This window comes from Sorex araneus, chromosome 6 (genome assembly GCF_027595985.1).
Source record: "Sorex araneus isolate mSorAra2 chromosome 6, mSorAra2.pri, whole genome shotgun sequence".
Taxonomy (NCBI): Eukaryota; Metazoa; Chordata; class Mammalia; order Eulipotyphla; family Soricidae; genus Sorex; species Sorex araneus.
Window position 1 is genome coordinate 106282588 of NC_073307.1, and position 71115 is coordinate 106353702.

Consider the following 71115-nt stretch of genomic DNA (forward strand, 5'->3'; position numbering starts at 1 on the left):
TTAGAGAAATGAGCATTTATAAAGTTTATACATTATAAAAAGAAAATGTTTAATAGTATCTTTACAATTCCAGGTAAGAAAGGACTTACTAAATGACATAGAAATAGCACATGGTCAAAACGTGTTTTTTATTAACATTCAAACTTTTTTTAAGACAAAGAGCACCACAACGAATTAAAAATGATACATCAGAAGGTCTTACTTGCAAAATAAAACAAACTATTAGTGAAAGGGGAAACCTCCATTTCCCCTTGCCAGCTGCCAAGAGTGGTTCCATTTTAGCTGTTATCATCCTTCATTCCATTCCCGTAGTTTCCCTAGGATCGCTGTAAAACTGATAGTCCAGTCCAGAGTTTTCCCAGGCCATAAATTAAACCCCAGGCCTTATCTGGGAGGTAACAGGCTCTGCCTAGGCCAGTAGTTAAAGTAACCTTAAAGAAACAGATTGTCCCTACAAACCTAAATGGAGATACAAAACATTAATCTTATCTCAGCAACACAAAAGGGCCCAAAATTAATAAGATATTTCTGGGAAAACAAATAAGAATCCTCTGATACTTTGATAAGAAAAACAAGGACTCAATTGTCCTATAAAAACTCAAGTAACAGCCATGCTGAATAATCCTACGCTAAGTCCCCCCACAACCAGTTTCTCTTCTGCTTTTCAATCAACAATTTTGTTGTCTTTTTTTAAATTTTGGAGTCACACCCAAAGGAGCTCAGGGACCACTTCTGGCTGGGAGGTATGGGAGGTGGGTACTATGAGGGATGTCAGGGGGTGCTGCTTTATGGGATTCGAGAAATCAACCAGTTAGTTGAGCAGTTGCAGGCAAACACCTACCTCAGAACCCACTGTACAATCATTCTTGTACTTTCTCTTTTTTCTCTCCTCATGTCTAAGTAAGTTTCATTAAAAGCTGTTGCAGATATATAGCAAGGGTCCACCCCACCCCCAATGGACTCTTGGGAAATAAAAATAAACTTAAGAAGGGATTTCCTAACCCTGAAGCAGCCCAAAGGCATGAAGATCATATCCCTTTGACATACAAATTCTGAACTCTTTGGAGAAGAGAAACTGAGGCACCACCCAAATGCAGGAATCCCCCACCCAGAATAGGGTAAAACCCTCAGAAAAGGAGAAGCTACAAAAGAATTAACCAAGACTATGAAAAGACCATCAACAATACAATGATTAGATTATGAAGAGATATCTAGAGAGAAAAGGGAGATTATGAAGAAGCCCTCAATAGTGCTTTCCTGCAACACCCAGGTTAACTTTTTTTTTTGCTTTTTGGGCCACACCCAGCGATGCTCAGGGGTTACTCCTGGTTCTGCACTCAGGAATTATTCCTGGGGATGCTTGGGAGACCATATATGATATGTGATACCAGATAGAATCCGGGTCAGCCGTGTGCAAGGCAAACATACTATCCCCTGTACTATCTCTCTGGCCCCCCAGGTTAACTTTTGTGTATGCAAAACTCCAGGGGGAAAAACCCATTTGGAAGAATTGTGTAAAGGCTCCTCCCAAATGCCTTTAGAGGCTTGCTCCTCAAGCCCACATTCTCCCTTGAGCACTCTGAAGAAGCCCTTGTTTCTCTGTCTCTATCTCTATCTGTGTCTCTCTGTCTGTCTGTCTCTCTCTCTCTCTCTCTCTCTTGCTTGCTCACTCTCTGGCAACACGTGGCAGTGCTTAGGACTTACTCCTGGCTCTGTAGGGATTATTCCTAGTGGACTCAAGAGACAATATAAGATGCCAGGGAGCAACCCAGGTCAGCCAGGTGCAAGGCAAATGCTTTCTCCCTGTACTATCACTCCGGCCCCACCAGGTTCTCTCTTAAACACATACTTCCTCCCTGTCTCTCCTCTCGCATCTTTTTCTAAGGAAGGAAGAAAAATATGACAAAGCATATTAGAGACAAGGGTCTCATTCTGACGCTACTGTAGTATCCTAAGACATGAAATAAGAATAAAGCATACGTCTGGGGTGGGGACAAAAAGGGAAGTGTATATTTCTCAAGGAAATAGATACTGTTTAAAGTAACGATAGAACGTGTTTCTGCAACCATCATACTGTGCTTACCATGTAATGTTACTACATTAAACTCTGTAAATGACATTACTGTTTTTCCTTAGTAGTTCGTGGATTGTAAAAGTAATGGTTCTAAGAGTCACCTTCACAAGTAAAGTTACAGAAAGGGAGGTAATAATAGGGAATAAGAGTTACCTAGAGAGATATTACAGCAGACAGGGCATTTGCCTTACATGCAGCTGCCCCAGTTTTTTTGTTTTGTTTTTTGCTTTTGGGGTCACACCCAGCGATGCTCAGGGGTTATTCCTGGCTCTGCATTCAGGAATTACTCCTGGCAGTGCTTGGGGGACCATATGGGATACTGGGAATCGAACCCGGGTTAGCCGCATGCAAGGAAAACGCCCTACCCCCCACCCCCCCACCCCCGTGCTATTGCTCCAGCCCCAAAGCTGTCCCAGTTTTGATTCCTGACACTTCATTTCTTTCCCTAAGCACTACCAGGAGTGATCCCTGATTACAGAGCCAGTCCTGAGCACTGCTGGTCATGACCCAAAAACAAAAAATTGCTACCTATTCAGAAAAGAGTATCAGGGAATTCATTTCCTGAAAGATGGTCACCATGTTAATTTAACAAATGCTAAAGAACTAAAATGCTAGAGAACCTCTCAGTTTTCTGCAAGGAAAATCTTGAGAAGAACTTAGCCACTGGTCTCTTTCACGAATATTGGTCAGAGCCCTCATCAAAAAATGTCTCTTCATGCCTCACATTGAAGAAAGAATGATCAGATAAGGGGCTGGAGAGATAGCACAGCGGGTAGGGCGTTTGCCTTACACGCGGCCGACCCGGGTTCAAATCCCAGCATCCCATATGGTCCCCTGAGCACGGCCAGGGGTAATTCCTGAGTGCAGAGCCAGGAGTAACCCCTGTGCATGGCCAGGTGTGACCCAAAAAGCAAAAAAAAAAAAAAAAAAAAAAAGAATGATCAGATAAGTTAAGGCTCCAGGGTCCTTACCCAATCATACTGTCCGTGTGCTTGCTGCCCTTGAAGACAGGGATGGACACTTAGAGTTCAGCATGTAGGAGAGCACTAGAGTCAGATGTGGAGTTAATTTTAAATCTGACCCAGTTACAGAGGAAGGGGAAATTGATGGTGTGTAAGATTAAAGGAGAGTTGGTTTTTTTCTTTTAATCATCTATTTTAGATCTCACCTACTCCATACTCCTACCAGAACCTGACTTCTACTAGATCATTTTACAAAAGTTCCTTTCTCAAATCTGCAACTGTACTAGCAACACATCTACTAGCCTGGGAACTGGCAACTGGCTGTGGCCCAGAGCTTGATAAATATTAAGGACCAAGGAGTCTGAAGTAGAGGGAGAAGTGAAGCTAGAAGACCTAGAAGACAGTATAATACAGTTGTTCCAAAACTTCTTCCACATTTCCACAGAATAGTGACAACAGATCTTACTCTGGGGTTGGAGGGTTATTCAGCCCCTCCAAAAACTAAAGGAAGGTAAAACCTGAGCTACTTGTATTGGTCACAAAGGGGTCTTATAATGTTCATAACGAAACTACACAACTGACTGTCCTAAGAAGTTTCTAAAAGAGGATTTAAAGTTGAGTGGAATAACTATGTATTCAAGTGGCACCCAAGATGTTCTAGTCTGTAATCTATTGTATAAAGGGCAATCTATTCTTGTAATTTCATAGTAAATAAAAAAAACCATAGAATTGGTACAAACTAATCTCTGGGATTTATATTTAGAGGTATTGGTGGTAGCTACATTAATCAAAGTGGAAAAAATTACAGTCAATTCACAATAATAATAGTCCTTTCTGTACAATTCCCCCCAAGCCAGTACAGCAGATAAAAGTTCCTATCATGTTCTCTAAGTCAAAGATATTTTGATTTAGAGAAAATAAGTCAAAGAAATTTCCCCAAACTTTTTTTTAGATTATACCAAGTAATTCATTAGAAAACAATAAGTAAAATATAGCAAATATACAATCTGGTTCGGGTTTTTTTTTGAAAACTTTTTTTTTTTCATGAAAAACGAACTGGTCCCTGAAGCTCCATTTGCTCTCAATGGAACGAACATCTCTGAATGCAGCAGCTATGTGTACCTCGGTCTAGAAATCAACATGAGAGCAGCGTGGAATGCCTTCAAGAGCGTCGAAAAAGTGGTTAAGAGAATGAAGAACCTCCAACTCCGGGCACATCTTTTCGATTCCACCATTCTTTCTGCACTAACATATGCCTCAGAGACCTGGGCCCTATGCAAACAGGATGAGAATGCTATTAGGGTATCCCAAAGAGTAATTGAAAGAGCTATGCTAGGAATATCATGTCTCACTCAAGTGAGAGAAGGAATCCAGAGTTCTGACCTCCGTCGACAGTCAAAAATCAGGGATGCTGTCTCATTTGCCAAGGCATCAAAAATTAGATGGGCCAGTCATGTAATGTGATTTAGAGACGACAGCTGGACTAGATTCCACAGGACCTCAAAGACCTTGTGGCCACCCACCAACTAGATGGTCAGATTTCTTTGTCAAATCCCTGAATGAACAATTTGAGGCTCTTCCTGTTCCTGGAGCAAGCAGATATCATTAGGCTGCACTAGCACATGACAGGGACAAATAGAGACATTACTGGCGCCCGCTCGAGCAAATCGAAGATCAATGGGACTACAAGTGATACAATCTGGTGTGCTTTACCTTCTTAAGAGATATCTTTGGTCAGGGAATACGTGCTTTTCATGCGCAAAGACTCAAGTTTGCTTTCAGACCTTTTTCTAGTCTCTGTGTTTTCTAGAGATGTCCTACATGTTGGAGCACCTTGATCTTTTCTTCAGTTGCTGTTATTCTGCTGCTCAGACCTTCTATTTCCTTTATATCACAGAGCATACTCTTCATTTCTCTCATTGCTGGTTGTATGTTTCTCATTTTGGTTTCATATTATCTTGTACTTTGCTCTCTGTGTCGTTGTTCCTTTCTGCTCATAAACCTTCTTTATGGCTCTAAATCTACTACTCTTACCTCCCAATGCTCCATTCTTCCATCAGTGGATGAGAGATCATCATTTACTTATATGTAACTCTTCTTCTACGTCTCCCCATTTAGTAACCCTAGGACCACCTACCATCTCAAAGTCTCCTAAACTGTTCAGGTGCAGGTGCCTTCTGTCCCAAATATCCTGGAAAATGCTAAATCTCAGCATAAATATTTAAAATAGTAGCTAAAATCAAGGATGCTACAGCCAGAGTACTTTAGTGTTATAACTATTTACTAGTTGTACCAACTGGAGAAGATACATTTTCATTGTGCCTTAGCTCTTAGTCTGTAAAACAGAGAAAATGAACCTATTGTAAATGGAAGTTGTAAGAATAGATCTCATAGCATAACCGGCACATGGAAAACTCTATATGGATTGTCAGCCTATGGATAATTAAATTACCATAATTCAGAGACTTCCTTAACTCCTCAATAAGGAAAGGCTCTGTATTCCCTATATAAGTAATACTGACTTGAATTAACACAGTAGCTTAATAGTCCAACAACTGTTTACATCCCTGTGTCCACTAGACTATGAGTTTCTTATGGGCAGCAGTATTGTTATTGCTCTACTAGTCTCATCATGTGGCATAGAATCAGACACAAAAAAAAAACAGTCTGCTATAACACTGATTTCTAAATGCAAGTTTGTTCTAACCAGTTTCTATATTAGGGAACAGAACATAATATAAATTTCGTGTTTGCTTACAGGAGGTTCCACCTGTAACAAACTAAACCACACCCAGTAAACCTGTGTGGAAAGCACAGTATGCACACATACATATACCTCAAACATTAATCGCTACATTAGGTCACTACTCGTGATAAACCACACCCTGGTATTACAATATTTGACCCCAGTTTTCATTCATCTCACACTAATTCATAAGTTGATTCCAAACTCACTTCTACTATGAAAACCAGATCCTTTTGAAGTGCCATATTTATATAACTTCTAACCATTTAAAATGTATAAGATGTGGGTTGGGGAGATAGTACCACAGGCAGGACAATAGCCTTGCATGCAGTCAACCTGGTTTAATCCCCATCAGCCCATATAGTTCCCTGAGCACCACCAGAAGTGATCCCTGACAGAGCCAGCAGTAGCTTGAACACCACCAGATATGGCCCAGATCAAAAAAATAAAATGTAGAAGATACCATTCTTATAAGATTTCTAGTCTAATTTGCTTGGCACATTGAATGTTGACACTCTCTCCCATTTTCCCCATAAGCCCCATATTTTATATTCTCCTGTCAAGTGGGGTTAAGAAAAAAAATTGCACTCAGTGGACTGATGGCTGATGGTGAATAATTCATCTCCATGGAAACCTAAGGTTCCTAAAACTGTAGGAGTCCCTGTTAATCATCACTTTGGGAGGCAAGAAGTTCTGCCCCACAATTAAAAGCATCAAATATTTATTCTTAGGTTACTGCATGACATGCATTGTGATGAGCAGTAGAGGTAGTATGGCTAATAAAGCACTGTCTGGAATTCCAACTGAATTCCAGACTTCAGTTGGCCAAAATCTCCCTGAAGTCAGTCTCTTTCACTGTTGCCCCATCGTGGCCTCCTGACCCAGCTGAGTTACTGGGCCTGTCAGCACTGAGCAGAGGCAGACTAGGGAAGAGTTAAATGTGGCGCAGGTGGGAGGGCCCTGGGGGAAGCAGGCAGAAAAGCCACTTAAGAGGACCCACAGGCCCTGATGGAGGTGAAGAGGAGCTGCTAACACACAGTACACAGAAACTTTCTCAAGTCTGTTCAAGCTTTCTCCCTCAGCGTCTATCACGTTTCTGCCATACATATTGAGAGGAATCAGTTTGACTTGCCCTGCCTCCTGCAACATCGGGGATGCTTCTTCCTCATAAGCAGGTACTGTTGATTGAATACCATTTTCTCCCCCTCTCTCACCGTACTCCTACTGGACCCCCAACAAGACTCTAGTGACACCCAATTCTTAGTTGTGAGGAAGGAAAAGACAGAAGTCATTTTTAATTGTTTATTTTATTTGGTGGCAGGGAGAGAGGGGCAGAGGGAGGGTGCTTCCATCTCTTTTTCTTCATTGTTTCCCAAATTCATCTTCAAGTCTCTAGACGGCATTCAATCTCAGCATCAAGAATAAGGAAGCCTCCCACACCCCAAAACCCCATCAGGTTTTCCTATGACATCAGACTTCCTGCTTTATTCCAGATCCCATCTGCCTCTCCCTGCCCTTTATTTTCTCCCTTTCTCTTTACTACTCTTTCTTCTTTGAGGGCTGGTGTCCTCAAGCAGCAATAAAGATCATGTGCACATCCCCACTATGGAGTTGAGAAAGCCCAGCGGTTCTGCCTAAGGATACACAGTCAGAGACAGGACCAGCCTGAAGCCTGACCCTGACACGGCACTGGCTTTTTTCCCATCTAGAGACTGAGACTGACCCTATGCGAACCCTAAGAAGAAACAAACCATCATCTCAACTCCACTCTCAATTGACCTCATCTGGAGAGCAACCGGCTTCTGTGACAGTGACCCTTAGAACTCCTGCCCAAAACCACTATTTCCCTTTCTTATGGACCTTCAAAGGACTCTCCCATCCTAGGCAGTATTGCAGCCTTGATCACTGATCCAAAAGTCAACCAACAGTTATAATCCTTTAACCTCCCCAAGCCAGCAACAGCCCTATACTTTCTCCATGTATGGGTTTGCGCCACTGTGACACCCTCCCAATCTCTCCCTTTGTCTTTCCTCTATCAGGAGCGATTCCTCCATGAATCCCAAACCTTTACCTCTACCACCACCAACATATGGCAGACGTTCCACTGCTCAACATCACCCTGTCACACCCAACCTTCTTCATTTTAACTGGCATTCCAGGACTGGCAGGTACCCAGGCCTGGCTCACCTTGATCTTTGGGCCCATGTATCTGCTGGCCCTACTGGGCAACGGAGCACTGATGACAGTAGTGCAGACAGACTCTGCACTGCACCAGCCCATGTTTCTCCTTCTAGCCACACTGGCAGCCACAGACATGGGCCTAGCCACATCCATAGCCCCGGGATTACTAGCTGTGCTGTGTCTGGGCCCCCGGACCATACCATATGTTGCTTGCTTGGCCCAGATGTTCTTTGTTCACGCACTGACTGCCATGGAATCCGGGGTACTGTTGGCGATGGCCTGTGACCGTGCTGTGGCAGTAGGGCGTCCATTGCACTACTCTGTCCTAGTCACCAAAGCCCGTGTGGGCTATGCAGCCCTAGCACTGGTACTGAAAGCTGTGGCTATTGTCGTACCTTTTCCTCTGCTGGTGGCACGATTTGAGCACTTCCGGAAAAAGACCATCAATCATACATACTGTGAACACATGGCAGTGGTGGAGCTAGTGGTGGGTAACACACGAGCCAACAACTTGTATGGGCTGGCACTCTCTCTGGCTGTGTCAGGTGTAGATATTCTGGGCATTGCTACCTCCTACGGGCTTATTGCCCATGCTGTCCTGAAGCTACCAACCCGGGAGGCCCGTTCCAAGGCCTTTGGTACATGTAGTTCTCACATCTGTGTCATTCTGGCCTTCTATGTGCCTGGTCTCTTCTCCTACCTCACACACCGCTTTGGTCAGCGCACTGTTCCAAAGTTCATACACATCCTTCTCTCTAACATCTATTTGCTGCTGCCACCATCGCTCAACCCGCTCATCTACGGTGCTCGAACAAAGCAGATCAGAGAACGGATACTAGAAACCTTCTTCTTCAGAAAAAAACAGTTCTAGCTGGCAGTAAAAAATAAAAATAAAAACGGAAGCTGAGGGTAAAGAATGGAAGATGTTCCGAAGAGTTGGGTTTGGAGGAACGAACTGCTATCTTTTTCCTATCTACATCTAACTCTGGTAATTCTGAATAGAGATCTACTGTGAAGTCACTATTATGTATACCACTGGCTAATCAACCTGTTTATCTTCCTTAGGAGACAGCAGAAGGTAGGGGCTTCATGATACCATACAAGAAAGCTATTGTGAGTTTATCATACATGCTATTGATGGTTGTTTGGTTACCTTCCTCCCTGACTCCCCGACCCAGTATCACCTTTGGTGCCAGGACTGAACCCAGACTTCACACATGCAATTACTAGTTTCATTCTTAAAAATACACAAGATTTAACTTAAACTACTACATATCATTTTATTCTGTCTGTCCATATTCTCACATAACAGCTTACCTAAGAGGGGCTGGAAAGATAGTACAGTGGGTAGAGCACTTGTCCTGTACGCAGTAGACCTGGGTTCTATCTCCAATACCCCTCTGGCTCCCCAGGCCTTCCAGGAGTGACCCTTGAGCACAGAGTCAGGAGTAAGCCCTAAGCACTTCTAGGCGTGGCCCAAAAAAAGCAACAAAAAGCTTATCTACCAATTCTAGAATTATAAGTCTAGTAAAAGAGGCTTTCCTGGCTGTAGGCAAGGTACTTATTTTGTCCCTGTTTGAGATCACAGTCCTCACTATTCCTGCAGCCGGATTGTTTTGGGTTTGTCCTTTAGGAAGAAGTGAAGTATACTTACCCCTTATATTCTGAAAATATGGATTAAGTGTCCTGGGGTTCCTAATTAAGCCAGGACTGAAATTTAAGGCATTCCTAGTTCTGATATTCCTCCTGTTCTCATGTGTAGCAACTATACTCCCAACCCCACTCCCCTGCCAGTCTCAAAATGAATCGCTGGTGGTAGGAGAGATGATACAATGGATAAGGCACTGGCCTTCATGTGGTCAATTCAAGTTCAATCTCCATAACCACATGTCTCCCCAAGCACCACAGGAGTGATCCCTGAGTACAGAGCCAACAGTAAATCCTGAGCACAGCTGGATGTGGCCCCAAAACCAAAATAAACAAATGTTAACAGGTAGAACATCTCCCAGACTCAGTGATTCTGATCTAAAAGAATTTTTATATCCCAAAAAATCTTGATAACCTATTTGCCTGAAGACAAGTTACTATGATCTATTATCAATCTGTTCTGTGTGTATCTTTAGCCAAAACTATAGCATTACTAAATGAAATCCTCATCTACACTTGCATTCTACCTTCCTTTGTCCTGGTCAACATCACTAGAAGCACCTGCTATTGGGGCAATATGGCAAAATAGGAGTGTTTCACACTGTTGAGGTTGCTGGGGACAGAGACATTAAACAGAAAGTGTCACCCATCAGAGGAGTCACTTTCATCTAAGACTCCAAGTTAGAAGGAACACTGCACAAAAGATTTTTTACATCAACGTAAGTCCAGAATGAGTGGAACACACAGACAAAATGTGGTCCACCATGAGGTTACAGAGAGTTGTAGGCTACACAGACAATCTCTCTGGAGAAATAATCCCAACCACAGATATTAGATTAGCCATGAAGACCTGAAGGGTAGCCCTTGCCCCTCAGCAGGTAGCTTGGCCTGTCCCATGAGATACACACAGAGAAGACTCTGGTACACCTAAAAGAGCAGGTGGTACCATCTTCTGGGCCATGTAAAAAGTCCTCATTTGCAAGGAATTGATGAGAGCAGAGCTGTCACACTGAAGTCAATTGTATGAGGAGAAAATCTGGTTTTCCTCAATCTAAACGTGAGCTCAGTCATTCTCAAAACTAAGCTTTGTTCCAGAAGTTCTGAGTTTAAAAAAAAGAAAGAAAAAAATATGTATGTATGTATAAAATAAACCTACAGGAAATAATTTCAGTAATTTTGTAAATACTATCACAACGTTATAACCCTAGAGGGCTTTGAAGTCTTTAAGATGTTTGAGTTCTTTTGATGATTCTTCTTCAATAAATCTATCCTGACAAAATAGAGATGTGAACAAAGATGTACACAGTATAATATTTATTACATCATAAAGAAATATGTTGTGAAGAAATATATGTCTGACAGTCCTGTGTTACACATACACACATGGACACCATATTTTTCTTTCCCCTCTGGTACCTGAAAAGGGAAATCATATGCAGTCAATGTCAATAAGCAATGCATTGTCACCCTCTCACCACAGGAAGCCTCTCTTCTAAGGCACCTTCATTCCCTGATATGTACAACTCCAAGGTAGATGCTTCCAAAACTGTACAATGTTCATCATACTATGACGGAGTTTTCTTCCTTGAAGACAAAAATTCACCCCTTGAACACCTGTATTTTCTTCTGGATTGAAGCTGCATACATACCATGTGGTATGCTTGTTCTCACACCAACCTGAGAACAAGTATAAGCCAATAATCACTTAGTTACATTTCCAAAATTAAAATTTCCTTAGAGGATCCAGGGAGATAACTTATATAGTAGAGCACATACGTAAAGCCCTGAGTTTGATCCCTGACACCATCTGGACCCCTGAGCACAGATGGGTTGGCCATAATAGCCTCCCAAGCACTGTCAGGTCATCTTCATTGCTGGGAGTAAACCCTACGTAGTATCTCCAAAGAAACAGTAGGTTTTTTCTATGTAACTGATCAACCAAGTCCTGATCAAAATTATCGTAATTTTATTAATAGCTTTATCTCAGTGTGAATATTAATATATGTAGCACAGAAATGTTGATGTGCTTGATAATAGGGCACTGCCCTAAACCAATATATTATAAAAGCACCTTATTTCCTTCTTAAAACCCTAAAAGTTCTAAATTATGTCTATCCAGAAGCTTTCAAATAAAGGAATAAAGAACTATACAATTAATTATTCCTGAGAAAAGTGAAGAGGTTTGTTAGGTCTCTTTTTATTCTGAAATCTTTACTATTAACACTATTTTATATAGCTCTGGAGGTTCTTACAGAGAGCTCAACTTCTTCGGATAAACAGCCTCTGCCTATTCCCTCACGGTCTCCTCTCAAGTGGCCCCTCAGGTATACTACAGATGGTATGTGCCTTCTTCCTAGGGAAACCCAGCGATGCCATGTTGGAGGCAGCTCCCCTGAACAGGAGGTAGTCCAAACAGCCCAACCCTTGGGCACCTCAGCTTCACCAAGCATTCAATTGTCATGTTTTCTTTCAGCAACTTTAATGTCTTGCTTAATGTCAGGTTAGGGGAGTACAGAATTCAAGGATGCTTAAGACCAGTGAAATTCAAACAGCAAAAGAGAGAAGATAGGGGTATAGGATTCTTGATTTGGACTGCTTAAGTACCACATCTCCTACTCTGAGACCCTCTTTATAACCAAAAATCCCAGAGAGACTCCTCATCCAGACTCCCCTAATCAGCCCTTCATCCCAGACCTACCTCATCCTGGATCCCCTCGGGAAATGGACGTGCTACACTCTCTCCCTCTCATTCACTCTGTACCTTTGTCTCCCCCCACTGTCAGTTTGCTCCATATCTATCTCTATCATTATCATCGTCTCTCTACCTCTGCCTACTGCAACCAGAATTTCTGTCTGGAGGGAACAGATCAGCCAACTATACTGTACTAGTTGACATCCTATGTGAACTATAAGCAAAAAAACAAACAAAAAAATTATTAAGGTATTAGAGCAAGAGACTTGGTCTTACTTGTCTTAAGAAACCTGGGATTTCTGATTTGATCTCATATCACCCACTTCCTTTTCACAACTGTACTCCACACTGCCCATCTAGCAGATACTCATGACCACCCCAACACTGTCAGGTGAGCAGTTTCCCCACTAAAAGTTAACAAAACTGAAATCCAGCAGACCTGGATTTAAATCCCAAATCCTCCATTAACTCATTGTGTGCTTTAGTTTACTTAATTTCTTTGAGTCTATAGCGTCACTCATAAAATGGAGAATAGACCCACTTTAAGAGCTTATCGAAAGGATTATTAAGATAGTGAATCAAAAATGTTTGGCGTAGCCCCTATTATACGAGAGTTCAAATAGTTGATAACAATATCTCTCCTGGTGGATACAACCATGCCAATTGTCAAACCTCTGGTCCAAGACCTGGCACTCACACCTAAAGATTTGTCAACAGAGACCTGACTTCCCTGAAGCTAGTTACATTTCCTTTAAGAAACTCTTCTTGGCAATATTCTTCCCACCACTACAGAACCTTCTGTGAGCCCCACTAATTCTACCTCAAACAGTCCAAACTAACTTTGTAGGACAGTGCTACATACACAGTGGGGCAGGAGTTTTAAAAACGTACCTAGGAGGCAGAGCGGTAGTATAGCAGGCAGCGCTGCTTGCCTTTTAGGTGGCTGATCTGGATTCGTTCCCTAGCACCCCACATGCTCCCTCGAGCCCACCACTAGTGAACCCTGAGCACAGACAGGAGTAAGGCCTGAGCAGAGTTGGGTGTGGCTGGGCACACAGAACTCTTCAGAGGAACTGAAAAGGTAGAACAAGGGCAGAGGAGGAATGGAGCTACTAGAAAGGATCTCTGGAGTAATTGTCATCTAGAGAAAAAAGTCTACCTACATCAGCAAAACACCAGATTGAGATCTCTGAACAAAGCCAAAGGGCAATAACATGTAGAGTGGGGCTAAATAAGAGAAAACCTACTGGACACAGAGCAGCCTTTGAATGCAACATAAAAAGAAGCTTCTTTAAATTTACCTGGGTAATTTTGACTTCCACAAAGTTCTTTCCAGTTACTAAGGTAACACCCCAATTAGAGTCTTATTCTCCACATTGTCACCACTCACCATGGCATCCTCCTACACATACACCTGGTTTTCATTGCAATTGTAACTCACTCATTAATAAAGGTTTTCAACCTAAGCTGCATATTATAAGTAAAAAATATGATGTCTGATTACACACCAGACCAATTCCATCAGAATCACCGAAGAGGGAGGCAGGGAGAAGTATACGGTCCAAGCACCAGAAACTTGGTCACCTAGTTGTGACCATGGCTAAAAACCACTATTTAGTTCTCAGTTGAAGTCCTAATCTATACTGTTCCCATGATTCAATCTCATAAATCACCAACATGAGAAATAACATAGCAAACTGCTTCAAAGAGGGAAGTTATGGAAGGAAGAAGAGATCTGAACCTTTTTCTTTTTCTTAACCAGGATCTACACACACACACACACACACACACACACACACACACACACACTGAATTTTATGGGAATAAAGCAGGAGATTGCATGGGTATCTCAAAAGTATGAATGCAAGCACTGGATACAGTGAGGCTAGGAAGGCAGTATGACTACCTCCTCCCTACCCAAGCAGGTCCTCTATGACCTCATGTTAGAGCAAAGCCCAAGGTCTGCAGTTTCACCTCCCTGGAAAGCTTGGGGTTCCTGCAGCAGCTACTGTCCTACCTACATCCTTCCACACCCCACCATGTTAGATGGTACCCCCCACCTGTTGACACTAGATGAAGCTGATGCCATCTGGACCCTCGTCAAGGATAAGGTTGGTAAAATAAGTGAGTTTAAGAAGAAGTAACAAAGTATGAAATGGGTATAAGCAGCTTATAAGTAGGAAGGGGTGGGAAACCTAAAGATAATAACTAACTTTGTGGGCAGAGCAATGGTACGGCAGGTAGGGTGTTTTCCTTGCCTGTGGCGAATCCAGGTTTGATCCTAGCACCACCACCACCACCCCCCCCAACATGGTACCCTGAATCCACCAGGAGTGATCCCTGAGCACAGAACTAGGTATAAGACCTGAGCACCTGAGACCTGCATGTGGCTCCAAAACCAAGATAAATAAGTAAAAATAACTTTCACTTAGTGCTTGTGTGTGTGCCAGGCACTGCATATAAAGCTTTGTGCAAACTGGCCAATGTAATAAAAATTAGGAAAAGAGCAAAAAGCCAGAGAAATAGCACAGAGAAAAGGACTAGAGTACATGTTTTGTATGCAGAATCCCCAGGCTCAATACTGCGTACCACCTGATCCCTGCTGCAGTATGGTGCCACGTATGAAACTCCCCCCAAAAGTAAGAGGGTTTTTCGGGGTTTGTTTTTGGCTTTTTGAGTCACATCCAGCAATGCTCAGGGGTTACTCCTGGCTCTGAACTCAGGAAATACTCCTGGCAGTCCTTGGAGGATCATATTGGATGCCAAAGATCAAACCAGGACCGGCCATGTGCAAGGCAAAAGCCCTCCCCACTGTACTATCGCTCAAGCTGCAAAAGTAAGTTATTTGTACAGGAAACCATGAGAACAGAAAGAAGCAATGAACAGAGGTTAGACGCAGAAGATCTGAAAGGCTTCTGAGATAGTGACATTCTAGATAGACAAGTAAGAACTATTCATACATAGAAGGAAGAGAAATACCAAACAGATCATAAACGCTACTGAATAAATACCTGAATGAGCCAATGATCAAATGGGTAGGTGAGTAAACAGTAAACTAATTAAAAGCGAGTAGGGAATACTGTCTGCCTTAGAGGCAGGGGGAGGGTGGGAAAGGGGGGTATACCTGGGATATTGGTGGTGGGGAATGTGCACTGGTGAAGGGATGGGTGTTTGATCACTGTGAGATTGTAACCCAAATATGAAAGCTTGTAACTATCTCACGGTGATTCAATAAAATTTTAAAAATTAAAATATATATATATATAGTCCTGAAAATTCAAACCAGTGAAGAATAGAGAAAGGAGAGAAACAGGGAGGACAAGGAGGGAGAGAAGGAGGAAAGGAAGGAAGGAAGGAAGGAAGGAAGGAAGGAAGGAAGGAAGGAAGGAAGGAAGGAAGGAAGGAAGGAAGGAAGGAAGGAAGGAAGGAAGGAAGGAAGGAAGGAAGGAGGGAGGGAGGGAGGGAGGGAGGGAGGGAGGGAAGAAAGGGTAGAAAAAAAAAGCATATGAACTCGGGAAGTGAAAAGGAAAAATAATTATAAGCTCCTAATACTTCTCGAGAGTACAGTTCAAAAGAGTTGTGGTAAAAATTAGGTCAAAGAGGTACATGGGCTTATCATGAAAGGCCATATAAGCTTTCTAAAGAACTAAAACTTTGGGCCTAGACAGATAGTACAGCAGGTAAGGCACTTGCCTGGCACACAACTGACCCAGGTTCATTCCGTGACACCACATATGGTCTCCCTCTCCCGCTCTCTACTCTGTGCCAGGAATGAACCCAGAGCACAGAGCCAAGAGTGAGCCCTGAGCACCACAGGGTATAAATCCAAGCAATTTGAGTTCTGAGTAGGTATTAAGTGGATTTCAAAGAACATGAAGATCTCACTTGTCAGAGTCATAGGTATCTATCTAATAAATCCGCCCCACTCTAGATGGGCACAAATTTTTAAGGTTGAAGAATTTAGGAACCAGATTTCTAGTTATGTGATCTAAAGGGAAATGAATCTGAAGAACTCAGAGAAAGCAATCCATCAAATTTAAAAGATAAACCCAAAAGTAGTGCCTACCTGACTCCAGCAACCTTAATAGAATGAAGCTCCCATTTGAAAAGCAGCAGTGACCACAAAGATCCATTTCCCAAACAGAAGAAACATATCTCTCTAAGTATTAGATAACTGATTTTAGTGATGCGAGAGACTGATCCTGGATTACAGCAATCAGAATTAACAGGAATTAGGGTGAAAGTAAACAGGTCTTTAACTATTAGAAAGATATACCTTCTTTGAGTATTAGAAATCTCTCTTATTAAATGGAAACGTTAGGAAAGTCAACGTAAAGGCACGTAGATAAAATGCTGGCAGTATGTGGTAAAAACAAGGAGTGGGGGACATCTTTCAGTGACCTGGTTTCCTTTCTCCAGAACTGCTGACAGTTTTTTGGGCACTTTGCAGACCATATGGCTAAACAGAATGTGGACCTAGAGCTCCCCATTTTAAATTCAAACTTGGCAAGGCACATCTAAGAAGATGATCTCACACCATTACTTTTCCTAGGCTGCCACTGAGATCTAAATTTGTAGGCCTTTAAGTTTCAGACTTTCACCCAGAAGCCAAAGTGCACAGGGGAAAAAATGCTGTGACCTCAATGATGACTCCATCAGTCACTCTAGTATGAAACTGCATGACCTACTTGCATAATTTAAGGTAACTCAGGGCCCTCGAGAATGACTTAAAAAAAAAAATAGAGGGGCGTGGGAGAAAGTTCAAGAGACAAGGACACATACCTCACATGCTGTAGAACCAAGTTCAAATTTTGCCACTAAGACCCTGCCCCACCCCCCACCCCAAAGCAAAGCTAGGTATAGATCTGAAGGTCCCCAGCACCACTGGTGTAGCCCTCGAGGCCTCTAAGCACCACCAGGTAGTCCCAGACACTGCATAATTTGAGCAGTTCTACATCCCTGGGCCCCAGCACTGACCACACCAGCCCAGCTGACTATACTGGAATAGTCCCCAGGTCCCCCAGGACTGTTAGGGAAGTCTACGGCCACATGTCCCTCCATACCCCCAATAAAAAGAATCTACTAAGTCTCCATAGCATATTCATATCTATATTCTATGAGTCTCCAGGGAAAAAAGGAGTTAACCTTTTGGCAGAAACCTGAATCACAAAAAACAGGTATTTTAAATTACGTTCTCCTCTTTATGGGATTTTTCCTGGAAACACTACCTCTTGTTTCATTTGCATAGGTGCTTAGGCACCAAAAGAATAGTAGCTGGGGTAGAATTCTGAAGTTTTTGTGTTGTGACCAAGCTTTGTTAGAACACAGACATTCTACACAAAAATGTCAACCTAGCGCTGCTCTCACCTCTGCAACTCATTGGTCCCTCTCAACGCCCTATTCCTTAGCCTGATGTTCCCAGACAAAAGAGAAAAGAAAGTATCGCCCAAAGAAAAATAAATTATGGGAAATCTTCAGTGCAGATCAAAACAAGCATTTCCTTATTAGATGACAAAAGATACTAGTAGTCATTGTGCTTATCTCACCTTATCCAAAGAGTTAACACAACTCTAGCTATTTTCTTCTAAATTTAGGGGGCAGAACTTCCTAAACCACTTTCTAGACCAAAAAATCAAATTGTCCTTAGGGGACCAATGACAAATCAACAGGCTAGCAAAATAGGCTATGTCTGTATGGGGATGAGGCATCTGATTTTGGGTTACTTAAAAGTCTGAGATACAGCTTAAACAAAAGGAGGTCCAAGCAAAAATTCTGCATGCTTCCCTAGCAGAATCCATAGCCAGAAATCTTAATATCCAGGATATGTCAAGATCATATTTAGGCAAAGTTAATTGAAAAATCTGACAAACTTTCCTAGTTGGTCATTAAGTTACTTTTTCTGAAACGAGGTTACTAATTCCCAGTGACCAAGAAGGTACAAGCCATAAGAAGCATTAGAATCCTAATGTTCTAAATACATACAGAAAAACGCATTACAAAAATGAAATCCCTCAAATCCCTAAAATAACTATTCTCTACAAACTATTAGGGATTAAGATGTATACTGAATGTTTATAGATACAGTATAAGAATGGGCATTCCAAATATATTTGTGTATACATTTTGGTTAAAGGCATCATCCATCTAACCAATCACCAAATAATGCTTTAGTGCTCCACATTCCTTAAGTGACTAAATTGTACAAATTTGCAATCTGCCTATCATTCACCAAATTCCACCATTATTTTCTTTCATTATTCAGAACTTCAGAACTTCACTATGTCTTGCCTGTACTACTAGAAAACACTTAATCTCTTTCACTTTCTTCCAATTAAAAATTAACTTTGTGACACCAAGTTGACCCCATCTCTACTATACAGAGTCCTTTAAGGGGATTCCTACAATCCTTGGGATAAAATATCACTCAGCATACACACAGGCCTTTAATAATCTAATTCCTAATGCTGGCCCCCCTTTAGGCCCTGCCATTTAAGTTACATGAAAGTATGTTTTCCTGAATGTCTATCTCTTAAGTTTGCATATTCAGGTTTGATTTTTCCCTTTGTCCAGACTGATCATTCTTCTACCTGGCAAATTCCTTCAAATAGCAGGTCATAATATCCAGAAATCTGTCTTTTACTATCATGATCAAGGTTGTTCAATGACTTCTTGTAGCTTGCTAGACTGTTTATATTTTTGTGTCCTCCATAACACTAAGCTGTAATAGAACAAGGATACAGTAACAATTCTTTCCTGTTTTTCCAGTATCTAGCAAAATCAGGCAAATAGGCATTCAAGGTTTTGCTACAGGAGAGAACTGGGAGACAAGCAGAAAATCTGACAATCTTAGCACATTGTGGAGATGTAACCAAACAGTAAACAGCGGGAGGCTGAAATCAGAGTAGGCTATAGCAGGCTACCAGTTAACTCCTAACCCAAACTCAGTCCTTGCCTTGTAAACTGTCTGCCTTCAGGTTATCGAGGAGCGCTTTGGGCCCCATGTAGTAGCAGTACCTTTCCTGTCGGATGCAGCCTGCTATGACCTACTTGGTGTACTAGTGAAGCAGTCCCGCCCAGCCCACACCCGCCTGGTTTTGCCAGGTCGGCAGGCCCGGCGGACACTACAACCAGTGGGGCTGCTACCGAGTCTCCTGGAGCAGGCAGGGTCTGAGGGGGCCTTTGCCCACTGCACTCGGGAATACTCACCAAATGGCCGAGCAGAGGTAGCCTATGAAGAAACACGACTGCTAGATGGGCAGCCCTGCAGAATCCACCTGCACATGGGCGGCCTGCGAAAGAAGGTGGCCTTCCTGCTGCTGCCGCCCGGGCAGGTGAGCCTACGGCAGACTCTTCCCTGGCTCCGAAGCTCCCACAGCATCTATGTCATCTACCAGGTTTTCTCCTGCTCCTGGCTACAGCTGGGGCTACTGACAACAGCCCAAGAGCCCCAGCTGCTCAGGGTACAAAGGTCACTGCCTATTGCCTTCTCCTGCTTCAAGTTTTCACTGCAGCCTAAAGGAGTGCTGGGACCACAGAAGTCCCTGGCCAAAGATCCCTTGCCCCAGGGAGCTAAATGGGTCAGACCCAACCTCAGCACTGTGCCACCTCTGGCCCCAACACCAGCCCCTGCGGAGAGTCCTGAAGTCGCTGATGTGCCCTCAGCTGTTCCAGCCCCACCTACACCACCTCCCCAGGAAGGGCCAGAGGGCAGACCCACAAGAGTCTCCAACAAGGGCCGAAATCCTTTCCGAAGGGGGCCCCAGATGTTATCAGGTACTGCTAAGGGGAAGGACGATGTGAAGGCTGGGATAAGGTAGAGGGAGTGGGCATCGGAAGTGTAGCCCAGGAATGTGTGACCACCCAGAACTCCATACTGGATTCTGGTGCGTGAGAGCAAAGGAGCAAGGGTGCTGGGGAGGTTGTGATGAAAGCATGGTCCTGGGTTGGACACAACAGAGGACCAGAGGGAGGGACCAGGGAGGCAGAAAGACCAGGGCACGAGTAAAGCTGTGACTATCCCCAACCCTGGCAGAGAACTGGCTCTTCAGCCCCCGCAACCCCGCACCAGGAGTCCAGGGTGGGGGCCCCGGGGACCCAGACCGGCACTCCATGTCCCTGCCCCTGCTGCAGGGTCTGTCCTCGGAGTTCGACAGCGACGACTGAAGTGGAGGCAAGAAATACAGGGGGCAAGGCCCCCAAGATCTGGCATAGGGATACTGGTCCCCAATAAACATCAGCTGCTGCTCCCCAAACCATCCTGGACCCATTCATGCTTCTTCCCTCAAGGGTCTGGAAAAGGGAGGAAGTCCCCACATTCTCCCCTAGTTTAATGCCCACCCTCACCCTCTAATGGCTTAATGAACATCTTGCAACTCTGGTGGCATCACCAGAGAGAAAATTCCCCTGACTACTTCCCCATCTTTGTACAATGTTCGTGGGGCCCCGGTCAAGAGCAGAAGTGGGGGAAAGAAGAATGAGCACAAAATAGAGATTTCCCTTTTATACATATTGCAACAAGTTCTCCATAAAACATTCATCTGAAATAAATTAAAAAGTCTTCTTGCCACTGCCTCCAAACATAAAAAGGAGCCTGTACCTGGGCCCCAGTGTAGGCCATTCAAGGCCCTGATTGTCCATGGAATAAAGTTAAGGATTGAGGGGCCCAGATCCTGAGATGGGAGGGCCAGATCCCTCCTCTGATGTTTCCAGCAAGAAAGGCGAGGTCACAGCATGGGCCTGGGAGATGGCAGCCAACTCCTTGAGAAACTCAGGGAAAATGACTGCACAGTAGACAGCATTCTTGACTCGCAGAGCCTCACCTTGGCGCTCGGGGGCCCCTCCCCGGGGAGGAAGAACAGGAGTTGAAGTCCCAGGGGAGCTGCCACCTAGGCCATGTCCTGCTCCATCTCTCCCCGGCTGGTGAACCAGCTGTGCCGCCGGTCGGGTCCTGGTAGGGCTGTGTGTGTGCCGCAGAAGCAGCTCCCCCAAGGATGGCCTCCGGCTCTTCACTGGGAAGAAACAGGGTATCATAAAGGTGCCGGTATCCGGAAAAACCCTACTCTGGGACATTTCCCTAGTCCCTAGATTAATGAACTTCTCGTGGTACCATTTCCTGTCCCATCACTTTAGATGACTCCAGGGATGAGAATAGGGAAAGGCTCTTTCTCACTCCTAACACCCAAATGCTGCTTGTCTTGACTTCATTCTGTTCTGCCTTCCCTCACCCGATCCGTTATCCCCAAACCATCCTTCAACCTTTCAGCTTTCAACCAACCCATGCTTCCACGCTTCATTCCCAGCAAAGATCTCTTCCTTCCCTATGACACCACTCTGAAGGATTCTCTTTTAAGTGCTTTTCTAATCATTATTCTACCATCACCAATCTACTTCTCCTAGATCCATAACATATCCTTACTTCATGCTTCCTATCACCCTACTAGTCACCCACCTACCACCTCACCACTACCCGAGTAACCCCTGAAATATTCAGCTCCTCAACACCCACAGGGACTACATACACAATCACTGACTGTATCGTTTCTAATCTGTTCTCCTGTTCTGTCATTTCACTTTCTACCAATCCCTCCTCTAGATTCACCAATGCTATTCACCCCATCATTACAGCCAATTTCTTATCTGCTGAAATTCAAATGAGTCATTTCAAATAGTCCTCTTTCTCCTCTAACTTTATGCCTGGACACCTGGCCCTAGATGCATAGTTCTGAATCTGTATGGGCCTAGGCCCTATTCCTTTCCAATTATCTACCTCTAATATTGACTAGAGAAATGCAAGATAGATCCTGTTAAAGATGGCATAAAGATCCCTTTGTGATCAAGCTCAAAACCTCTTCTCAAAACTCCCTGCACTGCAGTTTATCTGTTATTCCTGGAACCTTCCATGCTCTTTTCATGTATCTATAGTTCCTCCTATCTTAGTTTTGCTATCTCCATCATTTTCATCATTTAGTTTTTTTGTTTTTTTTCCTTTTTGGGGTCACACCAAGCGATAAACAGTGGTTACTTCTGGCTCATGCACTCAGGAATTACTCCTGGCAGTGCTCAGGGGACCATATGGGATGCTAGGAATCAAACCCAGGTTGGCCACGTGCGAGGCAAATGCCCTACCTGCTGTGATATCGCTCCAGCCCCTCGTCATTTTAATTTCATAATCTCCACCTATCTGAGAAACCACCTCTGACTTTTCTTCCACTGACCTCCTATTTTATTATCTTCATCACACACCATATTTTAATATTGACTTGTTTACATGTCTTCTAATAACTAACTCTGGGTTTAAGGGCATGGACTGTGCCTTAAATGTCTTTACCCCTGGGTATTCTACCATGAACACAGTACCAGGACTGTGGAAGCAAGAAATGCTCGATACTATACTACAAAGAACTCATGTTAGAAACGTCACCTATGTCTTCACAGGTAATAATAATCCCCCTGGTATTCTTGTCTCAATCCATATATTTTTCTCCTTAAGTCCCCATATTCCCTCTACTCTTACTCCCAGCATATTATTCTGCCTCCTACTTTGATTAGCAAATAAAAGATGACTCTAGCCTTCTAACCTCCTCTGGCATGCATCATAACTCCACTGATACAAATTATTTCTTTGTGCTCTCATTTAACTCAAAGAAGGAGGAAAAAAACAACCACTTCCTAGCCAGAAGTAATCCTTTCCTAAGGCACTGGATACAGCTACTTCCACGACCTATAGACCCTTGCTCCATCTCAGTAATGACATTCTTCTCACTCTCTAGACTGTCAGCTCTTTAAAAGTAGAGAGCACACTTTAGACCTTGTTCCTGGTACCAAAGATAATGCCAAGTGCATATGAACAGCCCTGGGGTAAAAGATCTAGATTTAAAACTTCATGTTTTTCCTTCTTCCTAAAGTCAATAACCACTAACCAAATTCTGCCAAAGCTTCCAACTTATCAAAGTCTTCTTTTCCATATCCTGTTCTACTTCAAACCTACAGGTTATGTCTGTGTTACAGTAGAAGTATCCTGACTATACTTTCTGACACTGTATCGTCTTGGCTCTAATGCAACCAGCACATGAATTAACATACTTCAAGTCACTCCCGTATCTAAGAATCTCTAATAATTTCTCACTGCCTAAAAGACCACAGCTTCTCCCTGATTCAACTTCTGCTCTTGACAATCTGCTATTCCAGCCAAATCCTGTCTGCCTTACTAACAAGTATTCTACCAGCTTCTAAAGACCTTGCTCTAAACAGTCCATGCTGTCCTCTCAACAAAAAGTCTTTTGTTGAGACTTTTGCGTACCCATTTCTCAAGGTCCATGAAATATGTTATATACTTTATCAAACTACAACATTGTCTCAACCTAGAGATCACAATGTCCCTGCCTGTCCCCAACTCCAGAGCAGTTTTTGTTGATACTGCTGATTCAGATATTAGTAGACAGAAAGATGTTTTCTCTTCTTCTGACCTAGAAATCTGAGGACAAACATCAAGACTCAATTTTCTGCAACTCCCCAATTCCCACAGGAGTCTTTATCCTTAATAAATGAAAATTAATTCAAAATTAAATTATTAAATTACAGAGACACAACAGATAAGGTACTTGCCTTGCATGCAGCAACCTATGTTCAATCCCCAGCACCACATATAGCCCCCTGAGCCCTCTGGGAATGATTAATGAATACAGAGCCAAAAGCAGACCCTGAGCACAGCGAGTTGTGGCCCAAGAACAAAATACATACAAAATAAGTAATAGTCTGGTTAAGCTATCTTAGGGAATGTAGGGAAAGAAGCAGCAAGGTAGGTCTCACCTAGGGTATCAGAGCGGCGGAGAGCGGGTCCTGCTGCAGGACCCTCTGCCCAATCCAACTTGCCACGGGCAATGAGGTACTTCTTGGCTTTGGATAACAGTGCTGGGAAGTCCTCCTGGGATGCCGCAAAGCTTTCAATCTTATTCTTCACAGAGCCAAGCACCTATAAAACACAACTTCATGACATTTCTGAGTAGCTCTCAACTGTCACAGTTCTCCCTAGTCCCACTAAGCATGTTCCCAGCCACCCCCAGGGTCACTCCAACTGCGGGCCTGGCCCACCATGGAGACTGGACGCACCCATGCATGCATGCATCGCACACCTGCAGCAGGGACTTGACACTGGGCTGGAAGACCATGTTGGTGTTGAGCAGGAAGGAGCGGAGCAGGGGCTGGGGGTGACAGGCCAGCTGGGCCACCAGCCCCGTCAGCAGGAAGTTGACATAGACGGAGTTCTGCAGCATGTTCTCAAGTTTGGCAAAGAGCACAGCCATGAAGGGGCCTGAAGGGATGGGGTAGGCACAGGATACAAGGCCTGAACACAATGCACATCACATGTATTCCTCCCCGCCAAAAAAGACCCCACACTGGATGAAATTATTTGTCTATCAATCTCTAAAAATACTAAGAATACCTATTCTGGAGAAGATAACACAGCAAATAGCACATGAACCTAAAAGAGTCCAGATGCCAGCTTTACAAACATTAAAACCAGAGAGCCAGATCGCAGTTTCTGGAGTCAGAAAGACTAGGTTTCCAAATTTAACCTTACTAATTAAGTTATTGGATAAATCAAAATTCTACAAAATTAGTTACCTAGCATAATCAAATATACTCACCGCATAAGGTTATTAAAAGGATCAAAAATATATCGATATGGGGGGACTGGAGTGATAGAACAGCGGGTAGGGCATTTGCCTTGCACTCGGCTGACCCGGGTTCGATTCCCAGAATCCCTTATGGTCCCCCAAGAACCGCCAGGAGTAATTCCTGAGTGCATGAGCCAGGAGTAACCCCTGTGCATTGCCAGGTGTGACCCAAAAACAAAAACAAAAGATATCGATATGAAACATTCAGCCTTAGATCTAGCAACATGAAACTGCTGAATAACTATAAGCTACATAACATTCCTTAAGTACAAGAGAAGAACAAGCAATAATATGACTTGGCCAAAATAAATAAATAAGTAAATAAAATAAATAAGGTTACACACAGAACAAAGAGAAATACACTTGGGCCAGAAAGCAAGCAAGAAAAGAGTGTAGCAAAGGCAGTAAGGGGAGTATATAGGTCAATTTGGGGTTAGTATCTTAAACTGTCAAACTAAGCTCTTCATTACCTCAGAATGAAAAAGATAAAATCTATGAAGAAAATAAGAATTCAAGGCCAGAAATAAATGACTTTTCAGGTGAGATTCTTTAGCAAGGAGGAGGATAACAAAAGGAACTAGAATGCTTTGCAGGAAGAACTATCCTCAACTGAAAACTCTAGAACCACACTGTCTGATCAAGGATTTGTGGAGGAAAGAGAGTGTACCGAAGAACTGCAAATTGAGACAAGAATGGTAAGAGGCAATGAATCCTAAAAAAGATTCTAGAATATTTCCTACCCTGGATGCACATGACTAGATAGCTAAACAGCACTAGTCTGACAGGACTCTAAAATAAAAAGCAAAGCAGAACATAATTTCCTCTCATTTCCTACAACTTATTTACAACAGAAAAATACAAAAAACTTGTGAGTTTATGAAAAAAAGAAGATAGAAAACCATCAGTAAATGCAGTATTAAGCATTAAAGGATAAAGGAAAAGCTAAAGAAATACAGATTATTTCTGTCTTGTGCAAAAAGAAATGCTGAAACTCCAGAGCAGATGTCTTGTGCATACAAGATAGCAGCAAATTCTAAACCTTATTAAGACATGAATTATTTAAGCATCACAACTTGATTATCAATAGCTGAAAGATAGATGTGCGGGTTATGTTGGTCAACTTTCAAACCTTCAATGCATCAAAGAGATGATATCCCAATAAAGAGCTACAACTTCCTGAGTTCTCAAAGTGTACCGGAATCATTAAGTGATTTACATGCTGAATGACATAGATAGAATGCTAAGTCAAAATATATTGATAGATGGAATGTCAAGTCAAAGTGCATTTAATACAAGGGCTACAATCTTAGCTTCTGACACTGTACTAACCCCCAGAGGAGGTATGCATCTTGTTTTGCTTTGGCTGGGAAAGAAAGGGACAACCATGACGTAGTCCGTACTTGTATAACAAGTCCCTGTCTGGATGAAAGTCTGTTGGGAGCTGAGATGGGGAGAACAGGCTCTCCAATAAAAACAAAGAGGAGTGACCCCAGATGCTCAGATCAAGTAGAGCTCTAGGGGCACCCTGGTGAACCCAAAGAACTCAGTTTAGGGAAGCCCTGTCACTTGTTCTCATAAAGGTACTTAGTTCTACCTGCTTCGTCCTTATTACTACTAACCATAAATCCTGGCGGGGGGGGGGGGTGTTTGTGTGTGTGTGTGTGTGTGTGTGTGTGTGTGTGTGTATGATTTCTGTCCCACCAAATATCAAAGAGGATCTCACTTGTGAGCTGCTAGGCCACATCCTCTATACATGCTTAGACACATTATGACCCCTGCCCATAAATCCTTAAGAAACTGTTAACTAGGTAGTCATAGCAACCAACAAGTTACAAGAAGTGAAATGGAGGAAACCTGAAATTTAATCCTTTTCTGAGAAGACCATGGGGCAGAAGCCAGGCCTACTTAAAGGAAGAACATCCATCAGAATAGCTGATCCCAGGCCACAGAAGAGTTGACAGACAACCTAACACCCAGACAAATATATCAGTGAGCACAACCTGAACAGCATGGTTTATAAATGCTTTTCACACAGGACAGCACGTTTGTCATTCATACTGTTCAGCTATATTGCTGTGATTTACCAAGAAACAACCAAATATATATACATGCCAATCACAAATCCCAGGAAATGGCCAGACTAGGGAAGAGGAACATGCATGTAGGACACAGGTACAAAGCTCAGAAGTCAATACCCAAACCATCATGAGCGTGAAAGATGTACAGACAGACACAAGTTGTAGCATGGAGTGGGTCTGAAAGGGAGACCCAAGCAAAATGGATGAGCTAAGCAAGTACACAAAAACAACATGGCCAAGATGTCTCTGAAATCTGCAGAAACATGTTGAGAACATGCAGAATACACAAAGAAGACCTAGGCTAAGTAGCTTACCAGTAAAGGGCTGGCTTGGCAGTTGGTTGAGAGTCCTCAATGGGCTGCTGAGGAAGGGGCCTGGGGGCTCAGGGGGACAGGTGAAGCTCTCGAAGGCCTCCTCCTCCTCAAGAGGTAGTGGAGGCTCTAGGGGGAGCTCTGAGCCAGCCCCGCCATTGCTCAATGCCACCTCCAGCTCCCGGAGCTCCTGTCCAAAGCTCTCTAGTCCTGCCATGCCCTCAGAGATGCCCTCTAGCAGGTCCCCAGCAACCTCCAGTGGTACCCGACGAACCTTCTTGGTCCCCTCAAGCCACGGTCCTGATACTCCATTAAGCTGAGGAGGGGGCAAGTGGCTGGAGCCCGCCCCTGCAGCCCCAGGCAGCCCCCCACTCCCCAGATCTTCCTCCTCTCCTTCCCCCACATTGTCTCTTTCCCCCTCAGGCAGTAGGCTGCGTTTCTTAGTCCGGAAGCCAACAGGACTGGGCTCAGGAGGAGGTCGCTCGCCATCATAGGGGGCAGACCAGGTTCGGCAGGCTCGGACACAGCGGTCCACACCACAGCGTGCCTCACGCAGATACTCCAGGTAATTGTCTTCCAGCTCACCAGGCTCCTCAGCAGGGCTGGGGCGTCGGCCAGGGCTGGAGGCTGGAGATCCAGCAAGCCCTGGTGAGCGAGGCACTGCAGCTGGAGACTCAGAGCCACTCAAGCTCGGTTGTCGCAAGAAGAGGGCCAGGCGGGATGGTGTGGACGGTCGGGGTACTGTCACCACAGAAGAAGAATCAACAGTTGGGCTGCCGGGGCCTACAAACAGTTAAAAACAGGAAATCAAAGAGACAGGGGTCCCAGAGGAGGAATGAGAAATTAAAGGAGACTAAGAGAAATCGATGAAGAGGCAGCAACAGAACTTTAGAGAATTATTCACTTTTCAAATTGTTTTCCCTCGTCACCCCACTCACACACACCCTCCCCCACCTAAACATACATACCCCAACACCATAGAAATAATGAAAGTAAAGAATGTTTGGGCAGAAGTCAAAAGGAGAGACAACTCTGTTCAAAAATTAAATTTCTTTGCTGGAGTTAAAGATTTACCTTGCAGCCCTTCATCAGCCTCACAAAAGACAGAATATCACTTATGGTCACCCTCCTCCCTCATCCTACCCCCACCTTCCCTCTATACTCCCCCAGAACCCAGGCCATACCCGTGGTGTCCTCCCTTCTCCCTTCCTCTCTGCTAGGCCCACCTCGTGCCCAAGAGGCATGCTCTGCACGGGGTGGGCTGGGGGCACGGTGCCGACAACAGCGTGGGATTAGGGAGAGAAATTTGTCAGCTGCTCGTCCATATAGGTCTACATCACGCACTGCTGGCTTCTGGCTTAGCATCACATGGTTACATGGGACAAGATACCTGGAAAAAACAACAGATAGGGAACAGTAGATCAGGAAGATAGGTCAGAGAACAGCAGATCAGGAAGGAAGTGGAGAGAATTTGAAACTATAAGATCACAAGTTCCAGGAGGGAACGCATGAGCAATCCCTCATAAAACCAAACACCCTCCAGCAATATACGAGGCTCTGAGGGTCAGGACCAAGCTGTCCTTCAGCTCTGCCCCAATAGGTACCTGAGAACCAGCTGCAGCAGAACATCCTCACAGCTGAGGTTCAGTAAGGTCCTGAAGAGACTCAAAGAGACCATGCAGAGCTGGGGGAAAGGAGAAGGAAGAGATAGAGGGAGTTACTGTTAAGTTTTCTATGCTCAGGATCAAGCTATCCTTTAGCTCTACCCCCACAGGTACCTGAGAACTAGCTGCAGGAGACAAATGGGAACTCCCCCAGCTCGGGACCCAAACCACTACTCCTAGAAGAATGCCAGTGTATAGGGCCTGATATACAACAGTCATTGAGTATTAAGTAAATGATCACATTATCTTTGCGCGCAAGACTTCACCATGCAGACCTTAGAACGGACCCTGTGTCACGTCCACGTATTTTCTCTACACCATGTGCATGTCAGCAGACTGCTAGCTGTAAAACACCTATCCCCACTTAAGCAATACTTAAATGGAATGCGTACACAAGAAAAGAAGCCCTAGAAAATACTGGGAAATTAGTGAATGACTAACAAAAGGCAAGAGCAGCATAACTTAAGTGAACGTCTGTCAGCAGGAACTGCAGCAGCACAGTAAGTGAATGCATACCAACAAGAAACCAGAGGGGACCTTAAAGAATCCCAGCTGGGAAGTGGGAAGTCTGAGTCACCTCTCCAATACTAGTATATCTCTCTCTTAGAAGGTAAAATAAATAAAAGCTCAAGGGCAGCTGACAGGAAGAGGAAAACGTAGGTGGGTCCAGAAAACTTTTGTTTTAGAAAAGAACAGTTGTCTCCAGTGGGGCTAAGGGGACAGAGGCATGCAAACTCCCCCTTTGTATCCCCATATCTATAATTCTCTTATGACAAACACATCAGACACTTCCAAGTTCCCCGAATTCAACTATTGGGCCTTAGTCTAATACTTGGTCTAACTTGGTGTATATCATTTGTTAAATAACTATGAAAAAATTAAAAGCCAACCATAGTGGAAAAAAGATGATAGTAATTCACATTCTGGACAGCATTAAGGTCCAGAGGGGTTACCCTAAATTACCGTTTTAACAGTAATGATAATATTAAGACTCACTGGAAGGTTGTGTGGTAGGTACAAAAATGACCCGCCAAAGATGCCCAGGTCCCAATCTCCAAACCTGTAAATATTTCATCTTAACATGGCAGAAGAGAATTTACAGATATGATTAAGGTTATAGAATTAACATGGGGATAGCCTAGATTATTCAAGTGAATTCAATTAAATAATCACAAATTCTCAAAAGTAGAGGACCTCTTCCAGCTGGGTCAAAAAAAGAAAGTTTTGAAGTACAAAGGTACTCAATAGACCACCAATAGCTTTGAAGATGGACCGTGAAGGTCATAACCCAAGGAATTTGGTTAGCCTCTAGAAACTGACAATAGTTCTCTGCTAGTAGGCAAGATAATGTGAATCTCAGTCCTATAACTGTGATGAATTTAATTATGTCAACCACCCAAGTGAGCAAGGAAACGAAACTTCTCCTAGTGACTTTAGAAAGAAATGCAGTCCAGCTGACACTCTGAATTTATTTGTGAGATCTATGTCATACATATGACCTACAAAACTGTAAGATAAAAATACTGTTTTCTTTTAAACCACTTTGTTTCTGGTAATTTGTCACAACAATATGAATCAAACAAAGAGGCAGTAAACTGGCCATGAGACTCACTTTAAGATACAAGAAAACAAGGTTACAATTCTCAAAGTCAGGTGACAAAATCAAGTATAAAAGAATGAAACAGTGGAAAGAAAACAGCTGTCTATTTAACCTCAGCATCTTGAAATCAGAAGAGATTCAATTAATCTAAGAATCAAGAATGGAAAGGAGAAAAAAATACCACCAAAACATAAAAGGCACCTGACATCAGAGAACAAAATGAGACTAATGTAAATAAATTCTAAAGACTGAAGAAAATTAAGAATCAAAAAATGTCACAATGTCAGTTATACTAGCCTTTAATTTCCCCAAATACATTGTTTTTGCCCTTTTGATGTCCTTTGCATGCTTCTCCCTTGCCTCAAATGTTCTCCCCAGGTTGTTCTTTAGGCTCTCCCATAACTTTTGTCTCAGTTTAGTGTTACCTACAACAGACAAGTTTTATGAATCCTCTTATTTTCTAAGCCCCCTGTTTAATTTTATATAACAAAGATCACACTTTCCAAATATTTAATTCATGTATCTGCTTGTCTACCTTTAAGGAAGCTCTAGAAAATCATCTTTGTCTACTATGCTTACCATTACCAGTAAACAGTATGGCATAAGGGTTGTCGTTTAATAAAATGCTTAGAAGGAAGGAATGTAAGTAGGTGAGAAAGTAGATGGGCTCCCCAAATTTTAGCAATTCAAATGCAGCAAATCCAAAGGGAATAAAGATAAGTATAACAGTAGCCACTGGCAAGCATCAAAGCAACACAAAACCTACAGAACAAATCTCAAATAAGCCATAGCAGGCCACAGAGCTACATACACAGCTGAAGCAAATCTTAAGTCAATGCTACATTACAATTCAGCACAACCACAAAACCTTAAGTCAGGATGAACATCCAAAGTCATCCAAAAAAGGTACCGTGTAGTATACCACACAGTAACAAATTATTAGATTACTTCAGTAATACATACTGAGTAATATTATTAAAAAGTAGAATAGCTGAAAATCTGTGTCCAAAATGGTTAAAGTTTCATGCTAAAATATAAACACCAAAGTGCCTGCCACAAAAGCAGGGTAAAGAAAGAGAGGAAAAATTGGGGACACTGGTGGAGGAAAGTAGACACTAGTGAAGGGACTGGTGCTGGAACACTGTATGCCTGAAACTCAATCATGAGTAATTTTATAAATTACTGTGCCTCAATTAAAAAATAAATAAATAAATACCACCTAATTTTGAAGTGATAACTGAAGACAAAGGAGGGCAGGAACACCTTCCCAGACAAAGGTCAGAGAGAAGATGGCTCACCCAGGTAAGCCAGGGCAGAGGTAGGGGCCATACCCGGGAGTTGCTGCCAATACGTGCAACAAGGGTGTCAAGGATGGTGTGGGTGTCATGCCGATGTAACAGGAGGAATCGCAGGAAAGTACGGAGCAAGGCAGGCTCAGAGATACTCCGTAGAAAAAGTTCCAGATAGGCGGTACTGGCAATCATCTCCTCCACAGAGGTCTAGACAAAAGAAAGAAGAAGCATGAAAATTTAGGAGTTCCCTGAACATATATCGAATCATTTGCCCAGAATTTTAAGAAGAAACCAGGAAAAGAGAAAAAAGAAGGGAGTCCAACCAGTCCACTGCCTCCCACTGTTCTGGCCTTGAGGTTACCACCACTCAAGCTTAGCATTCTGATCTACCTCGCCACACATGACACTCACCTTGTGCAGGGCAGGACCCATGACAGGCACCAGGAATCCATTGTGAATATAATCTACCAGCTGCTTCTGCACCAGAGGATGGGCCACCTAAAGAGGTATAAGAGAGAAAGGAGGCTTGTGAGGGAATCTACTTGAGGGAAAGGAATATAATAGTCCAAGTAGGAACCCTGTGCCCAAAATGGCAGAAGAACAAAACTTGGCCAAATGTAACCTCTCCTCCCCCATCTTCCCAGAATGATCAAGGACCAGACCTGGGAATCCCAATCCCACCTGAATGACTGCATTGCAGAATTCAAGGGAACTCATGAAGAGCGCAAGGGCTGGCACTCCCAGCCAGTCCTCCCGTCGCAGACAGTGCCAATCATCCCCTGGAACCTCAATCTTTCGAGGCAGTGAGGAGTACAGGGCACTCAGCCCTGTGGCCAGCACCTAAGGGGCCATTGCCAACAATAGGTTACCAAAGGCATAGAAAAAAAAAATAACATTAAAATGAGCTAGCATTTAACCTAGCATTTTTTATGGCAGGGGAAGGAAGAACTATTACCAGAACTGGTCTTTCATTACCCAAAGTGTCAGGAAATCACCTAGGAACACTCCCATAAAGACAGTCAATAGCTGCCCAGTTAATCCCATACCTACCCTACTCCATGAATAATACTTTCAAAATGAGGGGGCCACTTCCTGGTACACAGCCTTCCACATGTCCAGGTTAGGAAGATACTACTGAGTGTCCAAACCATACCCATGACTCCCCCATAACCACCCGCCCCGCATCCCAGGAGGTGCTAACCGGGCAGAAGTAAGAGTGATCTGCGATGTAGCGGCCCACAGTGGGGCTCCCAGCTGACAGTGCCATGAGCAGGAGTAGAGCATCTCGGGCCTGCTGACCCAGGGTGCCCTCTCGATGGACAAAGGGGACAAGGCGAGAAAAAAGGAGAAGACGAGGGGCAGCTCCAGGTTCTGGTGGCGGCTGCAGGAAGAACTCGAGTAATGAAGGTTCCCGGGCCAGACACACACACAGCTGGCTGAGAAGTAGCACCAGGCCTTCATCCAGTGCTGGGCTACTGGGCACAGGGCGGCCACAGGCATCCAGCAAGGTCAGCAGAGCTTCACGAACTGGACCATGCCGCAACAGTGGCTGGCGCGCTTCACTCACTAGCATCTCAAACAGTTTCAGTTGCTCAGCACGCCGTTCCTCGACCCCATCCCCAAGCTCATCCCACTGAAGCTGCCATGCTAACACTCGAGTTAGCAGATCCTCACGTAGAGCAAATTCCAGCAGGGGCCCAGGGGCTGGGTTCACCGAGGAGAGAGCACGGTCCTCTGCCAGCAATGTCAACATCTGGTAAGTGTGGTTTCGAACAGCACTGAGATCATCCGCTGCCCGAGGGCCTTGTCGCTCCAGGATCCGAACCACCTGGGGACACGAGATGGAACAAAAAAGGAATTTTACATGTATGACAGGAGAACACTATTTAGAAAGTCTTGAACAGTCACTAGTTGAGGCCCCTTGGCATACAGCTTCTTACCTGGGACCAGTGATTCTTAAAGACCATGAGGCATGTCTCAGGGTCAGCCATGACAGGGGTCTGCGGACTGGTCCCTTGAGGGACACGGGACCCCTGTCCCCTGGAGGCCAGTCTGCTCAGCCAGTTCATCCTCTCCATGAGGCAGGCTGGGCAAGGCCAGCAGCCAGACCACCACACTTGGAGAATCCACCAGTTGGAGGCCTTCTCCACTTCTGTCTCCAACCTGCTTCATCCGGTCTGTAGAAGCCAGTAGCTAGCCATGGAACAAGAAGATAAAATAGGCTAGAGTGATGAGCCCAGAGGCCACTGCACAGTCCAGACTTTCAGATCTAATTTGGAGAGAAGAGATTAACAGAGAGAGAAAGGATTAACAGAAGTTTGCCTTTCTCTGTTCTCCAATAGGAAGAACTTAAAACCACCACTCCACTGAAAATTCCACAAGTACCCCAAATTAGCACTCAATATAAACTCAATTCTATCTAACCACGCATATCTTGTCACAGCCACCCTGGACAGCTATCAGTCTCAGGGACTCAGTGGCCCCTCCTCCTTCACACCATCTCCCATTGTATCACCGAGATCTTCATGCCTGACACCATCACCTCCTGGCAGCTGATGGCCGTGAGTATTAAGGATGGCCCAGGTGAGACCCCCCAAAGGCCAGTACTAAGGGGGCCAGGGAATCCATAGCCCCTTTTCCAGACCCTTCCACCCCCATGTCAGCACATTTCTCTCTCTAGGCCTGTGTTTCTCTGTGCCCCTGGAGCTGACAGTTCAAAAGTCATTCTTTGTGGATCTCAAGTTACCCCACTCAGTGATCAGAAATGAGAAGATCCAGGTGCAAGCCGTGCTGTACAATTTCAGAGACCAGGCTATGCCAGTAAAGTCTCTCTGAGACCCTCCTTGTGCTGAGATGTTGCTCAGTGCACCTTCTAATGGCGGGAGGCGGGGCTAGAGAGATAGTACCACGGGTAAAGCACTTGCCTTGCACGGCAGCTGGGCAGAGTTCAATCCCCAGCAGGGCATATGGTCCCTGGAGCACTGCCAGGAATGACCCCTGAGCACTGCCAGGTGTGTCCCCCCCCAAAAAAAGAACCCTTAAAATTAAAACAGTAAAATTAGTGGGCCAGAGCAATAATAGTACAACATGTAGGTATCTGGTCTTGCACACAGCTGACCCAGGTTCAATCTCCCTGGCATCCCAGAGGGTCCCCCAGGCATCGATAGTAGTAATTCCTGAGTGCTGAGCAAGGGAGTCATCCCTGAGCACCGCCTGGTGTAGCCCCAAAAGCAAAAAGAAATTTTAAAAAGTAATAAAGTGGGGGGCTGGAGCGATAGCAAAGCAGGTAGGGTGTTTGCCTTGCATGCAGCCGACCCGGGTTTGATTTCTCCATCCCTCTCGGAGAGCCTGGCAAGCTACCGAGAGTATCTCACCTGCACGGCAGAGCCTGGCAAGCTCCCCGTGGCGTATTCGATATGCCAAAAACAGTAAAAACAAGTCTCACAATGGAGACGTTACTGGTGCCCGCTCGAGCAAATTGATGAGCAACAGGACGACAGTGATACAGTGATACAGTGATATCTAACACAAAACTCATTTCTATCATCAAACCTACTCCCCAGCCTCTTTTGTTTTAATACATGATACTTACATTCATAGGCCAAACTTGGGCTGTATCTTTTTACTTTCAATGTCTAATTTATCAATAAACTTTATTATTGCCATTCTCAACAAGTCTCACAATGGAGACGTTACTGGTGCCCACTTAAGCATGAGCAATGGGATGACAGTGATACAGTGATACAGGGATTCTCAAAATAGGTCTACTACTGCAATAGCTTCCAACCTGGTCTTTATGCTTCCAGTCTTTCCTGCGAGTCATTCATGGCAACCAATGTGCTATTTTTTAACCCATGGACATATGCACACTTCAGTGTTTTTCTAGTAAATGCCTTTCAATTATTTCCTATCACACTCATAATAATCCAAATCACTTAGTCTAATCCATATAATCTAATCAACTATAACCTCTTACCATCCTCCTCATACTTTTTTTTATTTATTTATTTTTTAATTAGTGAATCACCGTGTCCTCATACTTCTTTTATATAAGTCTTCTTAAATACAAATAAACACTTCCTCTTCCTGGAACACTCTTCTTGTCTTTTATTTTTTCCATTTACTCAATCTTTTTTTAAAATATCATCTAAATAGCAGAGCTTCCCATCATTACTCTCTGATTTTCTAATCCTACTTTCTTACCATTTTCCATTATCTGAAATTATTTGCTTATTTATTTGTTCACTTTCACCATCAAATGTAAGCTGAGGGCAGAGTTTATCTATCTCATCTATTACTCTGTTCCCACTATTCAGAGCAATGCCCAGAGACTCAATAGTTGTCAATGTATGAACATTTAAGAGAATAATTATAAGCTGTCCAATCAGGAACCCCAGTTCTGAACACTTTTTTGAAGTAAAAAGTTTTTATTTAGAAATTTTGAGGAAGGGGAGGGAGTAAGTAAGAGAGAGAGTATGCACTCAAAAGAGAACACGGGCTTCTCCAAAGGCAGAGAGATCCTGGCTGAATACTCTTAAGAGGTGGTAATCCAAACATAACAAAAGAGCAATTTTCATCTTAGTATAGGACACATGGACAGAACTCCCATACACATCCAATATTCACCCAAGGTGTAGGGGGGATGGGACATGACATGATACCTTCAATGGGAAGGGAAAAATACCAAAAGAGCTGCTGGCATAAGCTGTGGCTAACAATTTCTTCTTCGTTACAATCACCACCCCCTCATCAGTATTGTCTCTGGCCAAGTGTGAAAAACTGAGGAAAGGTGTGGTTCAGTTGCCCTTCCTCTTTTACACACAACAAGGGCTAAAGGATTCCTTTTTTGCCCTTGGGTCACATTAGCCATTGACCTCTTTTACCCAGATATTCTCTCTCACCATTAAAACTCACAGCTAAAGAAAAATAGAAACTATGTTTATAGAAAATATGCAGAACAGGAGACAATCTTATAAAGTCTTAAAAAGACTCAGTAGGCTCAGGGATTACATAATATACATGGACAACTAAAAAAGTACTGGACAGTATGAAATAAACAGTGAAAATAAGAAGATGGGTACAAAGCAGTGAAGGGAGAGTGAAAGCATGAGTGAAAACTCTCATAAATAATATAAATAGGTATTTACAAAAATGTCACAGGGCATTTAGGAAAGCAACTTATATAGGAGTCTCAAAGACAGTTCCAGAAAAGAGAATAGAGGTCTTCCTATTAAAAACAGGATGTGTAGAAGAGAGAGCTCAAGTGTACAACACTATGCTGCTATACCTGTGCATACCCTAAATTCAACTCCAAGTAAATACCACCAGGTCCCACTTCACTTTATACTACTATCTGACATACCATTAAAGGCAAATCTGGTCTTGTCTTGTGTGCAAACCTCCTTTATTTCCAGTGTCAGTGTTTTTGGTTCTTTTAAATAAGGGTGAACCCTGGTGGTCTTCTGGGAGGAGGGAGATTAGGAAGAGTTTAGGGTTCCTTCCAGCTATGCTTGACTAATATAAATATGGCCCTGTAAAAAACACATGTCAAATATGAAGAAAAGTTACAAACGCACAGTATCTTGGTCACAAATTAGACATACTAATTTGAAGGGCAAATATGGATGATGATATCAATGTCACTGAATATCATGCTAAGGAATGGATTTTATCTACTGACACCCTACAGACAAAGAATATTTATAAGCAATAAAAAGTCGAGATTAGATTTGCCTTTAAAAATATGTTGGGAGGCTGACACCCAAGGACAGTAGATACAAGGGCCTGGGGGATTGCCCCATAGCTGGAAGACTGCTTCATGAGTGGAGGGAAGAAGGCAGATGGAATAGAGAAGGGATCACTAAGAAAATGATGGCTGGAGGAATCAGTTGGGATGGGAGATGTGTGCCGAAAGTAGAGAATGGACCAAACATGATGACCTCTTAGAGTCTTTGTTGCAAGCCATAATGTCCAAAAGTAGAGAGAGTATGGGGAATACTGTCTGCCATGGAGGCAGGGGGAGGGTGGGAAAGGCGGGTATACGGGGATATTGGTGGTGGGGAAAGTGCACTGGTGGAGGGATGGGTGTTTGATCATTGTGTGATTGTTACCCAAACATGAAAGCTTGTAACTATCTCACAGTGATTCAATAAAATTTAAAAAAAAAAATGTTGGTAGGGGCTGGAGAAATAATAGAGGTGAAGAAACATGCCTTGGAGGTCCCCGTGGCACCACCAGGTGTGATCAGGAACCGCTCCCCAGCACAGCACCACTGTGTCCAAGCAGCAATGCAATCTCAGGCATTCATATTATACATCTAGCCAACTGGGTTAGAGAATTTCCAGGAGAGAAGGTCCTCAGGTCTCACTCAAAATGGCTGGAGCACACAATTTGCAAGCAGGAGGTCAGGTTTTTATCACCAATATTGCAAGGTCCCCTGAACATTACTGGGAATAACCCAACCAACAAGCTGCAAACAGTCCCAGAGCAGCCAGGTGTGACCCCAAAACAGTTAACAATATGCTAGCAGTATAGAGTGAGGTAGAAAGTAGTGGAAATTTTATAAGATGCATGTTTCAATAAACTATTTTTTTTTAAGAATGACAGAAATTATGGTGGTAAGAGCATGATTTTAAGTGACAAACATTAAAATCGTCTGAGTCTATGCCATGTGATACTAAAATTATTAATACTTGTGATATCTCTGCCAATTACATCAATTCTTTAACAAAAGGAACCATATTTTTATTCTTCCTTGAAATTCCAGTGCCAACATAGTGCCTGGCATTCAAAAATGCTTGTGGAACTGAATACTGAATTAAAAACCATTATGACAACAAAAATATATTTAGACTTACTATGTACCAGACGCTATTCAAAGCACTAATTGCAGTAACTCATTCAAATCTGTTAAAGAATCTGCAAGAACTATTATCATCATTTTTATACAAGAAGAAACCAAAGTCCAGAAAAATTAAATTGCTAAAGCTAGTGGCAGGTCCAAGATGCGAGCTTATACAATCTACTTTCATATTTAATGGCCAAGTAGAAATAAGAAAACATGCAAATGAAGGGTGGATAAAAGAAGACCCTAATATGATATATAGGAGTCCATAAAGGATAATACCATTAACAAACTAAAAACACATAAAAAGGGTCTGTGTTTTAGAAAAGAGAATGAATACAGTTTGTAGCCCTGAGATGTAAAAAGATATCTGTGATGTCCACAAAGCAAGTAGAAATATTATTCTTGAGTTCAAAAGTAAATTCAGCACAAGAAATATAAGTCCAGGAGTACAGTATAAGTATCAAAACTGCTTACAGATAAATAGGTGTCAAATAAAGGTAGTAAATAAAGCTAAGGAAACAAATCATCAAGGAGACCAACAGCTTTACAAAGGAACCCAAGTGACACTGCGGAGAAAATAGAAAAGCAAAGGAGAAAGTATCTTTAAAGGAAATTATGAAGAGTGAAAAATGGAAAAAATACTGTGAACAACTTAAAAAATATAAAAATTAATTTAAAAAGAAAAATGGGAAAAAATTTTTAAAAAAACAATAATCTAGAAATCTAGGAAAGCTTTGGGAAACTGAATATTGTCCATAATATAGTCGCTAGAGATTAAGTAGCCACATCCAGTTAAACTACCTTCGGCTTCTAGAACTCAATTCCAAAAATTAAGACTTGGGGCCAGAACATAAGTACAGTGGATAAGGCATTTGCCTTGTACACGGTCAACCCAGGTTCAATCCCTGGCGCCCCATATGGTCCCCTAAGCCCACCAGGAGTGACCCAAGTGAGCGCCAGAAGCCTTAAGCACTGCCAGGGATCGGCCCCAAAACAAACAAACAAAAAGATGAACAGACTTTCTACCTTGTAATCTACCTAGAGGTCCACTTCCACTCCAGTGGTTGACCAACAAATTGCACTACTCAGAAAACAGCACTGAGCAGACCTTCAGGATCTTTCTTCACCACCACCACCCTGGTCCAACTCTTTCCAAAAACCTTGAAGAGTCATATTGGAAATCAGTGTCTCAGAATCAAAAACTAAACTAAACCTGTTCGCATGCGTTAAAAAATTTTTTTTGTTTAACGCTGTCAGAGAGTCTCTCACAGCCTATTAACCTGCAAATTTCAGAATAAGACAAAGAGAATGGAATCACTACCCTAGTATTCTGCCCTTTAGCCTACAGAATAATAGGGAAGTGGGGGAGAGAAAAAAAAAAGAAGACCAATCTTCTCATACTTAGCCAAAGGGGGAAGGGGGGAAAGGAACTGATCTTTCAGACCCACAAACAGCTGAGGACCAGCACTCACCTTAGGACAGGAAATGCAGCCTCCTCCTTACAGGTACACTCCACAAAGACGTGTAACAGAAGGCACAGAACAGGAAGGCTCAGTCTCACTTATGAACCTTTGCCCTGGGAGAGGCAGTAACAGGGCAGGAGCTGGGGGAAGGGATACAACTGTAACTAGTACAGCAGGCAGGAAGAGGATCAAAATGGTCTCCCAAGGATAGGTCAGTAAAGTTCTAAGGCTCTTCTCTCCCTACAATGGCGTTTCCTAGCTAGATGAATGATCAGTAACAAGAGGTATGGTTGGGATGTTATCCTAAATATCCGAAAATAGAAGAACTGATTAAAACCTGATTGGCATAAAGAGAAACCTCACAGGAGCCTACCAATCTAGAGCTCAGTTTACACACATCCTCTGGGCTTTTCTATCCCACGGACCTATGTGTATAAGACAAATGGGATATCAGTGTATAATCTCAATTTATCCCTTTTCCTTTCCCCAGTACTACCTACCTCTGCTTCTTACAAGGAATCTCCTCACTGAACACTGGCAGACTCATTGTAATTCACAATGCAAACCTCTGCCACAAGATGAATCCCCTTTACAATAGTGTGTCCCCATGTCACACATGGTTATCTCTATCCCTGTGGGGCGACAATGACAAAGATGTCAAAGAAGAGGCCAGTCTGAACTAGATCTGAAAAGATGAGAAAGTTCACTGGGCAGAGAAGAAAAGGCATTCCTAGTAGAGGAATCTGCTACCACAAAGATTTGGAGGCTCAAAAAAGTAACATGTCTGTTAGGGAACTATGAACAATTTATTCAAGCTAGAACAAAGAGTTAGAGAATAGCAGGAGACCAAGCTGGAGAGGTGAGTTGAGGACAAACAATGCCACATTAAGGAATCTGACAGAATACAAAGAGCCAAAAGTTTTTAGGCAAAGGAATTCAGTGATCAGATTTGTATTTTCAGGAAAATCATTCTAGGAATGGACTAGGAAAAAAGCCAGTTTGAAATCAGAAACTGTCAGGGAATAAAAGAAAAATCCAGATGCAAGATGCGGAAGATGTAAATGTAAAACTTACAGTGGAGATGTAGCAGGGATGATGATGAGATAACAGGAAAAAGTTAATAAGTTTAGTAACTTAGTGACTAAAGTAGGGGGTGAAACTCAGGGAAAAAAAAATGGAGGCTGACACTAAAGTCCTTTCCTGGACTGATACAGCATATGGCAACAAGGGAAGGATTGTGCACAATAAGTTCTATTTTGGATATGTTAATTTAAAGAGACCTGTGAAGACAAAGTAGATCCCTAATTACATATGATTAGAACATAAGAACAGACAGAGAGTAGAGAAGGAATCATCGTACTATATTTTTTATTTCACATTCTCTTATGAAGTTGAAATAACCTTTACTAACTTCTCTTTCTCAACCAGAATGAAAAATCCTGGAGACCTAATAAAACCATATCTTAATTACCTAATTAACTCATAAAAGGAGTATGGTAAGAGCAGACTATAAAATGAACAAAAAATGAATACATAAGTGAATCTGTTCTCCCAGCACTTAACAACTGTCACACCCTAAAAGTGAAATGGTTACACAAAGCACCTCTGTATGTTTCACCATTTTTGTTTCATCTTCTGAGATTTACCACACAGCTATATGCCAAACCCAAAATTCTTATGCACTACCATTCAACAGAGTTCAGTACAACAGTTTATTAAAACCAGATTAAAGAACTTGGACAGTGCTAAAGATTCCTTGATATCTGTAGATAGATAACTTGACTAATCCTATCACTGTCACAATGTGATCCTACTTCTATGTCACTGTAAAAATATTAAACAGAACTTTCCTCCATTTGTCATCAGTCTCATTTCTTTTGAAAGCAGCACTACAAATTATAAAAAAAAAAATGCATTTTCAGTATGTCCTTCATAACAAATCATAAAATATACACGTTACCAGTATAATGTCCCCCATGCCATCACAACCCTTTGTATACATTGTGTCTTTTAGACATCATCTTCATTCTCTGGTTAAAATCTTTTCTAAGTTACTCAGGCATAGAAAACCAAATTTCGGATTTAACTTCACGACATTACCACTATGTGACCTCTAACTTCTGAACAACCCATCTAAATAAAAATTCCTTCCATGCTTGTGTCAAAGGTACCTATGTAAACCCAGTAAAAAATGTGTGATTCATATGTAAAGTACAAATGCTATTCAGATATCATAGGTTATACAGACCTAGTATATAAACATATTTCCTCACCTGTGTTTCCCAAAGTGGGCAGTACTATCCCTATCAGAGGAGGGGGAGGGAGGACTGAAAAAGACGGGGTGGGGGATGGGGGGTAGTCAGGGGATGCCCATAAAATCCTAGGGTACAACCATGTGTCAATGTTTGTTCACTTCAAGAGGGTAGACTTCTGGGGGGATGGAGGCAGAGTAATTTTCTTTGCTGAAAAAAAAAAAGGTGGCAGGTCAAATAACTTTGGGGATTTCTGCTCAAAATCAGTGCATTAAATTTCTGGATATCAAGAACCAGTCAGAAAAAATGGGGGGAGCGTGGGGAGTGGGGCAGGAAACCCCAGATATGCTCAGGAAATGGGGGAGGGGGCTTACAGAGACTCTGCCAACCAACCTGGATCACACATTCATGCAAGAGTTAAGGATGTGGAACTGCTCAGGCTCTGCAATATCAGGGATCATCAGCCATTCGGTGGGTGGCTCAAGGGCTTCCAGCTGCACTTTATGAGGCTCAGAGGACAATGTGGTACTAGGGTTCAAACTGGGGCCCATCACATGCAGGGCAAATACCTTGACTATTGTACTCTCTTCAGTTACAAAAATGATTTTTTAATGTTTAAAAATGGTTGCTACTCATTTTAGCAAATAACATTCTTATTAAACCCACCATCAAGAGGGCTGCAGAGATAGAATTGCTAAGGTGTTTACTTTGCACGCAGCTTGATCCCTGGACCCCCCAGATGATCTCCTGAGCCCACCAGAAGTGATCCCTGTACACAAAGCCAGATGTAAACCCTGAGCACAGTCGGATGTGGTCCAAAAACACACAAACAAAAAATAAAAATCAATAAACCCACCATCTATTGTCATCATTATCTCAATGAGAATAGATTAATACCAAAGAATAGCAACAATAATCTTTCATTGTGAAAAATTCATGTTCTTTTACCTTGGATTAAAAACTTCACAGCTGGTGCCATCCTTGGCCCACTCTAGGAATCGGTTTCTAGACCATACTATTAATAAGTGCAGGTTCTAGTGTACTGACCACCTAAGCCAACTGCCAACAGCATGAAAACCTGTTTGATCTACAAAAAGAAGGAATGAAAACATACCATAAGACAGAAGCTTTGGTTCTGAAGCTAAGATTTCAGAACAGACCTGGATTACCACTAATTCAGTGGATAGTTTGAATTAAGAAGGCCTAACTGCACCTGAGGATGAGGAAGACATAGATCCTATAGCAGACCAGCAGATGGAGAGGAAAACTCGTGATGGGAAGGGTCACGATCACAGAATGTTAACCTAGCTTCCTAGTGTGGGTTAGCAGGCAGATGCAGACCAGTAAATTAGAAATAATGGGAACCCAGTAACAGGTGATGGAGGCAGGGACGAATTTCTGTAACAGGAAACTTTTCAGGGTAGGCAAATTATTCAGTCTTTTGAAAACGGTGACTGGTTTGAGACATGAATATGTCAAAACTCACCAAACAGCCTTGTTAACTATGAGCAGTTGATTGTACACAAATTTACCTCAATTGTTAGTTGGTTTTAACTTGACATAAGAAAAGTAGGGCAAAGTCCTGCCCGGGAGCCTAGATAAACTGCTGACAGTAACTCGTGATGTGACTTCCAAGATAGCAAGAGTGACCAAGGACAAGTGGTCGGTTCAATAAGGTGACGCCTACCACCCTCACAGCTCGGCCTGGGTGCAGGACAGTAGCACGATTCCAGCTGCCCAGATAAGAAAAGCACGACAGTCGGAGCAGAACCACCCTCCCCCGGGCGCACCCTCTGCAAGTCTGCAATCCCGAGGAGGGCCTTGGGATAAATGGAGTTCCCGGGGTCATCCTGTGCAAGACTAAACCCAAGAAAAGATTCGCAGGTCGCCCGCGACGCCTTCGGCGTTTTGTCTTATTTTGGTTCCCCCAAAGTACGATCTGGCCCTCAGGAGCACAGGAGACAAGTTCGCAACACTTTGCACCCCAGCTGTCCTACGAACACAGCGCGCTCACTCGGCAGCACCATGCACAGGAGGCGGCTGCAGGGCCAACCTCTCCCTCCTGCCCAAGCCTCCGGGACTCCATTCCTTCCTCCGCTGCCTGCCCTCAGCGCCCGCAGCAAATCGGCCCCCTCCGGTACGCCTTCGCCCCAGACTCTGCCCCTCTCCCCGCGCAGGCCTCTCCCTGGTCCCAGAGGTGCCCCGCGTCCCTGCGCTCCAGAGCCCCAGCACCACCACACCGGGTCCCCCACGTCCCCTCCACGCGGCGCCCCCGAAAGCACCCGAGGCCCGCATGCATGCATGCAGCTCCTGACTTGTGCACGACCCTCTCGGCTTCACCTTGCTCGCCTACCTTAGACACCCGGCCGGCCCCTCTCCACATGCCAGCCCCCTCAACCTTTCCCCTCACCACCCCCGCCGTCAGCAACCCCGGTGCCGTCACCCCCCCCCCCAGCCCGTCAGCCCGTCCCCCCTCACAAGCTCTCCGGGCCCTCCGGCCCATACGTACTGTTCACTCAGAGAACCCCGACCCTGACCAGGCCTGAGCGCCACGGCGGCGGTGCTAGGTGAGTTCAGGCCGCCGCCATCGCTCCTCAGGCGCACCCGCCGCGCCCCGCCCCGCGCCACACGCAACCCGCGCCCCCGCGCCCCTCACGTAACCGCCCAGCGACGCACGACTGGACAGTGGCGTGCCAGCTCATTGGCTGAGCCCGACCAAGACCTGAGCGTCGATGCTCGTTTCCTAGCAACGGCAGAACGCAGGGGCGGGGCCGCCGGTGGCATTCCAAGCGGGGAGACCCGCCTCTCCTCTGGCCCCGCCCCTTCGCCTCACAAACCCCGCCCCCTCAGGACGACTCCGGCGTGTCATAGGGGAAGACCTCTAGGGAGGAGGAGGCCGGCGGGGAGGAGGCCGAGCCTGTGGAGGGAAGGTCGAACCAGAGGGCAGAAGGCGGGTCCGAAGGCGGGACGCGACTTAAAGGGGCAGCGCCTCACCTGGAGGGCGGAGCTTGGGAGCGAACTGCGCCCGAAAGGCCCGCCCGGAAGGGAGAGGGCGGGGTTGCGGCTTCGGAGTGGCGCTCGCCGAGGCACCGCAGGCGTGGACGGGGCGGAGTTAACGCGCAGGGGCTGCTCTGAGGGGAGGAGTGAGCAGGTGGACAGAACCTTGTAAAAGTGCGCGACTCAGGGGAGGACTATTTGACTAATTGAACCCTGCTTACGACTTTGACCTGTCTGCGCAGCTAATTTTTTTTATTTGAGGTGACATTTTATTTTATTTTATTTTATTTTTTTGCTTTTTGAGTCACACCCGGCGATGCTCAGAGGTTACTCCTGGCTCTGCACTTAGGAATCACCCCTGGCGGTGCTCCGGGGGACAATATAGGATGCTGGGAATCGAACCCGGGTCGGCTGCGTGCAAGGCAAATGCCCTACCCGCTGTGCTATCGCTCCAGCCCCGCGGTGGTGACATTTTTATATGAAAGATGTCTAAATAGGAAGTGAACACTTTGCTAATTATTTTTTAACGAGGTGACATAGGCTACAGCACTGTTTTAATCGTTATTATGGTATGGGTTCAAATTTCTGTAAATATGCGTTACTGTACCAACCTCCAGATTTCCTATAAGGTGTGTGGGTTTTTGTCATATCTGTGTTTTTTCTGATTACTACATGGGTAACAAACCATCCCAAACTTAGAGGTTTAAAGCAATGATTATTTTATTGTGATCACAGATTCTGCAAAGTTGAACATTGCAGAAATGGCATGTCTCTCGTAATAGCTGGTGCCTCATATAGGAAACTCAAAATACCTGGCAGTAATAAGACTGATGACTGGAAATCATCTGCCAGCTGTTTTACTCACATGCCTGCTTCTTGGACTGGGACAACCCAAATGAGACAAGGACTGTTTGACAATGGAAGTGGGAGTCTTCATATAAGTGCCAGTTACATGGATGTGTTATGTCAGTTTCAGTGTCAGAAGATTTTACAGCTTTTTGTAGCTTTCCTTATTGGAAATGTGGAGGTTTGGTTCCAAAACAACCATAGTGAAAGGAATGTTTCCCGAGAAGTGGAAGGAAACTGCATGACCTCTAGTTGGAGTAGCCTCAGAAGACAAATACCATTAACTCCACTGCTATTTGAAACCACTACAAAGGGGGGAGGGGAAGCACCATAAGAGAGGAGTGTCAAATAATTTGTGTTCATTTTTTTATAAAGCTGTTCAAAATAATTTATTACATTTAATATTCCAACACCAGTCTCACCTCCATTACACCTTCCCACTACCATATTTTGAATGTTTCCATCCAGACCCCAAAATCCTGCCCCCAAAGCAGGACCTAAATAATTTATTTTGTATTGCTTGTATGACTAATCCACTAAAAGTGGTCCAAAAAAGTTTCCTTAAAGTATGTGAGGCTTGTTGTATTTCACCTTAGAGCCATTAAGCCCTTGTATAAGAGAGTACTAACATGTTGTTAAAAGTTGAGACTTGTGTGTTATATATACATATATATAATATATTTTTATGGAGTGATAGCACAGCGGGTAGGGAGTTTTCCTTGCACGCAGCCGATCTGAGTTCGATTCCTCTGCCCCTCTCGGAGAGCCTGGCAAGCTACCGAGAGCATCTCACCTGCACAGTAAAGCCTAGGATGCTACCCATGGTGTATTTAATATGCCAAAAACAGTAACAAGTCTCACAATGGAGATGTTACTGGTGCCCTCTCAAACAAATCAATGAGCAACGAGATAACAGTGACAGATATATTTTTATTTATAATGTGCACATATTATTTTCTCCCCGAGATTGGTTCCCTTCTACTTTACACCCCACCAAATGTGGTGTGTTACTTCTGGTACATCAGTGGTGTAAAGTATGAGATGTCACTCCAGGACTTCTAAAAATTTTAATACAATTACACAGCTGAGGTTAATTTAATTTTTTTAACTGGATGGTGACTTTGGAGTCCAGAGGCATTTCTGTAGTGTGTCATTCTGTGTTGTTCTCTTTCTAGAGATTTATTTGTGAGTCTCTGGATGATGGCCGTTAATGAGCTTAGATGGTACCAGAAGCAGCTTGTGTGCATGACTGCCAGGCTACCTAAAGCACAAGGAGATGGGGGGGAGGTCACCCATTCTCAACTCTGTGAGCCTGGAGATTTCAGCCACAAGTCCTGCATACCTTGGTTTTTCAGTAGATTTGCCCAAGCCTGTGGAGATGGGCCATGAGCATGGCAGTGATTGAGTTCTGGAGATTTTTGGTGCCAGGGCCCTGTTGGAGCAGAGAGGACAAATCACCTGCCCCAATGCTCATTTTTTTTTAGTATTTCCTCAACACATATGAGCAACCCTGGTTTCAGTCCTTAGCACTGCAAAAAAAGAAAGTAACATACACACATATACACACACACAGTGCCACATTAACATATATAGTGATAACAAATGATAGGTGTTTGGACTACAAGGTCAGAAATAGGGGTTAAAAGAGATAAAGCAGAAAAGGAGAAATAATTAGCTCCATTATAAACCCGGAGGCTGATGATGGATGACTGCGGAATATCCAAATAAGGCATTCACTGAATAAGTAGCGGCATGATTCACAACTCAAAGAGATTCTTGAAACTCATTTCTGTGTATGACCACCATTGGTTAGAGAAAGTTAGATTTGGAAAGAGGGACTGGAAAGATAGTAAGGTCTTGTACATTGCTGACTGTGGTTCAATCCCCAGAACCCCGCACAGTCCCATGAGCCGTGCCAGGAGTGATCGATGAGCACAGAACTAGGAGTAAGCCCTGAGCACTGCCAAATCAACCCCTTCCTAAAAAATGGAGAGGAGGATTTAGGACCATTCATCAACACAGAAGGTATGGGCAGAGTGGTTTATAAAAGGAAAACACACCAAGAAATTACAGTGTCACAGAAACCATAGGTAAAGATAATTTCAATAGTAATAAATATTGAGGACTATGAATGTTTGATATTTCAGCCAAGAAATTCAAAAGTAAAAAGTGAAATTCTGTATGGAATACTTCATAGGTTCTGTTTTGCCTTTTTGGCAAGATCCAAGCTTTATAATATGATTGACAAAACTCTTTCCTGAGCTGTACTCTGCTGTTCAGTCTCATCTATCGTTAATACTTCAGATTCTCTACCAAAACCAAGTGATGCTTCTCCCATCGTCCATGATTTTTATGTTCCTCTGCCTTTGTACACACTTAGCACTTTGTCTCTATTTTCCTTCTGCCTTCTGATCCTATCTCTGAATAACTCCTACTCATCTTACAGAAACAGGCTCAACCATGATCCTTCCTGTGTAATCCACCTCATAGAGGGGACATAAGAGTGATGTGGAGTTGCCTAGATAGATACCTAACTGTTTTCTCTACCAGTCTGTGAATTTCTGCAGGGAAGGGTAAAAATACAGTTTCATCTATATTTTGCCCTCATTGATTAACACAATACAGGTCTGAAATATAGTAAATGTTCTGATTATAACTCTAAAAGATTATAGTTATAAAAAAGATATCAAGTTCAGAGAATTTTTATAATTGTGTTTATTTTGCTATGAGGCAGATTTAAGCATGTCACAGAAAGGATTGAAAGCAGTAAATTATCTTAAACACACAAACACATTAGGCAGGAAAGGTGATATAAGGATATGGGGCAAAAACATGAGGGGGTGGCTGCCATCACTTATCCAACAGGAATAGGATGTAAGATAGATGTGGATGCTGATAAAGTTGCAGAAATGAAACAGTTCGCATCTGATATGATAGGCAAGCTTTGTCCCTGGAGACTAGTTTAGCACCTGACACAAATGAGCTATTCAGTAAATAGTTGTTAAATGAAAAGCAAGCAACTTCCACAAAGTTGAATAGAATGAATGCCTGGGCCCACTTTACCACATTAGCACTTGGGTCTCCTGTTCTAGAGATGGTCCCTACACAATTCAGGTTTTGTGAGGAACAAGAAGGAAATAAGACCTAGCTTATCTCAAAGACATGCATCCTGACCTCCCCCAGGGACCTCATTAAAGATGTTTAGCTGGGCAGGTGTAAGCCCGGGCCCTGGGAGACAGCAGAGCACTGCAGTCACACTGCCTCCTCCCCGTCAGTAGCAGCAACCACTGGTTGTGTTGCTAAGAGCTTCAGAAGCCAAAGACAGAGGAGTTGCAGCTGGAGATCCAGGTAGGCACTCGCCCCCAACTTCTGAAGCCACCTACAGGAAGAGATCCTGGATATCTTCCATCCAAGCATCAGGCCGCAGAACCATGAGCCAGGACAGCAAAGTGAAGACAACAGAGTCCAGTCCCCCAGCTCAGTCCAAGGCCAGGTACGTAATGCTGGTACGCTGTGTTAGATCTTTCTGCTACATGAGATGGAGCTTAATTACCCTTATAGCCTTCAATAACAATTTCAACATTAAATATCTGATGAATCAATGAAACAGGACTTCCCCTCTTGCCCACAGGAAGTCACTGCCTGTCCTGGACCCTTCTGGGGAATACTATTACTGGTGGCTAAACACAATGGTCTTCCCAGTTATGTATAACCTCATCATCATCGTGTGCAGGTTTGATGGGGAGTGTTATGGGAAGGGCCTTAAATGGAGAAGGGGGCTAAAGAGTAAGACTCAGGGGTGGGGTGGGAGGAGGAGAGGCAGGGCCAAAGAAGGAGGCAGGCACCTGAGTGAGGGCCTAGGTGAGGACCTAAGGCCTAAGATTTAAGAGCCTATCTCCTACACAGAGAGTGTCCTTAATTCAGTTCCTTCTGTTCCTGACACACAGAGCCTGTTTTCCTGATTTGCAACATAGTTATCTGGTGGCCTGGTTAGTGCTAGACTACATAAGTGACCTGCTGTACCTACTGGACATTGTGGTGCGCTTCCACACAGGTCAGTCAACTCCCATAGGGTCAGTGACCGTTTGTTCTTTATTCCTATCCTAAAGAGAGCTCCTTTGAAGCAGGCCAGTGATGTTTGACAACCCCCTTATGTTTCTTTACTGATCCCAGAAACCTTGGTGCACATTGCTCACAAATTGCTAAACTGTCCCCAACTGATGACTGTCTCCCTGTCTTATCTTTGTATGTGGGGGAGGGGGCCGAGGGGGTGGGCTCACACACCTGGTGAAGCTCAGGGATCAGGAATAACTCCTAATGGGACTCAGGGGGCCATATGGGGTATTAGGTATCAAATCTGGGTTGGCCATGAGCAAGGCCGCACCATTGCTCCAGCCCTACCCCACTCCTATCCTCACTTATTTTTGTAATAAGCTTGTACCCTGGCTTAGCCCCATAACTTGGCCCCATTCCACAGTTGACCCCAACCTCTCCTCCTTTCCACTATATCCCCAATTCTCCAGGATTCCTGGAACAAGGCATTCTGGTGGTGAATAAGGGTCAAATCTCAAGTCGCTATGTTCGCTCATGGAGTTTCATCTTGGACCTGGCTTCTCTGGTGCCCACTGATGTGGCCTATGTGCGGCTGGGCACAGATACACCCACACTAAGACTGAACCGCTTTCTGCGTGCTCCCCGCCTTTTTGAGGCCTTTGATCGCACAGAGACCCGCACAACATACCCAAATGCATTTCGTATAGCCAAACTGATGATTTACATTTTTGTTGTCATCCATTGGAACAGCTGCCTCTACTTTGCCCTGTCGCGGTACTTGGGTTTTGGGCGCGATGCGTGGGTGTACCCAGACCCTGCACGGCCTGGCTTTGAACGCCTACGGCGCCAGTACCTTTACAGCTTTTACTTCTCCACCTTGATCCTGACCACCGTGGGGGACACACCACTGCCAGACTGTGAGGAAGAATACCTCTTCATGGTGGGTGACTTCCTGCTAGCTGTCATGGGGTTCGCCACCATCATGGGTAGCATGAGCTCTGTCATCTACAACATGAACACTGCTGATGCAGCTTTCTACCCTGACCATGCTCTTGTGAAGAAGTACATGAAGCTGCAGCACGTCAACCGTCGGCTGGAGCGAAGAGTTATTGATTGGTAAGTATTTGGTGGTGGGGGGTGGGGAGGCGGTTTCAGACTGGAACAGAGAAAGGTGTGCTAGATAGACTCTAATAGAGGTGACAGTATTCTATGGCCTGATAAACCAGGAGAGCAATGAGCATGTGATAGTCACATACCAGTCACATACCAGGAAGTGGGTGGGAAGACGGAGAGCCCGTGGGTGTGGCTTGGAAAAACATGGCCTCCGTTAATTGAATCCAGATGTAGGGCAGGGGGCGGGGGTGGGAGGGAGCAGTAAGAGACTGAAAAGCTCATGAAGAAGCAAAGACAACCTGAAGAACAGGGACTAGAAACTGCCATTGCCTGGTTGGGCTTAGAAGTCCTTGAAAGGTAAAGGGAGAAGAATTTACCCAGGGGATAGCTAACAATAAGATGGTTGACTTATCGTCATAGTTCATACTGTCACAAAAGGAATGTGACCAAGTGGAGGAGCTAGAGCTCAGGTCCTCTGGAAAAGATGGTCTGACGCCATCAGTGAGATGATATATGACATCATTGATTGGTGGATGGGGTAGAATCTGACAGATAAAAGTGGGAAGTCTCACACATTGGATGAGGGATAAAAGGTCCAAACATATCTATGAGCAACTGTGAACTGAAAATATTCATCAGCCACTGTCAGATACTCCCATAACCCCATGAAATCTCAGTGTGTTTGGGCCCTTGGGTGAAGGTGAACTGAGTCCTGAGGGAAGCTGGCATGTAGCTGACTGGTAAGGAACTGGGGTTTCCCTTGTCTCAGGTATCAGCATCTGCAGATCAACAAGAAGATGACCAATGAAGTAGCCATTTTACAGCATTTGCCTGAGCGACTGCGCGCAGAAGTGGCTGTATCAGTACATCTGCCTACTCTGAGCCGGGTGCAGATCTTCCAGAACTGTGAGGCCAGCCTACTGGAGGAGCTGGTGCTAAAACTGCAGCCCCAGACTTATTCACCAGGTGAATATGTCTGCCGCAAGGGTGACATTGGCCGAGAGATGTACATTATCCGCGAGGGTCAGCTGGCTGTGGTGGCAGATGATGGTGTCACGCAGTATGCTGTGCTTGGAGCAGGGCTCTACTTCGGTGAGATCAGCATCATCAATATTAAAGGTGAGAACCCCAGTATCTTTCTGGGACAGGACCATAAGGGAGGAGACTAAGGACAGTGTAACTCAGCACCAGAACCAGATGGTACTTCAAGGTCTCTGGATTAATGAACACTGGTCTTTGGATGAGTCAGTGAAGGGCTCAGCAGAGAAACAGGACCTGGAGTGTCTGTTCTCTAAAAAAGAACTAAGCCAGTAATAGAGAGCTCCTACAGAAGTTAAGTTGTTTGTCTTGCATGCAACCAAACTAGGTTGGAATCCCCTGGCACCACCAGAGATTACTCCTGAGCACAGAGTTACTGAGCACTAATGGGTATGACCCAGCCCCTATGCCACCCCAAAAACTTAAGTCAAGGTCAATGAGACTGTGGAAGAGTCTCTCTTCCGTCTTTGGAAGAGAGAGTAGCACTATTCTGTGGATAGTTCCACAGGCATCAACTGAGCAAAGAGTCAAAGATACTTTGTGATAATAAATCATAAATCACTGTCATCCCATTGCTCATCGATTTGTTTGAGCGGGCACCAGTAACGTCTCTCATTGAGAGACTTATTGTTACTGTTTTAGCATATCCAATACGCACGGGTAGCTTGCCAGGCTCTGCCGTGCAGGCTCAATACTCTCCGTAGCTAATACAATAATAATAATACAGTAATAATAAAATAATTACAATGATAGTGGAAGCATTTATTGAATGCTTACTACATGCCCTACTCATAGTGCTCCGTAAGTACCTGCTTATTAAGGTCTCACAGTAATTCTTAAGGTAGTACTGGTATCCACATTTTATTTATTTTTGGGGGGGTCACACATGGCAGTGTTCAGGAGTTATTTCTGGCTATGTACTCAGGAATCACTCCTGGCGGTGCTCAGGGGCCAATATAGGATGCTGGGAATCAAACCCGGGCTGGCTGCATGCAAGGCAAACGCCCTACCCATTGAACTATTGCTCCAGACCTGGTATCGACATTTTAAAAGGAAATTGAAGCATGGAGAGATTTGAGCAAGGTAGACAGGTAATAACTACACATACTCACTATAAGGAATGGCTTACAGCCAGATAGAAAAGAAGGTAGAGGGTCAGAGAGATAGTACAGAAGTTAAGGTTCTTACCTTAAACACAGCTGACCCCAATTCAAATCCCTGGCACCACATATGGCCTCCTGAGCACTGCCAGTAGAGATCCTTGAACAGAGTCAAGAGTAAGTCCTGAGAACCTACTTTGGTGTTTAGCACCAAAACTGAAACTAGAAAAGAAGGTACAAGGAATTTCTATTTACAAAAAATCAACTCCAGACTAGGCAAGTACTACACTGACTCATTTATTCCTCTCACCTGTCCTGGGTAAGAAAGTTGCAGTTTGTATGCCTAAGTAGAGGTAAAGAAACTGAGGCCACAAGAAATGAAAGCATGAGTGTGCCAACTGCCTGAGACTTGGCTGTCTCCACTCTGGAAGCCCCACTGTCCAGTTACTCTAAAGGCCTCACATATGTTCCTTGAGGATCCCTCAAGCTTCACTATATCCAATCAGTCATTATGTAGTTGACTTAGGACACGTTACTTGTTTGGGTTTTTTTTAATGTATTTTAATTTATCTCTTTATTTGTTGGACTGGAGTGATAGCACAGTGGGTAGGGCATTTGCCTTGCACATGACCAACCCGGGTTTGATTCCTTCATCCCTCTCAGAGAGCCTGGCAAGCTACCGAGAGTATCCCACCCACACGGCATAGCCTGGCAAGCTACCCATAGCATATTCGATATGCCCAAAACTGTAACAATAAGTATCACAATGGAGACGTTACTGGTGCCCGCTTGAGCAAATCGATGACATTGCTCGAGCAATAGGATGACAGTGCAGTGCTGCAGTGCTTTATTTGTTGGATGTTTGGGGGTGGCAAGCACACCTGGCAACACTCAAGGCATTCTCTGGCTCTGTACTCAGGGACCCGTATGTGGTGCCAGGATTCAAACCCAGATCAGCTTCATGTAAAGCAATTACTTTAATCTCTGTGCTATCTCTCCAGCCCTCATCACTTGCATTTTTAGATCCCAATTTCTCAAGCAGAGATGATATTATAACCCAAAAGAGTTATTTTGGGGGGATTTGATAAAGCCCCATGAGTGAGGCCCCCAGCACAGTGTCTGGCACACAGCAAGTGGTCAACAGTGCTTTGCTCCCCTTTCTTCACCTTTCTGTCTCAGGTAATTTGCAGCAGTTGCTCTAACATATTTTCCCACCCATCTTCCCAACAAATGTCTTTCTAAAACTTCAAATGTTTCCACATAGCTCCCTTGCTTAAAAATTTTCCATCATTTGCAACCACACTCAGCACAACCTGGAATGTTGTCTTTCCTTGTGATGGCTTATAAAGACTGGAACTTGGCTTTCTCCTCTAGCCACTCTCCTGATACCCTGCTCTTCAGCCTCTCTGGGCTGTTTACTGCTTTCTATACCCAAGTAACTCTCCTTACTATCATTCCTCTGCTCATACTCCTCCCTCTGCCTAATAGTCCTCCCCCACCTCCCCTCATACCTTGTATTCAGTCCAACAGTCAGATCACTTCCTCTAGCTTCTCTAATGTATCTGCCTTACAGATTATTAGAGTTCTTTACCTGCCTTCCCATAACACCATGTTATTTGCCTATATACTGTAAAATCTCCATGTTAAGTAACCAGCCAATTAAATGTCTACCTCTTGAATTTTGGGAAACAGGCTACTGATACCCATCTAGCCCAGAGCCTTGTTCCAGTATGTTACTAAATGAAAGAAATGAATGAGGTCTAAAGAGATTTAGAGGCAGGAATATGGAAGGTATGGATCATGATTCAGCTGTGTGAATGCCCCACCACCATCCCTTCTAACCTTTCCCCTCTTTTGCCCCTTGCTCACAGGCAATATGTCAGGGAACCGCCGCACAGCCAATATCAAGAGTCTAGGCTATTCAGATCTATTTTGCCTGAGTAAGGAGGATCTGCGGGAAGTGCTCAGTGAGTATCCACAGGCCCAGGCTGTCATGGAGGAAAAGGGCCGTGAGATTCTACTCAAAATGAACAAACTGGATGTAAATGCTGAGGCAGCTGAGATCGCCCTCCAACAGGCCACAGAGAACCGGCTACAAGGCCTAGACCAGCAACTAGATGATCTACAGACCAAGTTTGCTCGTCTTCTAGCTGAGCTGGAGTCCAGTGCACTCAAGATCGCTTACCGCATTGAGAAACTAGAGTGGGAGACACGGGAGTGGCCAATGCCTGAGGGACCGATAGAGGCTGATGAGGAGGACAATTCTGAGGAAGGAACTTCCAAGGGTGGAGAGGGCAAAGCTAATCAGGAAGATCCCCCAGGCCCAGAGTGACCCTGTTTCTAAGCCCAGGATGCCCATCTCCAAGTGAAGCCAGAGTCGTAGAAAAGCCAGCCTGCAGAAACTGTGCCATTCCATCTGCTAGATTACAGACATTGGAGTATAGTGTTCTGTAAAAACTCACCTAGAGAAGTCAGAATATAGCACACTTTCATCCCTCACTTAACAGAACACACACCTATACACATACACAGACACACATGCACACGCACGCATGCATGCACACACAGGCCTCAAGACTGTATGTTCCTTATAAAATGTTCTCGATTTTCTAGTCTCAGAGCACAGAGACATTCTCATAAAGATGTCTTAAACCCACATGATAAATATATACGCATATATATTTATCTGTGTACCACATAAAAGCACACCTATACTGAGAGTCACACATCAGTAAACACTCTCCACAGGTACACACTATAGCACTGTAGCACTGTCGTCCCATTGTTCATCCATTTGCTTGAGCAGGCACCAGTAACGTCTCCATTGTGAGACTTGTTACTGTTTTTGGCATATTGAATATGCCACTGGTAGCTTGCCAGGCTCTGCTGTGTGGGCGGGATACTCTCGGTAGCTTGCCAGGCTTTCTGAGAGAGATGGAGGAATCGAACCCAGGTCGGCTGCGTGCAAGGCAAACGCCCTACCCGCTGTGCTATTGCTACAGGTGTATACCTGTAAATTTACTACACACTAGTAAATATACCAAAATCCTCTTTTTTCCATTTTTGTTTTTAATATTATTACTATATGATATAGTATGATTTATTACAGTTTTTTGTGTACAATGTTATTTCAGCCCACCACATCAGAAAAAAATAATTAAAAAGCATTTAAAATAATTTAAAAACAAATTACTGGGGCCAGAGACATAGTTCAGCAGGTAAGGTGTCTGCCTTGCACACTGTCAACCTGGGTTCAATCTCTGGCATCCAATATGACACTCTTAGCCCATCAGAAGTGATTCCTGACTGCAGAACCAAGAGTAACTCCTGAGCAATGCCAGGTGTGATATCTGCCTCGCCCCCAAAATATGAATTCCCTTACAGAAGTACCTCTGAGAAACAAGCTATGGGACTCTCTCAACTTGTCTTACATTCAGGCCTGCTCCTCTATTTATTGTGGAATTAAAGTAACCTAAACCAACTATGAATGAAGAGAAAAGAGCCCAGAGTTCCTAAACCGGCTACTGTGGGACTGTGGAGTATAGACCTTTTTCACCCATCTTACTATGTTTCATGCTTGAGTATAAAAAATAATCTGAAAAATCTAAAAAGCTAATTTACAAAATTATGTGTGTCCTTTTCAATTTCATCTCTCTTGAACAGGACTTACAATTGACCTAGATTCTTTTTGTTTCCAGATATCCATAAATAAAAACCTGTATGTGGGAAATATGTGTCCCAAATATACCCTGCAAATTGCATTTCAATAAAGTATTTGCCACTTACTGAAGTATTTATGGGGTTTATGGGAATAGGGAAAACCAACGGTGAGTCAGGATGAATTTTTTCTGAATTTTGAGTTAGGAGGGTGAAAACATGAGTTACATAGTAGTTTGGAGATTGGATTTGAAGAGGCTGAGGTATCTGATGAATCAGAAATCTGAGCTAAGGTGAATCAGAAATTGTATTGATATAAATGTGCTCTAGCTTCAGAGATATGTCCACATAGATATGCTGATCTTACATCTCATGTCACAGAATCAAAATCCTCAACTTTTGGGACTTGAGAAATGTTACCAACCAGTATTATTATTACCATTATTCCCCAGCAACCCATAGGGTCCCCCAAGCCTAGGCAGCAGTGATTCCTGAGTGTTGAGCCAGGAGCAGGCCCTGACCATCACCAGGTACACCACTCCACATCCCCGCAAAGTGTCAAAGTCCTCAATTTTGTAACCTCTGAGGGCTTTGATCTACCTTAGTGAATCAAAACTAAAACTTTGCCTTTTTTAAAAATTCTCCTCTGGCCCAAATTTGGAGCCTTGGATGAATACTACTGTATCACTGTATCACTGTCATCCCGTTGCTCATCGGTTTGCTCGAGCAGGCACCAGTAATGTCTCAATTGTGAGACTTGTTGCTACTGTTTTTGGCATATTGAATACACCACGGTAGCTTGCCAGGCTCTGCCCTGCAGGTGAAATACTCTCGGTATCTTGCCAGACTCTCTGAGAGGGCTGGAGGAATGGTTTGGCCGTATGCAAGGCAAACGTCCTACCTGCTGTGCTATCTGTATTCAAAATTCCAGTGAGAGAATAGTTCCTAAGATTAATCATGTGATCCTGTCCTACCATGCCAGTTATTAGAACTGGCCTTGGTGCTGGCACAAATTCAACTTTCCTTCTCTATACATTATTTCAAAATTTAGGGTTAGAAGATAGAGACTAGATACAGTAAGATATCACAGTTGAAGACGATTGGACATGAGTATTTAGGGAGGTTTGGAGTAACTTAGATATCCTTAGAACGGGGAGCCTGCAGGTTTGGGTAAGAAAGGTATTGTAGAGTCCTTGGGCACCATCTCTGAATCTGATTTACCCTGGCCACAACGTCGGCACCTGCAGGACCTGGCCAGAGACTGGGTTTGAACTATGCCAGTTAAGATTTTTAAATGTGCTTGTGATTTAATTTGTTACTGGGTAATGGCTAACAGAGGTCAATGTCATTGAAAGAATAATTCATTTACTTAGAGTCTCCAGGAAGAGAAGGCATATTGTGTCATACAGTGGCGCGTGAGAAAGAAACCACTTCATCAAAATACAGAGAAGCAAAGTGACAGCATGAGCAAAAGGCCTTTATTACTACAGTGGCGTTGAATTTTTCAGTGGGATCTGTTCTATTAGCCAGGCAGTGAAACACAGATCTGCGGGTTAAGGATTGAAGGATTCACAATGCAATTTTCTAGAACTCCTGAAAGCCACCCACAGGGTTCATGTAAACAACTCTTTTTTTTATTTTGGCCCAGGATAGTTCAAGATGCCAAATCATTAGTTTAGAATATCAAGAATTATTATGTAGATTAGGGCCCTCAGTAATGTAAAACAGGATTTGTGGAAAGCATCTGAACTGGTGGAGTCTTCTAAACTAACCAACCTTTGGATATTATGGATACAGGTAACATATGTAGACATAAAGCTATGTAAACATAGACATGTAGCTATGTCTATGATTTATGGTGTCTGGAGAGATTATGAAGGTTATTTGGCATTAACTCATTTTTAAATAAGTGGGGTTTTTTCTGATACTTTCTTCACAAAAGATATTTATATAGTGAGCACTGGGTATCATCATCATCATCATCCCATTGATGTCAAATTTCTCGAGCAGTCTCAGTAATGTCTCCATTCGTCCTAGCCCTGAGATTTTAGAAGCCTCTCTTTACTCCTCCTTTCCAATGGTGTCTCATTGGAGGCTCTTTCAGGGTCAGGGGAATGAGACCCTTCATTGTTACTGGTTTTGGCATATGAATATGCCATGGGGAATTTGCAAGGCTCTCCTATGTGGGCAGGAAATTCTCGGTAGCTTGCCAGGCTCTCCCAGAGGGAGAACTAGGCCATAAGATGCCGTGCAGCTGCGAAGCACTGGGTATATTTTACTATTTTCTATGTTGTCAGTGACAGAACTGTGTCAGGCAGAGTAAGGTATATAACTATCTGATAATCAAGAAAATGAGAGTTGAACCATACACAGGCCCGATGTTGGAGGAACTATATGTCAACTTCTCAATTGTTTCATACAAGTGATGCCTCCACATGTTGAAATAGAATAATGGATGTGTATGTCATGAAGTTCATTTGGTGGTCCTTCATGAATTTAGTGCATGAAAATAAACTTTTCATTCACATACTACAGTTTTTACACTTCCCCAAACAAAATTCTCTTTGAGTTTTTTTGTGTATCTTGCCTGCCTATGCTGTTTTAGGATGAAGAGATGAAATTTCTTGCTGCATTAATATGACATATAAGCAACTCCAGTTGCTAGAGATTCCTCCAGTCCAGCACTTCTTAAATGTTACCCAAGAAATGTTGATGTGACCCCAGGTATATAAAATTGGTCTATAAATCAACCACGAATTATAAATTGTAAAGATGCTTATTTTAAAACAAATTCTTTTTAAAAGTTGCACAACCCCATATGAGGTCACAATGCACAGTTTAAGAAGCTAGGCTTGGGTTGGAAAGATAATACAATGTGTAGGGCACTTGTCTTACTTATGACTGACCAGGATTCGATTCCTGGCACCCTACATAGTCACCTGCCAGGATTGAACCCTGAGCACAGAGCTGGGGGGTAAGCTCTGAGCACCAATCATGTGCCCCCACACTCACCAAAAAAAAATTAAAATTAAAAAGAAGCTAGACTCTAGCTAGAGGAGTGATTTCCATTAATGTATAGAAGAGAAGACACTGTTTTGGCAATTTGGGAACAAGCTGAATAGAGTTAGGTCAGGTTAGAAGGCAACTTAAGGTAAATAAATAAATAACAATGATAATGACAATCTTTTAGACCAAAGATATTAGTTATGTATATGAAGGTTCCAGACCCAAAGAGAAGATATTTCCCCAGAACGGGATTCTTTTTTATTTGGCTGGGGCCTCTTCCCAAGCAGTGCTTAGGGAGCTGAGGATATTCCCATCTGTACTTGGCCAATCAGGCTAAGTAGTTCAGTGTTAGGGCCTGAAAATGCAGAGCTACTGTACCAGGGGACCACCAGGACCATCCTGGCAATGCTTGGGAAAATCCAGGGTTAAACCCTGAAAGGGGGTTTGGGAAGGTTATGGTATCAGGGTTTGAACTCAGGTCCAAGTGCATGCTTTGTATACACCCCTAACTACTGGGCTATCTCCCCAGGCCCAGCAATGGGATTCTTGAACATTACTTGTCACTGTCACTGTCATTGTTATCCCGTTGTTCATCAATTTGCTCGAGCGGACACCAATAACGTCTCCATTGTGAGACTTGTTACTGTTTCTGGCATATCGAATATGCCACGGGTAGCTTGCCAGGCTCTGCCATGTGGGCAAGATATGCTCAGTAGCTTGCTGGGCTCTCCAAGAGGGGCAGAGGAATTGAACCCGGGTCGGCCACGTGCAAGGCAAACGCCCTACCCGCTATGCTATCACTGAAGCCCGAACATTACATAGGGCATTTTTATTTCACTTCTGTGACATACAATAACAATAACACACATTTCCTATCTCACAGTTCCAAAAGACAAAAATCTGGGCATAGCATGGCTCAACTGAGTCCTCTGTTCAAGGTTTCCTAAGGCAAGATCAAGATTTCAGCAGAACTGATTTTTTTTTTTTTTAGCTGGAAGTTCTGGGAAAGAATCTTCCCAGATTATAATTTCCTAATAATATTATTAGGAAGATGATTCCATTATTATTATATATTAATATGTTATATCTTACTATATTGATATATAATATTAATATATTAATATACCTAATAATAGTATTTCTAATAATAATAAAAATTCAAGTTGTTTGAAGAATTCAGCTTCTTTTGGAATGAGGAGGTATTATCATAGATAGGCTTGCACCCAACCAAGGTTGGACAGACAAGTAGGAACTGAACACCATTATATCCTTAGACGCTTTATTTGAACCTTGGTTTTGTTGCCCAAGGTGAGGCCCCGGGCTTCCTAAGCACTGCTTAAAAGAACTCTCTCCACACCCTTAAACTCACCACCACCACCACCATCACCACCTCCACCACACACATACACATACACACACACACACACACACACACACACACACACACACACAGAAAGAATTTTACTCCTTTTTCATGCAGTACTCAGGTCCTTGTATTCTTGACTTGTGATTTTTTTCAAGCCAAGAAAGACACATTCAGTCTTTTGCATTCTTGGGATCTCTTACTGCATTTCCTATTAAGAAACTGAGAAAAAAATCCTGCTTTTAAGAGCTCATACAGTTTGATTAGTCTCACCTAGATAATCTAGGATAAACTCCCTATTTTAACAACAGCTTATTGTTGGGTCCAAAGGGATAGTACAGAGGTTAAGATGCTTGCTTGGAGGGCTGGAGTGATAGTGGGTAGGGCTCTTGCCTATTATGTGGTCACTCAGGTTTAATCTCAAGCACAAATGGTTCCCTGAGCACTATCAGGAGTGATCCCTGAGCACAGAGCCAAAGGTAAGCCCTAGGCACTGCCTGGTGGTGCGACCTCCAAACCAAAACCAAAACCATAAAACAAACAACAAAAGAAACCCAGTTTATTACTAAGCATAATTGCATCTGTAGAATTCCTTTTGCCATAACTATGGGAATCCATTATCCAGCAGGAAAGAATAATAGGGACCAAAGTTCTACCTATCCCCCTGAGCACCGCCAGGGGTGATTCCTGAGTGCATGAGCCAGGAGTGACCCTTGTGCATTGCTGGGTGTGACCCAAAAAGCAAATAAATAAATAAATAAATAGTTCTGCCTATCACTGTTTCCAGAGGGGAAAGCAGCCTGGATGCACTTTTACAGGGGCCCCAGAATAGGAAACAATAAGAACTGAGTCTGAAAACTGCAGGGGGAAATGACCATACCCACACAAACTAGCACTGAGGCGTCACAGAGTGCCTCCTGGGGCAAAGAACTTGCTTGAACAAGGTACAAACCAATATAACCAGTATCATTTTTTTTAAGGCGGGGCAGAGGGGGGCAAGAGGTCTTCCTCTCTCAGATATTCTATGTAACCCAAAACCATCAGAGACTATTGCAATAGCCTAAATTGGTAGGGAAAGAAAGTAGAGAGAAAGCTACAAAATACAAATGAGGGCCAGGGCGATAGTACATTGGTAAGAACAATTTAGCCTTGCACATGCTAACCCAGCTTTGAGCCCCAACATCCTATATGGGCCCCCAAGCACCACTAGGAGTAATTCCTGGGCATAGAGCCAGGAGTAAGTCCTGAGCATCGCTGGGTGGTATCCAAAAATAAAACAACCACATTAAATCTTCCATAAAGTAGGTGATTATAAGTTTAAATGAGAGTGGATGACTTGAAGAATCAAGAAAATGTTCAATTTCCAAACATACAAGATCATTTACAATTGCCATACATAAATTATCTCCTTTTATAATAATGTTAGGAGGCTTAAATTATTATGCACAATTTTTTAGGTCAAGAAATGAAGCCCAAGTAGGTAAAGGAATAAACATGATAACCTCTCTGTATCTGTATTGCAAACATAATGCCCGAAAGGAAAAAGAGAAAGAGAGACAGAGACAGAGACAGAGAGACACAGAGAGAGAGAGAAGGAAAAGTGCCTGCCACAGGGTAGGCTGCAGGCGGTGGGGAGTGACAGGAGAGAAACTGGGGTCACGGTGACTCAATGGAAAAAAAAACAAAAAATAATAAGTCCCAATTTAGCCTGCAAATAAAACAAAACTTTCAAAAATATATCTTCTTTATAATATCATCATTTAATAATTGGACTGTGAACTGTTGTGATTTGAATTTGAGGGAAAACTATTAAGCCTTTTCTTCTCTCTCGAAGTTTAAATTACCATCCTGTTCTTAGGGTTTTTTAAATTATTTTCCAAAAGACAAAAAAAATTGATTTTATAAAAAAAACGTATGCTGCACAAATAGTTTTATTATGTTCATCTCTTTGTACTAATTATAACTGAGTCAAGCACACACAAAAAAGAAATGAAGTCCATAAAAATAATAAAATAAAAATAAAATAAATGAAGTCCATCAAGAAATTTAAAATATTAGATATGGTTTCTGAAAAGATATTTTGTCACCTGTGTTTCTTTAAAGTAGGTAGCAAAGGAAGTCACCTTGAGACAAGTGGTTTCAGTCCTCTTTTCCATTCTCCTTGCCACCTGGAGAAATGGCTGGTTGGGTCAGGATTGGTCAAGTCTGCTCCAAGCACCTACAGGACATGGACATCATATCCTGCCAACCCACGAGGCAATTGTCAAGCTATGCCTGAAGTCCACTGGTTCTGCACCGCATGGGAGATGACCGCTGCCACCAGATTTCTGAGGGAGCCATGGACTCAGCTGGAATGAGGAATTGCTCTTTGCAGGAAAGGAAAATCAGTCTTTTTTTTTTTTCTTTTTGGGTCACACCTGGCGATGCACAGGGGTTACTCCTGGCTCTGCACTCAGGAATTACCCTTGGCCGTGCTCAGGGGACCATATGGGATGCTGGGATTTGAACCCGGGTCGACTGCGTGCAAGGCAAACGCCCTACCCGCTGTGCTATCTCTCCAGCCCCGAGGAAAATCAGTCTTAACCTCGTCATAGGTGTTCTGGGTTTGAGGCCTATCCTCTCAGAAAAGGATTTCAGGAGGAGGTGAAATAGTGATGCAAGATAGTTTCTACTAAACAAAATTCAGAAAGACATGAAGGGAGAGAGGGAGGGAATTAGGTGTTCAAGAGAGAATCGAGTTTCTCCAGACAGATATAAGCAGAATGAGAGAGAGGGAGAGAAAGACAGAGACAGAGAGACAAAGAGATGTTCAAGGGAGAACATGGGCCAAAAACCCTGAATAGATTTCAGGAGGAGGTTAAATACAATTCCACCAAACATATTTTTCCTGGAGTTTTCTGAACACATAGAAATTGATTTGGACATTGTCACAAGGAAAGCTTTGCATTGCTAATGGTCTTTTAATAATCTCCAAACATATTGTGTGTGTGAATTTTCTTTTTTTTTTATTTTATTGAATCACCGTGAGATAGTTACAAGCTTTCATGTTTGGGTTACAATCACACAATGATCAAACACCCATCCCTCTACCAGTGCACATTCCCCACCACCAATAACACAAGTATACCCCCCCCTTTCCTACCCTCCCCCTGCCTCCATGGCAGACAATATTCTCCATACTCTCTCTCTACTTTTGGGTATTATGGCTTGCCACACAGACACTGAGAGGTCATAATGTCCAAACATATTTTTCCTGGGGTTCTTTGCACACATAGAAATTAATCTGGGCATTGTCACAGGGAAAGCTTTGAACTGCTAATGGTCTTTTCATAATCTCAACGCATCCCTTGCACTGTGGCTTTTTTATAATCTCATCACAACCTTTAGATTCTTCTGTAGTTTCTCCTTTACTGATATGAGAGTTCACCCTCTTCTGAGTGATGCCTCAGTGTCTCAATTTCCATGAGCTCAGAATTTGCATACCCAAAGGATGTGGGTGTCATACTTTAGGTTAGTTCAGGATTGCGCTATCTCTTAAATTTGACTATTTCTCAAAAATGCACTACCAAGGCCCCTGTAACTATTCGCCTGCAACAATTTTATGCCCAGTCCTAAACTAAGTGCAATGTGTTCTGGTTAACCCTCACAATTTTATGATAAAGATGTTATGATAATCCCCATTTTGAAGCAAGAAAACAAAGATTCCCAGACTTACATAATGTGGCCAATGCTATTGGACTCCTAAATGCTACAAAACCTGGGTCCGCCTTAGTATTTATTGTAGGGAGCTAAAAGACGCGGGGGGGCGGGGCGGGGGAAGGTGGGTTGCGAGGAGCATCTCCATCCCGGGCAGAGGAGAATCATTCTCCTTTCTCCAAAATGACTGTTGCAAGCAGAAGGGAAGCAGGAGCCATTCATGCAAAGTGAAGCCTGTGAGTCACCACCGAGCACTCCCAATGTGCTGAAGTGTGATCCCAGGTTTGCAGCCAACGACATGGGACCACCCACTACTCTGGAGAAGAGCTGCCAGTTTCAGCATTCTCGTCTGCACACACGAGGCTGAAAGAATAGACATGAGTTTTGAAGTCATTGCTAAATTTCTACAGGACTGTCAGGCCCTTCTGCTTCAGCTTAGTTTTTTACCCACCCACAAGACTTTCATCTTCCCTCCTGGGACCACTGACCTCAGAACACTCCTGACCGATTAAGATTTGACAGGTGCCCGGAAGCACACCCATACCTTCTCCTCAATATTCCCAGTTAGCTACTCCCTCATGAACCCCACCCCCCAACACAAACACCCCCTACCCACCACATTCACCCTTTCCTTTCTGTGGATTTTGGCTGCTAGCAGGAAGGCATATGGAAATGAAATCAGATTCATAAGGAGAGGTGCCATTCTGCCCAGAGAAAGATTTGGTACAGAGTTAGGAGCCAGGAGCAAGAGGTCAGATGGTGGATTCTAGTTTTTAATTGAAGCTAAGGTTTGACTTAGAACATAAATCAGCAAGGGATTGTGAAGGGGGTTAGATCTGAGATCAAATAAAAGTCCAGATCAGGAGAATATTTGACAGGCCTAAAAGCACAACAGATATAAATAACGTGTTGCTTAAGAGTCAGATTTTAATTATGAAGTGTAGTACTTAGCAACTAGGGGACTCTAAGCCTCCTACAAAATCTTTCAGCGTTGCAGAAAGAAATGTTTGGAAACTTAAGATGTAAATAAAATAATGAATGCAAACTGCTTGCCACCAGCGCCTGGCAGCCAGCAACCGCTTACTAAGGCTCAGTGGCTGTGAACTTTAATCCTATTCCTCCAGGGGAAGTGGTGCCTTAGAAACCCAGAGGCTAAGTACTGGTTGCCCTGCTCGACCCCAGGCCTGTTCCGTCTTGGCAATACAAGACCTGGCCAGAAGAGGGCGCAGAGCACTCCTTTTCCTCCGCACTGCAGTTTCCTCCCTGCCTCAGGATTGCAAAGTCTCCCAGGGAGGAATGGAATCCGTGGGACAGAAAGCGATGTTGGGGAACAGTGGTCCCTGCTGATTTCTGAAAACCCTTGCTCAGAATCTTTTACCAAAGACTAAATTGCAGCCGTGCTAATGTTCACACACATTACCCAGAAGTTGTGGCAGAGGCAGAATCAGAGGCTGGGCCAGTCCTGGAGGGGGAAGATGAGGGTTGAATGGCTTGCAGACATTTCCGGAACTGCTCCCCCCAGAGCTTGAAATAAACTCTCATCCTTTTCACCTTGGGCTGGAGTGATAGCACAGCGGATAGGGCATTTTCCTTGCAGGCTGGGGTTCGATTCCTCCATCCCTCTCAGAGAGCCCGGCAAGCTACCTAGAGTATCCCACCCAGAGAGCCTGGCAAGCTACCCGTGGCATATTCGATATGCCAAAAACAGTAACAAGTCTCACATTGGAGACGTTACTGGTGCCCACTCAAGCTAATCAATGAACAATGGAACAACAGTGCTACAGTGCTTTTTACCTCACAATGAACTCTCTCTGGGACAACTCTCTCTGGGACTGTGATAGTCTTTCCAGGTTTAATACCTTTGACCTAGAAAGAAAATTGGACGTGCCCTCTCACCCCATCCAAAAGCCGAATTTGTAAATAACTCAGAATTTTCCTCAAAGCAAAAGATTCCCAGTGTAAAAATTTTTCAGAGAAGCTAAACAATATGGTCGATTCTCAAAAAATTAGAAATTGAGCTTCCATTTGATCCAGCAATACCACTCCTGGGAATATACCCCAGAGAAGCAAAAAATATAGTCAAAATGACATATGCGCCTGTATGTTTATCACAGCACAGTTTACAATAGCCAGAATCTGGAAAAAAAAAACGAATGCCCGAGAACAGATGACTGGCTAAAAAAACTTTGGTACATTTACACAATGGAATACTATACAGCTGTTAGAAAGCATGAAGTCATGAAATTTGCATATAAGTGGATCAACATGGAAAGTATCATGTTGAGTGAAATGAGTCAGAAAGAAAGAGACAGACACAGAAAGATTGCACTCATATGTGGAATATAAAGTAGCAGAGAGGTACGAGCTAGCAATGATGCAACCTCTGGCAGAAAGCCCTCTGGACTTAGTCACTAAAATACTAAAATATAGAAATCTAGAACCTCACAGCCGCTACTGTGGCCACGCGACTTCATATTTCCTCATTTGCAGCAATGGAAAACAAATTATCAAATGCTTCTTTTCCAGCAGGCCCGACTCTGTGGGGGAAACTCCAAACAATAATGGTGAGGTTTTTTGTTTGTATGTAATCAAAGTAAAGAGAAAGTAAAGTGAAATTTACCAACTACACAGGTGCGGTGGGGGACGGGGGGGGGGGGGGCGGGAGTGGGTGGGCGGGAGGTTTACTGTGGTCCTTGGTGGTGGAATACGTGCACTGGTGGAGGGATGGGTGTCCAAGCATTATGTAACTGAGACTTAAGCCTAAAAGCTTTGTAACTTTCAACATGGTGATTCAATTAAAAACAAATTTTTTTTCAGAGAAGCTAACCATCAAACTTTTTTTATTATAAACTTCCCAGTGAGGCAGAGGGAGTATCCACAGCCCTGGCACTTTGCACATAGCATCTAGCAAACTGTTCCACCCCTTCCACCCATGGCAGTAGAGAACGCTGCCTACCTTTTAGGCCTGGAGCTGTTACTCTCCACTAGGCCTCTCCTAGCACTCCTTGTGAATCTCTCAGCCCCTTTAGGTCTGGACAGTTGCCTGCATGGAGTGCAGCATTTCCTAGCTATGGACAAGCTAGGAGGTTATCCAAGCTACCAGATTGGATAGATGCTTTCAAATCCCGCTCGTGAGAACTGATCATGTTTCCTGTGAAGAACAGGACATGATACTCTCTCCTGTGCTATCTGCCTCGGGCTTATACACAACTACTCCTCCCTTGTCCTCCCACAAGACCCTTCCCTGAAGAAAATTTATTTGGAAAAAAATGAATTCTGGCTTCTTAGAATTTTCTGGATCTTCAGAACCTAAGAATGTGGTGTGTGTAGTGCCTTGGTTTTCTTATCCTTCACCTTGCCCTAATACCTCGCATGTTCTTGAAGGCATATTCTCTAGGTGACTTTATTTTGTTTGTCTTTTGGGCCACACTCAACTATGCTCAGGGTTTATTCCTGACTCTGTGTTCAAGGATCACTCGTGGCAGACTCAGGGATGATGTGGGGTGCCAGGAAGCAAACCCAGGTCAGCTGGGTGCAAGGCAAATGTCCCCCACTGTGCTATTTCTCTGGTCCCTTTAATTAGCTTTCTGAGTGAATCTTCCTACTATTTGCTTCCAGTGACGCCAAAATAACATTTCAGAATCCAGCCCCTCATGTCCCATCTATGAAATTCCTCGTCTAAAACCAAGTGTAACTAACCATCCACTGGAAGCCAATCCCTGTATGCCTCAGCTCTCCCCAGAACAAGCCCAGGGTCTAAAAGCTCTCTCCTTCCTCTGGTTTCTTCCCTCTGCCCAGCTTCCCCTTGTAATCCAGTTCTAGTCCAGCCGTTCTTCTCAGCCCTCATTGTTTAATTATCCCCAGAGAAGAGCCCCCAGCATGGGCAGAGACAATGGGCAGGAGCTCAGTGAAGGAGCATAGCTGCACATCATAGAAATTCGGAGACGGTCTTGGAAACTGTGAGGAGAAGGTGGGCTCGCCAGACACAGCAAGGAGCTTCGCCTATAGTGAGTGGAAACCTCAAGGTCTAAACTGCGTCTGGGGGCCAGAGAAATAGAACAACAAGTAGGGCGATTGTCTCTTACACACCCTACCCATGTTTGCTCCCTGGCACCACATGTGGTCCCCAAAGCTCAGCCACAAAAATCCCTGAGTACAGTCAGGAGTAAGCCCTGAGTACCCTAAGGATGGTCCCCCAAATTAATAAAATGGAATGAAATGAAATAAACTATGTCTGGATTCTCTCCTCCTGTGCGTGTGTGTGTCAGAGCTGGGGTACTAACAATGGAGCCTATTCCATGACCCTCACATACCTGCAAGCTAATCTAGAATAAGAAGTACCCTAGAAAGCAGATCACCAGGTTGCACACCTTCCGTCTCCTCTCTTTAGTCGTTTCCCTCGAACACTCACTCACTGAAGTATTGTTTAAACATTCTCTTCTTATCTCAATTGTGATACAGAATGTTGAAGTAAGGATCATATGCCACACTTAAGCCAGCGAGGCAGTAGCATGAGTGACTGAAACTTCCCCAAGAGAAAAGTAAATTGTTGCTATAAGAGTCAAACCAGATGTACCAACAGCTCTTTCTAAAACACACACACACACACACACACACACACACACACACACACAGAGAGAGAGAGAGAGAGAGAGAGAGAGAGAGAGAGAGAGAGAGAGAGAGAGAGAGAAACTGACAACCTTGATGGGTCAAGGCTTCAGTCAGAGAAAGGACTGAGCTATTTCAAGACATTTGCTTCCTTGATCTTTGTGTGGGGGAGGAAGGGGGCCAGGAGGGTGGACGGGAGCAGAGGGGTTGGTTTTTTTTGTTGTTTGTTTTGTTTTATTTTATTTTGGAGCCCCACCTGGCTGTGCTCTAGGCTTACTCCCAACTCTACACTCAGGAATAATTCCTGGTGATGCTCAGGGGACCTTAAGAGGTGCCAGAGATCAAATCCCAATAAGCCACGTGCAAGGCAAACTCTGCTCCCGTTGTACTCTCTTCAGCCCTGATCTCTTTGTTTTCTGATACATTCTGAGACAAGAGTCCAGGTTTCTTTCCTCTGGCTGCCCATATTGACTTTGCTCCTTGCCTTCTCCATCACCTGACATTGTTAATTAACTTTCTTATTTTATTTCTCCTCTGTCTTCTTACCTGTATTGCTAATTGCTGCATGTTGGAGTAACTTTATCTGTCTCCCAAAATTTCTCTAGTTCTTTAATCTTAAAAAAAAAAAACCTTCATGGCACATCTCTGAGTTACTACTGACTTTTTGTTCTTTTACAACTACTATTATAAAAGACGTGATTAGAGGCTGTCACAAAAGCCTCTGTCTCTCTCGGAGAGCCCGGCAAGCTACTGAGAGTATACCACCCGCACAGCAGAGCCTGGCAAGCTACCTGTGGCATACTCGCTATGCCAAAAACAGTAACAACGACAGTCTCATTCCTCTGATTCTGAAAGAGTCCCCAATATGCCATCAGGCTACGCTAGCACTCGACAGGGACGAATGGAGACGTTACTGGCACCCACTCGAGCAAATCGATGAGCAACGGGATGACAGTGATAGTGACACACTGATTATAAAAGACCTGCCCCAAAATTACTTGTTTTATTTCCTCTACTACAGTTTCCCATACACAGTCTGTCTTCTGTATCTACCATCTCACCAAAATATCTTTTTCAAGATTGCCATGAATATCCAGGTCACTAAATTCAGAACACGCCTCCTAGACCTCTTTTTTCTTGATTCACCAACAG

At 43.7% G+C, this 71115-nt stretch overlaps 4 protein-coding genes across 9 annotated transcripts; 3 read left to right on the plus strand and 1 right to left on the minus strand.

Moving 5' to 3' along the window:
* The first annotated feature begins 2468 nt into the window (after window positions 1-2468).
* Window positions 2469-8837, plus strand: LOC101547203 (olfactory receptor 52W1). The gene has a single exon (XM_004621238.2). The coding sequence runs from the start codon at window positions 7872-7874 to the stop codon at window positions 8832-8834; it is 963 nt and encodes a 320-aa protein (XP_004621295.1). The 5' UTR covers window positions 2469-7871; the 3' UTR covers window positions 8835-8837.
* Window positions 8838-14200: 5363 nt separating this feature from the next.
* Window positions 14201-20641, plus strand: C6H11orf42 (chromosome 6 C11orf42 homolog). The gene is made up of 3 exons (XM_004621237.3): window positions 14201-14413; window positions 19277-20075; window positions 20335-20641. Exons 1-3 carry the CDS (start codon window positions 14201-14203, stop codon window positions 20463-20465), a joined length of 1143 nt encoding a protein of 380 aa, XP_004621294.2. The 3' UTR covers window positions 20466-20641.
* A 146-nt stretch (window positions 20642-20787) lies between these two features.
* FHIP1B (FHF complex subunit HOOK interacting protein 1B) lies at window positions 20788-45114 on the minus strand. 6 transcript variants are annotated; one of them, XM_055141756.1, is made up of 13 exons: window positions 44996-45083; window positions 40244-40374; window positions 33865-34193; window positions 33126-33752; window positions 32606-32764; window positions 32336-32422; window positions 31931-32131; window positions 28973-29052; window positions 28553-28758; window positions 27372-28151; window positions 24434-24612; window positions 24111-24273; window positions 20788-21310 (listed from the first exon to the last, which is right to left on the minus strand). In XM_055141756.1, exons 3-13 carry the CDS (start codon window positions 34000-34002, stop codon window positions 20949-20951), a joined length of 2982 nt encoding a protein of 993 aa, XP_054997731.1. In that variant the 5' UTR covers window positions 34003-34193; window positions 40244-40374; window positions 44996-45083; the 3' UTR covers window positions 20788-20948. The 6 variants fall into 6 exon arrangements, with proteins under 6 accessions (XP_054997731.1, XP_004621293.1, XP_004621292.1 ...); XM_004621236.2 differs by lacking the exon at window positions 40244-40374 and having other exon boundaries at window positions 28595-28758; window positions 31964-32131; window positions 44996-45114; XM_004621235.2 differs by lacking the exon at window positions 40244-40374 and having other exon boundaries at window positions 31964-32131; window positions 44996-45114.
* A 4646-nt stretch (window positions 45115-49760) lies between these two features.
* CNGA4 (cyclic nucleotide gated channel subunit alpha 4) lies at window positions 49761-55965 on the plus strand. The gene is made up of 6 exons (XM_004621234.2): window positions 49761-49822; window positions 49961-50062; window positions 50277-50383; window positions 50853-51498; window positions 52265-52614; window positions 55505-55965. The coding sequence occupies exons 1-6, from the start codon at window positions 49761-49763 to the stop codon at window positions 55963-55965; spliced, it is 1728 nt and encodes a 575-aa protein (XP_004621291.1).
* Window positions 55966-71115: the final 15150 nt, after the last annotated feature.

What these genes read in the sequence shown, in the direction of transcription:
- LOC101547203 (XM_004621238.2), top strand. Translation starts at nt 7,872, where the DNA reads ATGGCAGACGTTCCACTGCTCAACATCACCCTGTCACACCCAACCTTC.
- C6H11orf42 (XM_004621237.3), top strand. Translation starts at nt 14,201, where the DNA reads ATGACTACCTCCTCCCTACCCAAGCAGGTCCTCTATGACCTCATGTTA. An exon ending in GGACCCTCGTCAAGGATAAG is followed by an intron (nt 14,414 to 19,276) that starts GTTGGTAAAATA and finishes GTCTGCCTTCAG; the next exon opens with GTTATCGAGGAGCGCTTTGG. An exon ending in GGGGCCCCAGATGTTATCAG is followed by an intron (nt 20,076 to 20,334) that starts GTACTGCTAAGG and finishes CAACCCTGGCAG; the next exon opens with AGAACTGGCTCTTCAGCCCC.
- FHIP1B (XM_055141755.1), bottom strand. Translation starts at nt 34,002, where the DNA reads ATGGAGAGGATGAACTGGCTGAGCAGACTGGCCTCCAGGGGACAGGGG. An exon ending in ATCACTCTTACTTCTGCCCG is followed by an intron (nt 32,765 to 33,125) that starts GTTAGCACCTCC and finishes ATGGCCCCTTAG; the next exon opens with GTGCTGGCCACAGGGCTGAG. An exon ending in CTCTGCCCTGGCTTACCTGG is followed by an intron (nt 29,053 to 31,930) that starts GTGAGCCATCTT and finishes CCTTTCCCCCAG; the next exon opens with CTCTGCATGGTCTCTTTGAG.
- CNGA4 (XM_004621234.2), top strand. Translation starts at nt 49,761, where the DNA reads ATGAGCCAGGACAGCAAAGTGAAGACAACAGAGTCCAGTCCCCCAGCT. An exon ending in CTCATCATCATCGTGTGCAG is followed by an intron (nt 50,063 to 50,276) that starts GTTTGATGGGGA and finishes CCTGACACACAG; the next exon opens with AGCCTGTTTTCCTGATTTGC. An exon ending in GAGCGAAGAGTTATTGATTG is followed by an intron (nt 51,499 to 52,264) that starts GTAAGTATTTGG and finishes CCCTTGTCTCAG; the next exon opens with GTATCAGCATCTGCAGATCA.